At 36.9% G+C, this 70,254-nt stretch overlaps 8 protein-coding genes and 1 long non-coding RNA gene across 10 annotated transcripts; 6 read left to right on the plus strand and 3 right to left on the minus strand.

Moving 5' to 3' along the window:
- Window positions 1-2,504: 2,504 nt before the first annotated feature.
- Window positions 2,505-3,270, minus strand: LOC137744621 (zinc finger protein ZAT11-like). Its single transcript, XM_068484394.2, has one exon. It carries the CDS (start codon window positions 3,185-3,187, stop codon window positions 2,630-2,632), a length of 558 nt encoding a protein of 185 aa, XP_068340495.1. The 5' UTR covers window positions 3,188-3,270; the 3' UTR covers window positions 2,505-2,629.
- An 849-nt stretch (window positions 3,271-4,119) lies between these two features.
- Window positions 4,120-10,407, minus strand: LOC137745772 (kinesin-like protein KIN-5B). Its single transcript, XM_068485783.2, has 24 exons — window positions 10,133-10,407; window positions 9,716-9,903; window positions 9,499-9,628; window positions 9,247-9,402; window positions 8,800-9,137; window positions 8,576-8,714; window positions 8,213-8,310; window positions 7,954-8,110; window positions 7,798-7,867; window positions 7,651-7,727; window positions 7,500-7,553; window positions 7,346-7,426; window positions 7,152-7,263; window positions 6,963-7,049; window positions 6,547-6,722; window positions 6,308-6,469; window positions 6,115-6,222; window positions 5,880-6,038; window positions 5,715-5,798; window positions 5,427-5,632; window positions 5,099-5,200; window positions 4,893-5,002; window positions 4,639-4,790; window positions 4,120-4,538 (listed from the first exon to the last, which is right to left on the minus strand). The coding sequence occupies exons 2-24, from the start codon at window positions 9,883-9,885 to the stop codon at window positions 4,356-4,358; spliced, it is 3,111 nt and encodes a 1,036-aa protein (XP_068341884.1). The 5' UTR covers window positions 9,886-9,903; window positions 10,133-10,407; the 3' UTR covers window positions 4,120-4,355.
- A 3,738-nt stretch (window positions 10,408-14,145) lies between these two features.
- LOC137744952 (diaminopimelate epimerase, chloroplastic) lies at window positions 14,146-17,751 on the minus strand. Its single transcript, XM_068484777.2, has 9 exons — window positions 17,340-17,751; window positions 17,049-17,216; window positions 16,765-16,835; window positions 16,534-16,591; window positions 16,165-16,344; window positions 15,809-15,893; window positions 15,146-15,205; window positions 14,966-15,039; window positions 14,146-14,494 (listed from the first exon to the last, which is right to left on the minus strand). The coding sequence occupies exons 1-9, from the start codon at window positions 17,622-17,624 to the stop codon at window positions 14,378-14,380; spliced, it is 1,098 nt and encodes a 365-aa protein (XP_068340878.2). The 5' UTR covers window positions 17,625-17,751; the 3' UTR covers window positions 14,146-14,377.
- Window positions 17,752-23,739: 5,988 nt separating this feature from the next.
- On the plus strand, window positions 23,740-24,936 carry LOC148692292 (uncharacterized). Its single transcript, XM_088682099.1, has 2 exons — window positions 23,740-23,819; window positions 23,932-24,936. Exons 1-2 carry the CDS (start codon window positions 23,793-23,795, stop codon window positions 24,838-24,840), a joined length of 936 nt encoding a protein of 311 aa, XP_088538225.1. The 5' UTR covers window positions 23,740-23,792; the 3' UTR covers window positions 24,841-24,936.
- A 716-nt stretch (window positions 24,937-25,652) lies between these two features.
- LOC137746305 (Pentatricopeptide repeat (PPR) superfamily protein) lies at window positions 25,653-28,468 on the plus strand. Its single transcript, XM_068486383.2, has one exon. It carries the CDS (start codon window positions 25,866-25,868, stop codon window positions 27,384-27,386), a length of 1,521 nt encoding a protein of 506 aa, XP_068342484.2. The 5' UTR covers window positions 25,653-25,865; the 3' UTR covers window positions 27,387-28,468.
- A 907-nt stretch (window positions 28,469-29,375) lies between these two features.
- On the plus strand, window positions 29,376-33,267 carry FC1 (serine/threonine-protein kinase AFC1). 2 transcript variants are annotated; one of them, XR_015954168.1, is made up of 13 exons: window positions 29,406-29,751; window positions 29,999-30,170; window positions 30,712-30,738; window positions 30,816-30,969; window positions 31,053-31,101; window positions 31,221-31,335; window positions 31,493-31,584; window positions 31,792-31,948; window positions 32,035-32,099; window positions 32,243-32,340; window positions 32,419-32,524; window positions 32,644-32,891; window positions 33,118-33,267. XR_015954168.1 is itself a non-coding variant. In XM_068484788.2 (12 exons), the coding sequence occupies exons 1-12, from the start codon at window positions 29,644-29,646 to the stop codon at window positions 32,800-32,802; spliced, it is 1,302 nt and encodes a 433-aa protein (XP_068340889.2). In that variant the 5' UTR covers window positions 29,376-29,643; the 3' UTR covers window positions 32,803-33,066. The 2 variants fall into 2 exon arrangements, 1 of the variants encoding a protein (XP_068340889.2); XM_068484788.2 differs by lacking the exon at window positions 33,118-33,267 and having other exon boundaries at window positions 29,376-29,751; window positions 32,644-33,066.
- Window positions 33,268-60,181: 26,914 nt separating this feature from the next.
- LOC148692293 (uncharacterized) lies at window positions 60,182-60,946 on the plus strand. Its single transcript, XR_015954006.1, has 4 exons — window positions 60,182-60,321; window positions 60,461-60,552; window positions 60,643-60,721; window positions 60,807-60,946. It is a non-coding gene; the product is annotated as an uncharacterized LOC148692293 (long non-coding RNA).
- A 3,281-nt stretch (window positions 60,947-64,227) lies between these two features.
- LOC137746136 (uncharacterized) lies at window positions 64,228-65,504 on the plus strand. Its single transcript, XM_068486216.2, has 3 exons — window positions 64,228-64,434; window positions 64,705-64,810; window positions 64,947-65,504. The coding sequence occupies exons 1-3, from the start codon at window positions 64,402-64,404 to the stop codon at window positions 65,123-65,125; spliced, it is 318 nt and encodes a 105-aa protein (XP_068342317.2). The 5' UTR covers window positions 64,228-64,401; the 3' UTR covers window positions 65,126-65,504.
- Window positions 65,505-67,204: 1,700 nt separating this feature from the next.
- On the plus strand, window positions 67,205-68,754 carry LOC137745337 (protein SLOW GREEN 1, chloroplastic). The gene has a single exon (XM_068485280.2). The coding sequence runs from the start codon at window positions 67,368-67,370 to the stop codon at window positions 68,442-68,444; it is 1,077 nt and encodes a 358-aa protein (XP_068341381.2). The 5' UTR covers window positions 67,205-67,367; the 3' UTR covers window positions 68,445-68,754.
- Window positions 68,755-70,254: the final 1,500 nt, after the last annotated feature.

Raw genomic sequence — 70,254 nt, forward strand, 5'->3', positions numbered from 1 at the left:
AGCTTTTCTAAGGGAACTATAGCTAAAAGGACTGAATCTTGACAAGTTTCAGCTTTCTGGGTACGAACTAGCTTGAGAGCAGAGTTTGTATGTCTTTTGATTGGTTGGTTGAGTGTCCTTATCTCTGATGTCTCTTTCTTATTTTATAGACAATTTGGCCCGACTACTTTGACTTTGTTCTAGTTCTTGGCCGAGGGCTTTCAGGGGCAGTGAGTCATCTTGTATTTACAGCTTCATGTCATTAGAAAGTGCTTTTTGGGCTGGTGGTGATTTGGTCTCTGTCAACTATCACTTCAATTATAAGCACATGGCCTATGCTTTAGTTGAAATGGCTTCAATTTGCTTCAGGCCTCTTGGCTAGGCTTCGGGCAAGTCCCCATTTTGATGTGACACCCTCGGGCCTCATTATCATTAAGCCCAATGTTAAATAATAACCCAAACAGGTTCAGTTTGGCTTGTTTCAGTGTGTGACAAGGATTTGAAAAGACTTGTATCAATTCAAACTACTAGTGGTTTTTCAGTACATTAATTAGCTTCACTATTTTACGCTAGTCGAATCCGAATGTGTAAGTTTCATGGTAATTAAACAGAGTAGTCAGGCACTTGTTTTAGATCATAATTAGCTCCACAAAGCATCTCCAACAGAGAGATGCAAAAACTATATTTACATCTCATTTATATTTTCGTAAGATGTAAATGTGAGTTCTACTCCAATGGAAGAAATGTACATTTGAGATCTATTTAATTTTTTTCTCTTTGATTTGTGGGACCCACCACTAAAAAATGTTTAAAAAATGTAAATTTAGGTTTTTATTTACATTTTCCGACTAAGATATGTATTTTACATCGCTTTATTTGAGAGTTTTCCGGTCAACAAAAAATGCAAAACACACATTTCAAAGCATTTTGCATCTCCTATACGAGATGCTCTTAATAACTAAAGTTTTGATAGGAGATGCTCTTAGTAACTAAAGTTTTGAGTGTTGCTCCACGAGTTTAGAAAAGTAGGTGAATCATGAGTTTCGAGTTTTATTTTCTTTTCAAATTTGATGAATGTTTGCTCATTGTTTATTTCAATCCAAAATGATTGAGGTCGAGTTTCTTTCAAGTGGGGGAGTTTGATGTAGGATAAGTTATGAGTCAAATTTGATGAAGAAAATTTAGAAAAGAGAAGTGATTCAAAATCTGTAAAAATAACAGACGTAGGACAAGATAGGTTCATGTTAAAATGACAGATTTAGGAAATCGAAGTCATACGAAATGCTTATATAATAACACTGTAAATGTAGACCTAACATTATGGTAAAAAAATCAGTGCTACACATGAAATGTTCTTCTTGAGCGTGGTTACCATTAAAACAAAATGTTCGAAAGATGCCTTATAAGGCCGAAACATAGGTAGGGAGCCATGAAAAAACTAGCATGTGACGTTAATTTTTTGTCAAGAAAAGAAAAATTCATGAACCCGTCACTAAGTGTAACAACACAACATTAATTTATATCTTAGAATAAAATGTAATGATTGACCTCTTGCATAATTTTTTTTGAACAAACAAGATTATCTACATTAAGCATCACAAAGAGTTAGTAATAATGTGGTTCAAATTTGTTTTTTGATGAGAATTAAATCTAAAACCTCTCACATACAAGTGAAGAGGAATGCTGGTAACCTCATGCCTAATTAGTTTTGAATGATGTACAAATAAGAAGGCTAGGGAGGTGGGTAAAAGAGCAAATGTCAAGTTTAATGAGGAGGAAGTAGCCGGTCAAAGCCCAATATAAAACTGGGTGCGTTCTGCCGTCTTCTTGGACGGAGAATGAATTCCGCGTTTTCATTATTTTATTTATTTATTACAAACGATATTGTTATTTAAAGCTATTAAGCTACATTAACGGAAGATGAGAGTTTGAACACGATATGTAGTGGGTTTAAAAAAAAGCTCTAACCGTCATGACAATTCACCGTTTTCCCACATTCTCATTATTGCGTTTTGCACTTCTTTTTTAATACGTTCTTGATTGTTTGTAAATTTGTTCAATTCACAGGCTAAAAAAAAGTGTAAAGACTTAAAGAAGCCAAATATTGTTGCAAGTGGTGGATTGATCTAATGGTTAAAAGCCTTCATTTCCAACTTATTATGTTTTGAGTTTAAATCTTCCTTCCTCTCCCTAGTATGAATTAGTGTCGAATATCACATATAATAAAATACTGTACAATTTTCTGTTTAGAGGAAGGTGGAAGGAAAGCCCACAACGGAAGGCTCATACGAAGGCTTCTTTATATTTCAATGGACCTCTGACCTATCCTTTTCTGGTTCAAACATGGACTTAGCCCACATATATACACAGAATTCTTCATCGATCAATTTTCTGTCCTTTTTAACATAATTAGATATACTTAAATTATCGGTAAACGAATCAAACACACCAAAGACAGATTAAACGATCATACTTAGGTACGTAAAATAAAAGACAAGACTTGAAAAAACAAAACAAGAATTAAGTTAAGAAAATCAAAGTGATAATTCAATTAATAACGTTGATAAAATTAATGATCGAATAAAATTTGGAACTAGTGAGAATAATACAATGGTGAGTCCCCATGGTATGTAACAAGTACATCAAATAATTATGATGCAAAAGCATCAACTTTTGGTGCCATCTTCCCAAACAATAACTTCAAGTCATTCTCCAATGGTGTCAAGTTCAAATCCATCTCCAAGCTCATAACTCTTTTACTATTCGACCTTGTTAAGACTGGAATCTTCGACGAAACAACTGAAGGAGCATGAGGAAAACTGACCGTGTTCATATTAGAAGCTTTGTGCCTCCTCATATGACCACCCAAGGCTTGTCCCATGCCGAACTTTGATCCACATATCGAGCACTCGTGTGTTTTAGCCTTTTTGTTTGTCACCCCCAACTTATCGCTTCTTTTTTCAGGTTCATTTTTACAGTCTTCATCATCATGACTCGTTGATCTTCTCGGCCTCTTGTGGCTTGCTCTATGGCCGCCGAGAGCTTGGAATGACGCGAACTTCCGATTGCAAGTCTTGCACTCGAACACATCGTTTGAAGACGAACATGTTTTGGTCTGCATGCCGCATGATAATAGCATTAGACACTTTGCCATGTCCAAACCCTTAATTCCAAACCCTAATTCCTCTCTTGTCATATCTCTCTTCATGTCTAAGCAAAAGCAAAAGCAAACGTACAAATGTCTCAAAATGTTGAAATGCAAAATGTTGTGAAGGGATGAAGCTCCTCATCCAGTTGTGGTTTTATTTATAGAGGATTTTTCTTCTAGTGTTTGGTTTTTTACTTATTTTAAATGAATCTTCTGCCCTTGTGCCGCGTTAAGGAAACGGGCAAGTGTGGTGGTTTTTTTTGGTTTTTTCTCGTAATCAGAGTTTGACCCTTTTTGTGTGTGTGTATATATATATGGTGCACACACGCCAGACACACGCATATATACACATATATGTATTATATTATATTATTTACCGTGGGAGCGTTGGCCAGTCTTTGGCTTGAAAGCAGGTAAATAGGACCAGTTATACTTGGTGCAGCGAGTCGTCAGTGAAGGGCTATCCGGCTATGTCTATGAAACTCTGAAGGAAGCTGCAAAGCAGCTTCTGCGTACTTCGGATGTTCTAAGCATTGAAGTCAGAAAAGCACTTTTGTTAAAAGCACTGAGATTTACAGAATAATAACCTAAACTAAGCGTCGTACTTAAGAAGGAAGTATGATGCATAGTCCTTACCAAACAAAGTGGCAGAAAAGAATTGGCAAATGAGTTAATAATTCACCTAATATTCTCTGTTTATTTTAAGATAGTAAAATAAAAAAGCGTGGGATGCCTGCCGAATGCAAAGGAAGCTGAGAATTTATGACTAAATTGGTTTTCCTTCTTTGATTTTCTTCTCTTACCCATAGATGCAAACAAAACTAACATGAAACGGGGACACTAACGTGGCAGTATTCCTCACCAATCACACAGCGTGTTATAAAAAATTTATAACACACGGCGTGTTGTTAAGTCTGTGATGCCAAGGTGACAAATTCTAGGTATTTTCGTAAGATGGTTTTCAACATTATTACTTTAATCAGTTAGAGAAGTCGGAGAAACTTGTAGATGTTTTCATTGACGGGAACTACAAAATATTGCAATAAGAATTCTTTCTTAGTTTCTAAATATTAAATGAGGCAGAAGACCTTGGCATGCATCGCTCTCTGAATGAGCTGCGTGCACCTGCAGCATAGGACTTTTTCCGAACTCATCAGTTGATGAGCATGTTTCGATGTTTTGAAATGGAACATTATACAGCAGGTACTTTGAATTCTTCACTCAGAATTCAGTTGACATCCGCAAAAGGAGTTCTAGGACCCGCGATCTTGATTTCCATTTGGCTCCGTTTTAATTTGTTATCAGATGTACTGTCTTCTTTGACATCAACGGAGCTTCTCATCTCCTCGATAGATTCCAAGCTGGGGACAGCTATGACTGGTTTCTTGGTTGCACCGGCATGCTTATCCACCTGTTTAATCATACCAGCAAGCGACGATATTAGGCATGCAACGAAGTTGGCCGTGTACTATTAATAAACCACATCTTATTCATTCTAGGTGACGACATACCAAATAATCTTGTACAAGACACTTTTCTGCTTGATTTCGTATAGTTGATACACCATCACCATGCTTTTCTTGTGCTGATTTGAGTTGATCCACACACACAGCAGTCACGGAGTCTATTTCCTTGGTCTTTTCATAGTCCAGCATTAGCGAATCTGCAAGTTTTCAAATCACCAGTTAGGCATTGGAAGAGTGGATTATATATATTGTATAGGGAGTGAAGCACTTAGCTTGTCGCATAAGTAAATTGAAATTACCATTAACGCATGACAATGTGTCGGTGGCTAAAGCATTGAAATCTGAATCCACACGGGAAGATGCGGAAACAAACTTTTCATGTGCAGAATGATTAGCAGAGATATTTTCCCTGTTGAAAGCAAGGAATTGAAATTTGAATAGAGCATTGGAATGGTACAACAAACTATGACTACAAAGTTTGATGTGTCAAAGAACGGAAACTCACTTCACAGTAGATTTGATATTTGCAGCACTGTTCTGATTAAGAGTATTTATGGCCGACTGGGCATTTTCCCACTGTTTGCTAGAGTAACCCACTCTCTCTGAGCTGCAAATACCATGAGAAGGAAAAGGTTATATGAAGTGATAAATTGATAGGGGGAAACCCCTTGCAGCACGTTATGCATGCTCAACGTTGCATAGGGTGCTGCAATATTAGAATCTTGTGCGCTCTCTTTTCCTACACAAACAGAGGATACAATCTTTTTGCACTATATTTTCAGATTTGATTCAAGGTTAAAAATAAAATTTGAGAAGAAAATGAATAAACTTACCACTCTTGGATGCAGTTTTCCATGATTGCCTGAGATTCAACTGCTGAGAATGTGTCTTTCATAAAATCACATTCCACCTTTCCGAAATATTCGCTCAACTCCTTCCTAGCATCCGTTGCCACTTTTTGCATGTTAAACATTGCCTTTTGCAACCTGGTGTTCTCTTCTTTACTCTTTTCCTGGATGTCGGTTGATGCCTCCGATACCTTATATTTTTTTCCTATATGTCAATTAACAAAAATACCTACGAACTACTCATTCAAGTGACAAATAAAATCAAATACTTACCATAGAGGCTTTTTTAGATGTCAATGTTCCAATTATTATTGCAATTTTTTCCATGGCCTGTTTTTCCTCTCTAGAAGCTTCTTCCTGTTTCAAAGCAATGAATGTTCATCGGTCATTCTTATACCATCTTATCAAAACACACCTGTAGATTTTGGGTTTACTTACCTTAAACATTTTCTCAAAATTCACCAATTGGTTGACTCGTTGAATTTGGGTTTCTTCAAGATTTCTCATGACTTGACAAGTGCGGTCCTGGAGGTCATCAAAAAAGTTCCCAGTGGCCATCGAAATTACTTGTGCTGACATCAAGCTTCTTTGCAATCCCTACAGTTTTACTCAAAGATTAAGAACCTCTAATCATTTTCAAGTGCAAATTATAACAAGTATGAATTAAACCTACCTCCTCTTGTTGTTGAGCGGAGAAAGCCAATAGCTGTTTCTGCTCATCAAGAGAGTGCTGAACATCTTGGATGACCTCGTTGGCTTCCTTAACCGCAGTTTCAAGAAACTATAAAGACAAACATTTGTACTACGCTCAGCTAATAAATCAAGAACATTCTATGAATGGTATATGAAACTCTTTGACAAGATACCTTCTCAACAGCCACTGTCTGTGATATCATCTTAGCATTTATTTGCTCCAGGTCAGATGATGCTTTCTTTTGCAGCATGTTGGCCAGCTCCTTCAAGGCTGTTACTCCAGAACTATATGTCTCTGTTATCTTCTTAATCCTGGATTCCAGCACCTGTGCTGCCTGGTAATAGCAATAGTTTTAATAAACAGATAACTATAGTAAATCTGTAGGACATGACATAACCAAGTCTCTCTTACATCACATTTACTTGCAAGGTATGACTGAACATGTTCCTCCATGCATCTTAGTTGATACTGCTGTTGAGAAACAGACCCTAGGATGGTCTTATGCAGGTCTTTCAAACTCCGATCAAGCTGAGAACCAAATGTCATAACCAAGCTCTGATTTTCTGCTTCCATCTTGTCTTTCTTATCTGCAGAAAGAAAAAAGCACTTGACTTGCGTGTAGTTCACGAGAAAGGATTTTGGATGACATGTAAAATAAAACTACAATAATCATCTTTTCTTTTCAGATGTATTCTGTTCAGCCAGAAAAGTAAATAAAACTACAATAATCATTAATCATTTGCCAATTACCAAAACTGCAGGACACAAGTTACTTTTCTGCCTGGGGCATGCTTATGACCTTGCATACTGAAGTTCATTAACCATACCTAATTTTTCATAGAGGGAATTCATTTCCTCTGATGCATTCTTCAAATCACTGCGCAACTCCTTTGCCCGTCCAATCAAAAGATTTTCTGATATAAAGACATGCCGCCATTATTTCAAATAAAGAGAGTTTTTCAACAAATATGAGAAAAGAGGTACAAAATTTCTCAATAATATCTCAATTTCCTTACCTGAGAATAGCAATTTGGAGATGATACGCTCCTTCTCTTTCAGGGTTGAGGTGGCTATTTGGTAATCCTCTTGAAGTTCAAGCAGAGCCTTGTTACAGTTATCCAGATTTATCTGAAATAGACAAAATCAAATTCCTGATAAGATGCATAAACTGAAAATGAGTTGAGCAATAATGTAGGTATATGATGCAAACCTTGCAGTCCTTGAGCTCACTTTGTAAATCCAACTTCTGTTCTTGTTCACTGATATAGAGCTCATGAAAACGATCCGCTTGCTGAAAGGAGAAGTGAGTTTGATGATTCAGATAACATGGAAGAATAATTAACTGAGGAGAAAGCAAAATATACCTTTTCTGTGAGGTTGAGGTCATTCTCCAATTGCTCTATTCTCTCAATCCTAGCCTGCAAAGTTTTCACATTTTAAATGATGTACACATTAGTACAAATGCAAAAGGGAACTTTATTCAAACTGTATGTATAGAGCTTAAAGAAGGTCCACCTTTTTTTCAGCTTCATCCTGGACAAATCTTTCATGTGGAATATAAACACCATTCTTTTCCCGTGCTGCTCGGATATCTGCATTCAGCTTTGAACAGGTTAAAATAAAATTAATCACCTAAACAAGGTTATGCAATTGTCATCCAACCTTCTTTCATTCTCTCAATCTCTGAATACAATTCCTTAAGCAGCACAGGCTTTGACATTTTCTGGTTTGCCTGCACGAATAAACTCCATCATCATCATAGTGATCACATAGAACAATACATTTCAAGAAACAAAAGACTGAAAGAGGAGGACAAACCTCGGGTTTGTTTTTAATGTTCTTGGCACGATAGGCGTAATCCAGTGTGCTTAGAGTTTCCTCCATGCATGAAGCAGTTGGAGAAATTGTGGCAATGATGCAGGTTTTTGTTTTCCCTCCCAAAGAATCTCTTAAAAGTCTTGTAAGCTTACTGTCCCTGCAAAAAGAGTCGGCACATTAGATTAAACATATAGAAAACAGAAAGAAAGATAGTGAACCACCAACTGTTTAAATAAAGTCTATATATATCAGGAAGTACCTGTAAGGTATATGAGTGGAATGTTCCACTAGTGCATTTATGACGCGGCCCAGCGTGAGCAAGCTCTTATTTATTTCCCCTGCTTCTCTTGCACGTCCCTACAGTTTTAAGCACAAGTTATATCAAACTCTGATATACAATTCAATATTATTTCAAATTCATTTAAAGCTAACTTAGGGGCTTATCATTTCTTTCGATTGTCTTTAAGAAAACACCTGTACTACTGGAACAGCATAAGGAGCCTAACTATGTACAAACGCAATCAAATATACTATCTGGACCCGATTCTGGCTGTATTTCCTATGACTAACAAGATCATGTTTACCCAGACAGTAAGCTTAAGCTCAGAATTTATTATAGTACCTCTCGTGCACCTGAACGAGATATGTTTTCCGATCCTGCCAGATCCACTAGATTAATTTTGCCACATTTAATTAGCTCCTCATCACCAACTGTTGCTTCTTTTATGTGGACAGTAATGGAAAAGACAGAATGAGAGCGACTGCAAACAAAGAGAAAGGGAGAAGAGTTAACATGAAGTGGTCCTCTGGAGTCAAATATCTTTTTGGTGACTGAGGAAAACATACCTGCTGCGCTTGTTCATCAGAGTGTCTGCTGTACGCCGTTTGGAAGACCCTCGTTCCAAGAGACTATAAATTTCATTTACGCTATACACATATTCTTCTTCAAGGCCTCTTACTATTACACAACCCTTCCCATCCTCCATCAACGAAATAGATTTCTTTTGCCTGTCGTCTGCAGTTCTTGGATTCTCATCAGGAGCTAGTAAATCAGTTATTTCTTCATTATATATTTCCAAGAACGTTACTTTCACACTATAGTCAGCATCTTGTGCTTCAAGTGTATCAAAAATTTGACGAATAGCCCGTGGAATAACACCAGCCTCAGTAGGCAAATTGCCACTCTACAAGAAACAATATGTGTACATTACGCTTGCCATGAAGAGAGAAGATATCTTATATTGTCAGTCAAAGCAGGTAGATGAAAACATAATCAATATATAGATTCTATACCTTATTTCTCATCCCGCCTTCCATTGTATAAGTTTTACCAGTGCCCGTCTGCCCATAAGCAAAGACAGTGCAGTTGAATCCGTCAAGAGCTTCTTTAACTATCGGGGAAATGGCCTGCTCATATATTGATTTTTGCTGTGCTTTTGGTCCAAAAACCTAGCAAATTGTAATCAAGAAGAACACGTTTTACATGTTGATCATAAGAGAATGTTATGCAGTAACATTATCAGAAAAGAGACTAAAGAAGCATACCCTGTCAAAAGTGAACAATTTATCGACTTGCTTATTATTTAGACTTTGCATAACAGTGACCTCTCTTTTCTGTTCATTACAGGATACCACCTTCTGGACATTCAACTTTTGCTCTTCATCACTTAATGGCCTGAAATCAAATCAATCCACCAATTGATTATTGAAATTTCAGGTCAGAATTTGAACCATCAACTAAAAAAAGGAGATTAAAACTTACCTGCATCTCAGCAAAACTTGCACGTTAACCTCTTTATCCTTGTCCTGTCGATTTGGATTGTACTCAAGAGTTTTGCGCCGCCTTTCAGGACGAGGAGTAAGAAAAGGAGAAGGGGATGGTGACACCCCCATCCCAACTTTCCTAGTGTGATCAGGGGTGAGTGCCATCATTTTTCACTCTTCCCAAACCTAAACCAACACCAACATACTTCATCACAATCAAAGCATATAAACCAAATCAACTACACAACCACAAAACCACAAAACCCTAACGCCCTAACCAACAAATTTAGAAACATTTCGTGATGATTAATTAACTTAATTTTAACCCTAATCAGCATTACCAGAAGAAAACCCTAAATTCATTCCTTGGTTGCATTAGATTACAATTGAATTGGGGTCACAAATAAGAAATTACCTCAGTGATTTTGTATATCCTGACGAAGCCCGACTCGATTAGCGAAATCAAACTCAAAAGCTATGAAATTTTCGATCAGAGAGAGAATTAGCTAGGGTTTGGCGATCGAAAGGGGAATGGGAAAAAGGAAAGCTTTCTTCCGTCTTTAGGAGAAAGGAAGGCTTTTGGGGTTTTCAGCGAAATCGAATCGAATCGTAGATTTGAAAAATGAGGAAAAATGGTGGTGTCTGATTGTCCAACGGCTACCGTGCGCTTTTGTATGGGGGGAAGTGGCCGTTGGTCAGACGGATTTCTATGGCTTTTTAAAACTGGGTGGGGCCGACCGGTGAAAATTCAAATGAGGCGCGTATGTTAACTTGCGCCTTTGGGTGAATTTAAAAAGTGGATTTCCAATTTTACCCCAAAAATGAAAAAGAAGTTTTGCCCAAAAAGAAAATAATAGAGTGAGAGAGCCTTCGTGTTTTGCAGTGATATGTCACAATAGAAAATAAGCACGTTAATCAACACTTCAATATTAATTTAATTATTAACAATCACATTATTTGGTTTACAAAATTTGGTTTCTTTAGCATTATCCTTTGCAGTCTCACTAGGTAAGTTGTGGTGCTCTGATTTGTGGTCGACATGTATTGGTTGTAATTGTTAATTTGGTAGCTTAATTGAGGATTTATTCTTGGTTAAGTTTGATCCTCTGTAAATCATGTTGGTTTTAAGTTCGGATGATTACGTTGGGATTTGTCACTAGAGAAGGCTTACCATATTTGATGTTATTTTGCTTTTCTTTGTGATGTCCATTACAATTAGATTGAAGAGCCTATTATTTTATTCAGATTGTATTGCCCTTTTTCATTTGGTCCAAATTTCAACTAGTATTGCTTGATCATTCTAATTTTATCGTTTCAGCAATATTACATCATTCCTTGATAATAATAAAAAAAAAAATTGGTAGAGTATCTCTAAAAGAGATGTCAAAAAATTCATATCAACAATGACAGTAAAAAAGACAACATTAGTTTTCTACCAATTATTATGTGGCATGATGTGGATTGGAGAACAAAACTTAAAAAAAGGTAATGCTAGGGAGATTAAATTTTGTAAACTAAATAACATGAAAACTGATGATTGAATTATTACTTAAGCATTAATAAACGTGTTGCCCCATAGACTTTCAAACTTAAATTTTAGTTTAACATCTCCTTTAAAGATGATGTTAAAGAAACCATTCCAGATTCATCATCTTGATTTCTCCACCATGGTTCTCTACACTTACAGTTACCATTAGCCTAATTATAGAAAATAACAGATTTAAGCACTAGAATAAATATAGTTAATCATCATTGAACATAACTTGGGATTGTAAACTCAATCGTTAAACATTCATAATTTTACAAGAACTTTCATGTTGAACTTACTTTAGACATCAATGATGAAAATCTAATAGGATATACTCACTTTTTAATTTTAGCCCAATGATATTTTAACACATATTTTATTACTTTAAAAAACAATAGACATGTTGATTAATTTTTTTGGATGAACTTAAGTACTCATTAGTGACTAAGTGCATTTTTGTTCACCTTCATTTAGTGTGGTGTATGCTCACCACCTTATTTATCACCGTTAGATGAGTTTGAATTTTGAGATTTGTGCTTATCCACTATACGAATCTCAAAATTCAAACTCATCTAATGATGATAAATAGGATGGTGAGCATACACCACACTAAATGGTGGTGAGCAAAAATACTCCCTTAGTGACTAGCCTATATATTTACTTTTTGATTTTTGTCCAATGATGTTTTAACACATGTTTTATCATTTAAAAAAATAATAGACATGTTAATTAATTTTTCTTGAGCTTTAAAAAACAAGAAACATGTGTCAGTATCTAAATCTATGTGAACATTATTAACTCATGCAAGATTCTTATTTCTAAATATGGAATAACCTCTCGACAAATTATACGTGAAGAATTACACAATTAATCTCAGTATCATTGAAATTAGTTCAAAACATTAAGATTTATAGTAACAATTAATTATATTTCGTGAAGTATCATTTATGTCGTTTAATTAATGTGTGTTGTTCTTATTATGGGTTTACATATATCAACAATTAATTGTCCACATGCGCATGAACCATCGTACGAAACAAAGCTATAACATAAAAGAGCTGATTCATGTCGATGAAGTAAAAGGGCTTCAAAAATTATCATGATGAATGATGATTGCAAGGCTTATCTTATGTAATTTGAACTGTAGTTCAAGGTTAAAGTAATGATTAAAGGAGGTGTGATTTGGCTTGGTAAAAGCTAACTGGGCAGTTGCGGCACGAGGAGACAATGCAGGATGGCCGGAGCGTGGAGCGCCACTGCAAACTTGATAGAGGACATCATTATGATGAAACCGCATTAAACTGAATAGGGAAAACTAGTATGCGCGATTGATTATCAGTCGATGTATTAATACCATTTCATTGTTGTACATGGTTATCAAACGACTCTTAACTTAACATTAGGCTGCATGAGTAATTGAGTTGTTGCACATTGTGATTGTGAAGCCCACTTGCATCTACGGCTCACCATCACCCATGCTGCGCAAATTACCAAGCTTAGCATAATTCTAGACTAAAAAGTGCAATGTGAAAATAGGATGTAAGAGGCTTGTTGCTCAATTGATAACGTAACGTTCACCCACGCACAAGGAATCTTGAGTTCGATTTTCTCTCTCTAATATTTACTTGTATCAAAAATTTGTATAACGTGTCTCTAAACTATTAGTTTATTTTGGGTTTTTATCACAAGTGATTTTTGAAATTAACTCATACCATCAAAATGATTTCTAAAAATGAAAATCAATAAATGTAATATCTCTATATGAGTGTCGCTCAATGTAATACTTCTTTTAGAATTTCGTCAAAATTTATGTTAGTGTGCTAATATAGCATGTAGGTAGACCCACAAATCTTTTAAATATAGCCACATGGATATATTATTAAAAACTATATAAAAGTTTAATCTGGAATCATTTAAAACTAAATTCAAAATGATTAGATAAAAAAACAAAAAGCTGTTCAACAAAATAAGAAGCCCCGGTAGAGAACAACTATGTCAGGGGTGCGGTGCAGGTCAGAAGATAGTGGCTGGGGTGGGAGAGATGGCAAGAGAATTGGCAAATTAAGAAGCCCAGGTCCTGATTATTATCATCGTCGTAATACAAATTTCACGCGCACCGGACGCATCCGTTGCCGCAGCTATCGTCCTGCTCCCGCTTCTGGGGATGCAGAGCCCTCGCATACCCTCTGTGGTCGGCCCGGAAGTTGCTCTTGATGTTGGTGCGAGTGGACAAGGGTAGTCGCGGTGTTTGAAGAAAAAAAAGTCGAGAATTGTTGTTGGCAGCTGGGTTTCGAAGAAGAAAGAAGCCAAGATGAAGAGGAAAGAAGCCAAGATGATAACGGGCTCATTTGGATATGTTTTTAAAATAAAAGAGATTTTGGAGAAACATAAGCACTTGAAGTGTCTCCCACAATAAGCACTAGTTATATATTTCGTTTTTAAGTGATTTTTCAAGATTTATTTTATTTTTACAAAGAACTGTTTTCAAAAATGATTTCACCAAATCTTTTAATTTTTTATTTACTCATTTTGAATTTGGTTTTAAATGATTTCAAATTAAATTTTTGTGTAGGTTTTAATGATTTGTCTATGTGGCTGTATTTAATAAACTTGCATATGTGCTATATCAACACACTAATAGAAATTTTAACGAAATTTTAACATAATGAATACATTGATTTGCAACATCCATTTTCAAGAGCTACATGGATTAATTTTCAATTTCAAAAATCATCTTAAGAGTGTGTATCAGTTTCAAGGACCACTAATAATAAAAACCCGTTTAATTTTTATACAAGTAGTATTCCAACTTGCATAGAAGACAATTCCAACTTGAATGCACAAGGAGAGCACATCTACTCTAACCATTATGGCTCGACAACACCTGCCCCTAATCATCATTTAGAAGTCAAAATTTGGATGGCCATTTGGCTCCCATTACCATTTCGTTATGGAGCACAAGTGTACGATGCCATTGGAGGTATTCAACTTTCATAAAGCAAACACATATGGTATGTTCAATGTCTCCGACTCCACTGGTTTCTTTGACTTGCAATTCTACATAACTCAGATGAATTTAAATTACAAAATCTATCTTCATTTCTTCATACAAACACAACGCAGTGAAAAGAATCATAGAGGCACTGATCCGTAAAATACGACTTCAGCCGGGCCTGTCATGTAGATGTGATTGTTCTCCTCTCTCCACTCAATCTGCAACGGCCCTCCAGGTAGATCAACCGTGCAATTCTACGTCCAAATGATAAGCATAAAAATGATGAGCGAAGTGGACAGCAAGTAAAAGAAACTACAGTAACAATGAAGTGACCTGGAATTTCACGATAGATGAATAAGCAACAGTCAAAGACACTAAACTTTCCCCACATTACGTTTAGGAAATCACACGGCTGTTGAGTTGTTAGGCCACATGTATCAGACTACCCACCCCTGGTTTTTCATGGTGGGTACCGCGCATGGGAGGGGTATCGCGCTTATAAAAGTGACCCACGTATCATGGCAATGTAACAGAAATAGTGATGCGAAGAATGCCAAAACTAGAATTGTAGTATGCATAGGCTATAGCATTACTCTTCTTAAAATTGGATGTTAAAGATAAAAACTGATAGATGAAAGTGGAATAATTTCATTTTCATGTGAAAAAATAAACCATCTATATTAAATTCTTTTAGCATATCCAAAAAAAAATATGCCAAAACTTACTCGCTCAGCACGACCCTCAAGAACTGCGGCAACAACTACAGCACAAGCACCAGTTCCGCAAGCAAGTGTTGCTCCTGCAATGAAAAATAATTATACTTCCCATTAAAAAAAAAAACAAAAACTGGATTTGGTATCAGATCAATGTATAATAACTTCTTCTTTGGTTGCAACAGAACTAACCTGCCCCACGCTCCCAAACACGCATCTTTAGGTGTGAAGGCGTGAAAACTTGCACAAATTCTGTCAATCACAATCAAATGGGAATTGTGAATACAAAATCAACGCTTCAGAACAATGACAAATAAAGAACAAGACAGGACCAAAGGATCCAAGAACTTTGATTGAAATCAAATATTTCATTTGCACTAGAATATGTAGCATGATCATTATTGAATCTTGAAACTGTGTTTCAAGCTCTAAGCAAGATTGGAGACGGAAGCTTCAAGCACCCAATATCATATTTGGAGTTCAGCATAAAAGCTATGAGTAGCTGTTTTCGAATAATATTCCACTCTAACTTTGAAAATTCAAAGAAAAGGTGTCAGTGCCAGACAATTTTGTGAGTATGTCTTTTTCAAAGTATATCTTAAAATATCCACCGCAAGCAAGCACTATTCCAATAATTTTAAAATGAAGAATACCAGAAATCTCAAAGTTCAAATTTATGCACGGTCAATCATCTGTCATGTCAACAGGTGTAAGCAATGGACAAGCACCCAAAAAAAAAAAAAAAAAACCTATCATCTGCAGCATGTAATAGTGCTCTTACTTAACAATATGCCAAATCTAACTGCTCCCAAATAAATAAATAAATAGCATTTCCACAGACAAATAAATCCAAACCTGTGTTAGTTCGTGCTGGAAACACCTCATGATTCTCAAATTTGGGACCGATGTCAGCTAACATCAATTCATCAACCTTCATATTCTGTTCAATTAACAAAAACATGAAGTCACAAGCAGAAACTACGGATTTTTTGAGCGTTCCAATGTTTTGAAATGGATGCGATATGCTGGAGGAAACTATTAATCAATCATCTTTATTCCACCCACATTGTGTCATTCAATTGAGATAGAACAGAAGCATTATAGAGAAGACAATTGAGAGAAATGTCTGCAACATAAGCCTTGCAAAAGTGAATACGTTCCCAGTTATTCATAAGAGTGAATATGTCCCAAGTTATTCTAGCAATAATTACCTGGCCTCCTTCTGTACCAAAAGTTACACAATGTGGATTTCCCATACTAACACAAGTTACATTCCAGGTTACTCCATCTACATTGAGACCCAACTTAACGACAGATTGATCTTTGTTTGCAGGCAGTCTTGTAGGTACATCTGATGCCTTAAGAATCGGTTCCCCCATATCAACTTTGACCTGTAATTAAGAAAATTGATGTCTGCTAAAGTCAAGATGAACATCCAATACTTAACACATGATGAAGGCATCCAGAGGGGCAATTAACATTGTCATAAAATTTTCAAAGTCACATGCCTTGCAAAATGTTAGACATATCAATGCGAAATACTTTACTTGAACTGGAACATAATATAAACAAGAATATACCTTCCCATCTTCTTGAATTTCAGGAATAATTAGACCGGCACCAGTATGAATTTTAAAGCTGCAATTGTTTACATATACCGTTGTTAGAAATTTACACCCATTCATATGTGCCTAAATAAATTTTACTTTTTGATGTTAAATTCAAACAACAACTAAAGCAAACAATGCAAATACAAGGAAACATTGTTAAACAAAAACAAGTATCAATATATGGAATCAACTTTACCATACCTATGCTTTCCCTGCAAATTCTCCAGCTCGGCAATGAATCTGGCAAAACACCGGACTCCATTACCACACATCTACAAACAAAAATTAATATCAATTTCCAAAATTTAATATCAAAGTTCAGAAGTTCGAAATGCATGACTCATGCACAATACTGCCATTCAATAAAATGCAAACAGTTCATTGCCATTTCAGACCGTCTACATTCAATACAATGTGGCAATCACTCATCTAATTAACATTTCAAACAATCAAGTAAAGCCGATATTTAAGAAAATGTGATTCACCTCGGGCTCGCTCCCATCAGAATTAAAAATCCTCATGGTATAATCAGTGCCATTGATGCCCGGCAGTGCGAAGATCACTCCGTCGGCACCAATCCCAAAGTTCCGATCACATAGCTTTGCCGCCTGCTCCGGACTAATTTTAGGCTCCGAAGAATCTCTGTTATCAACCTATCACTCGCAATGCCAGACAATCAAAACAAAGAATCGATAAAAACTAAACCCTAACTTCTTCAATGCCAATAAATTTCAAAAATTGCAAAAAATCCAAAACATTTCAGAGAAATTGAATACCAGGATGAAGTCATTTCCGAGACCGTGGTACTTGACAAAATGGAGGAATCCGGCTTCTCTCCGGTCGAGAAAGGCAGCGGGGGAGGCTTTCTCGACGGCTTCGACGCTCATGGAAGAGGAGACCGCCGACACACGGAGAGTAGGAGCTCTCGGCGAGGCAGCTGCAGAGGGAGAGTTGAGCTTCAGTATCGGAGAAGAAGGTCGACGAGAGGCGGTGAGGAAGGTGAGGGATCGGCGAGTTGGGGAGGTGAGAGGCAGTGAGATGGCGGCGGCTATGGTTCCCATGGCTCTGATGGCAGGCGCAGCGGCTCTCTGACTACCTAATTGTTGTTTACTTGCCGTTGGTCGTAGCAACAACGTGTTCAATTCAAGTGCTGTACCCACTTTCTAAAATTCCCTGCCTGTATTTTGTAAATTACGATGAAGTTACATCTTTATTAATTAATAAAATATTCATTATCAATTAAAATCTTATGAAATTATAAATTTAACTCTCTAATTGAAACAAAACATGATCAAGAAATATGGAGTAAAAATAAATAAAAAAAAAATTTCCCACGTCCACATTATCTATCACTCTCTTCCTCTCTCCTTTTATTACAAAAACAAAAATAAAAAATTTTCTCACACCTTGTGTGTGCCCTTATGCTAGTATATTTTACGTATAAATAGACACTTATTTATATGAAATACTATAGATTTATTTAAATCCACTTAGGCCCTGTCTAGCCACCTAGATGCTAGTTCTCAATCCACCGTCCGATTAAAGTTTAGCGTTTTCTGAAACCTTGACTGTACCCAATGTTTTCACCTATTTCTAGTATGGCACTGCAAAATTTCATTCTAACTTTATTACCCCTAAAGTTTTATAAATTGTCAATTAGATCCCGTCGAAAGTTACTCTAACTGGGCATCAAATTATTATTTCTACTGGGATGGATTTTTGTCCTTGTACTACTAAATTTTGGGTTGTTGGAATTGGCATGCCAAAGTCGTTTTCCGCATTTGTGCGTAATGGGATTATAAGAGAACCACATCTGAAAAGATTGTGGGTCGTTTAATAACAATTTCGTAATTTCGTATTTAGTTTTCGTTTTTTTTTTCACTCGTCTGCATTCTTGCAGCAAATATATCTTCTTTGTAATTTATCAAATATATGTTGCTATATTTTAAAACTCTCTTGCTTCGTTTGTTGACCTTTTTTTGTGATGCAGTTCTTCGGTGAATAGGTATTTTCTACCGAAGTTGCATGACCGCGAAGAACCCGAGGATAATCGGCATATTCAGAAACTTTCACGAGCTAGCTGATGATCTATCTAACCACTGCTGCACTATGAACTATACCACCATACCATACGTGATTGATAAACGGCTGTTATTTGTGAATACCAGTAGTTTTGTTCCATATATTTATGGATGGCTTGGCTACAACCAGATGTTTAGGCTTATGCGTATTAATTTTAGGTTTAGAGTTTCAGCAGTATATCCGCTCTAGTTAATATGACGATTTAAGATTTTAGGGGTGAGTATATCCGCTGCTATAGCCCACGTGACGGGAAAAAAAATGCGGTGGGCTATATAAAGTGTTAAACATCTTTCTTACTGTCGATGTAGGACCAAAAAGAAATACGATTTGTTAATGAACTGGACCTAGTGTGCTTCATTTAGCATCATTTTTGAGCTCACCACAACCCTTTTTTCTAATTAAATTCGGAGTTTAGATTATTGTACATGATCTATGAGATAAAACCAAAGATTATTATAATTCGTTCTCCCCAAATTTGGAACTGGTTTCACCTCTTAAACAAGTTAAAACACAAGAATTAAAAAAGAAAGATTAAATCCTTCTCTTCCATCCCAGTTTATCGTCGAATATTTTACTATCTTCCAGTGTATGCTATACACATTGTTCCAACAATTTCCTCTCGATTAAAATATAATTCCATTGAAATTTTACTGTGTTCTAGTGTATCTAGTACACATTTGCCAACAATTTTTTCGACTAAAATTAAAAAAGTTGACTACCAGCATATCCGATGTGGGATTGAGGTTATGTAACGCGGAAAAGTGACTATAGACTTTCGATGTGAGATCGTTACAATTTGGGTTGATCATTTTTCAATTTTCTGTGGGTGTTAAAGTGAATGAATTGAGCCTAATCGCCTTCTCAAGTACAAGATCCAACAGTATTAGTTCATCTTCTTTGGCACCGAATCCCAGAAAGTCAACGCTCTTGAGGTACCTGAGCTGTGAGGTGCTGAACCTGACAGAAGGGAAGTCCATCCAGAGGTGAAAGTCATGACAGCAATGGTGGAAATATGGGCAGGGGATGCTGCTGAGGTTGCTGTCAATCCGCTCACTCGTCACAATGAGAGGAAGAGTCAGTAAAACTGTAAAAGCATATACATTCACAAACCAATATTGAAAAACAAAGTGATTTCCGCACATCATGTTTCCCTCGTTACACACATCTGTTTATTTCTAGGCATTAGATTGAATAAACATAAGTATTGGGTTCCAAAAATCGTTTATCTGTTAAAAACTAGAAAACTAGCCTCAACTAACAACTTCTCCAACAAAGGACATGCGTTTAGGAAGCAAGCAATGGAGTCTCTTTTGTTCTTCTTGATCAAAGAGTCTACCCAAGTTAATGACTTTAGCTCGTTGAATTGGAACTCAAGATATCCCAAAATCCACCTGAACACAATCACTTAAAGAAAATATAGCACAAGGACGATGACTTTTTACGTGTACTAGACAAATTACAATTTGATATGTATGCAAAAAAATTTCCTATTGAGATTTTAATAATGAGTTGTTTTTGTATGTACCCACCTATTGAAAATTTTAGATTCGTTAACTCCCTGTTAATTTTTCATTAAATGAACATGTGGCAACAATGGGTCACACTTATTTTTTACTTGGGCACTAAAATAATAATAAAATAACTCCAAAAAAGATAGAAAGATGAAAAAAATAAATAAATAAAAAACAAATTCACGAATAAAATGGAAAACAAAAATGAAGATCAGGAAATCTCCTAACAAAAGAGAGGGTTAAGAATTCGCATAGGGTTTCAAGGAGCTTGTTTCTACTCATATTGATTTCCTCATTCGCCGATTTTTTAATAGTAAAACTTCCAGTTCTTCTTTGTGGACGGTGAAGATGTTGGTGCTCGTATCATGATAGTCCATAATATTTCGGCAACCTTAGGACCTTCTTCTTGATGTTGGCGGCTTGAGGTGTAGGGTGGAGTTTGTGGTTATGCGTTGGATTTTGAGGTGATGGCCTAAATGGGGTGGTGTGACTGTTACTTGGTGGAGGTCATGCTTCCATGACATTCTATTGATGCTGGAGACAAAGTAAGCCTAGTTAATTTAAGAGAAATTTAATTAGGACTTACAGATATGAGATTTTCAATAAGTTGGATACTTGTTTAGAATGTATAAAAAAGTTGAGGCCAATTTGAAATGTCAATAAGAGATTGGGGGGTTTTAGGTACTTAATCCTTAATTGTTTTCCATAATAAAATTTTATGCAACATAATTTAATATATATATATATGTGTATATATAGGGGTTGAGAAGGGTGAAAGCGGAGAGAGGAGATAATGTGGTAAGCCTTGGCTACATACGGACGAAGAGGAGAAGAGAGAAAAGAGAGGGGGCAGCAGGTTTGAAAAAGGAGCGCAACAACCTATTTTATGGTAATTTTTAACGCATGTGGCTACAAAGCAGGCAGCCAACCAAGTGGGAACCCAAGACAGAATCATTTGTATTTTTGTTAATATTTTATTATTTATTTTTATCCTAATCACTAAATAAAGTTATTAAAGTATTTTTTAAGATTCAAGTTTTAAGATTCAAAATTTTGAATCTCTTTTCATTAATTTTTTCAAAATTTTAAGGTTATTTTCATTAGTTTTTCTATAAAATAAAAGATAAGACAGTAAAATAGGGATAAAATCAATAATTGAAAAGTGATCTAAAACCTCATTTTAGAGTGTGTGTATCTCCAATTGAAAAATGAACTAATTGGGTGAATGTGAAAAATAATCTCAGGTCGGAAGGTTAAGAAATTTTGTAAGGGTTTATAAGAAGTTGCACACTCTCTGTAATGTGTGTGTGTGTGTGTGTGTCTCCAATTGAAAAATGAACTAATTGGGTGAATGTGAAAAATAATCTCAGGTTGGAAGGTTAAGAAATTTTGTAAGGGTTTATAAGAAGTTGCACACTCTTTGTAATGAGTCTAATGACAATTGGTTTTAAGGTGAAATATCAACTTTCTTCATCAATTGTTCATGTGTTATGCTTCAAATTTGCTGCACGTGAGAGACGTTTGAAGATGTAAAGAATTATCTCATATCAGAAAGTTAAAACCTTGTAAAGATTTATAAGCAGCAGATTCAATCCTCCTATTACTAATTAATTTTGAGGTGAAATCCCAACCTCTTTCATTAACACAACGCAATTTTCTTAGCCGAAATAGGCTAATTAAGACCTGGTTTGGTACTGAGGTGATTCTGAAAAAAGCTGGGAGCTGTTTTTGTGTTTGGTAAACATTCAGCTTCAGCTTTTTTTCACAGTTTTGGGTGAAAAAAAGCCAAAAACAAGAAGCTGCAAAACCCAGCTTTGAAAAATCAGTTTTTTTTCACATCTGTTTTACATAAAAGTTTACCAAACACTATAATACTGTTTTTTTTTTTCAAAAGCACTTTTACAAAAAAGTTTACCAAACACTCTGCTGCTTTATTTCACAGCCGCTTATTCTCACAACACAGCAGAATCAGTTTTTTTTTCAAAGCACAGCAATACCAAACCAGCCAAGTATAGCGCTTCACCTTACCCATGGACCAGCCATGACAAAGCATTTAATCTTTCAACCATGTCAGACTTTCAGTTGGCACTTTTCCTTTCATGCATGAATTTCTCACGGACTTTCAACTTCCTTATCTGCTTTAGGCTCCAGATAACAATAACGTCCATTTCTTGACTCAGAAAGCAACACGTATTAGTCTGCATAAAAATGTACTGTATGTCTAAACCATATGATGAGTTATTAATTAATTCACTCTGTTTTGTTTTACTTGTTAAAAAGAAAGAACATAAATTGCTTCTCAAATCTAAGCTTTGCTTTATGAATTGTGATCAAGGGACAATATCTTATCTGATGATGAAAGACTTACCTTTTGGTCTGCAAATCTTTCATGTATTACTCCTTAATTTACACGAACTAGATTCTCATGGTTTCTGGTATTTCTAGATTTTGGTGCGATCACAATCTATCAACTTCAAGGAATGGCTAAATTATGCAGCAGTGTAATGGTTTTTCATGGATAGTACATGTTTAAGAACATGGAATAAGAATTGAAACATATTGGTGTTTGGATTCTTCGCGTTTATATTAACACATCCGGACTTGAAAATTGGTGAGCTCTCCCTGAAAATCCATAATTAATTACTTAAAAATCAGACCAACTAGGGTGCTAGTTGATCTGATTCTCTTTCCTTACTTTCCTTGTATTTCTAGGTTCTCCAATTTCTTACTTCCCCCATTTTTTTTAAGTAAACATGCCATAACTTCATTCAACAAGGGTGGAGAAACTGAATGTACTTGACCACATGACCATGTGGTAAGTTTATTGAATACTAGCCTCTCCACATGTGGTCTCGCGCATAAGAGAAGTCTTTTTTTTTTAATCATGGCCGCTACGCACTCCTTAAGATGTGTTGCGTTAAGGCGTAGTCATACCAGTTAGAGCAACATGCTTAGGCGCAACCATACTGGTTAGAGCAACATGTTCTCTCATATACACTTAAGTTTGAATTCCGCTCTTCATAATTTGGATTAGATTACTAATTACAACCGCTTGAATACAAGAATTTTGAATCTAAAATTTTATGGTTAGTTTGTTTGCGTAAAGGTAATCTTTTCAACTATTTTATTTTGTCGTTAATTATAAAGAGATAGAACTTACCAAAATTAAAGAAATGCTAGCTAAACGATTGATATATAGTAGTGTCAAGATACCACTAATCAAGGTGCATTAGCAGAACTGGGTCTATTTTTTGACCTAATCACTAATTAGAACAGCAAACCATATATTTGATTGACAGTGAGAGATTGAGAGATTAATGTTTTGGGATCAGACAGAATCCCTTTAACTACGGTGAGTTTTTCTTAGTGAGACAACGAATGTTATTATAATGCAGTTGGTAATTCTTTTTTGTAATTTTTTGATCAAATCCAAAAGTGGTTATTTTAAGAAGGTTTTAAACGTACCTTATACTCTTCCTACCATTTGCTGCCTCTTCATTTTTTACCCTTTTTGTGTCTCTGCATTTCCCTATTCTATTTAATTATTCTGCAAGTCTGTTTCTCTTTTTGTGTCCGTGTGTAGAGAGAGAGAGAGAGAGAGAGAGAGAGAGAGAGAGAGAGAGAGAGAGAGGGAGCATGGTTAACATTTCGCGTGATCAAAATGTGAGTGATTGTATTCAAAATTTACAATGATTTCAGGTCTTTTTCATCTGGTTGCATGTTTATTAGGGTTTTTACATATTTCTGAACTTCAATCTCTTTTGATGTCTGACAGAGCGTTGATGAACTGAAACACAAGCTTCTCTGCAAAATATACGAACTAGATACAGTGAAAATGATGGCGAAAGAGGAGGTGAGCAAGAACGAAGAAATCATGAAGCAGTTATTTCAACTCTGGCAGATTACTTGCCAAGAAAGAGATGAAGCAAGAACCCAGTTGCAGAAACTTGTGAATAAGTTAGTGTCATCATCCATACTAGATGATCAAACTTCAATCCTCTCACCACAACTCAATATCGAAAACCCGATCCCCCAAAAAACCCTAGACCCTCCTATGCTCAAGGAATCAGATAGTAATTTTGTGCCCACCCAATCTTACAACTTTCATGCCTTTGGTTCATATCCCACAAACAGCAACTTGGGTTCTTCTTCTATCTCCTTCCCAGGCCTGCAGCCTAATCCAAACTTTCCGGATTCGAACAACTTGGGGTTTACGAAAAATGTTGTTCCCGTGGGTTCGAAGATCGATTTTGGTTCAGTTCTTATTGACAACATTGCTAGAGTGAGGCCACTGCCCAAAAAAGGAAGACTAATGCAGGCTGTGATGGAAACTGGCCCTTTACTTCAAACACTTCTTGTTGCCCCTCTTCCAAAGTGGAGAAATCCTCCTCCTCTTCCCTCTTTTAAGAATCCGCCTGCGCTCGTTAATGGAGGTGATCATTGTGCCTCATTGGTAGATCAGAAGGAGGAGTTTGATTCGTTTCTTGCGGCGCGGATTTCGTCAAGTGGGTCTGCTTCATTCCTTGAGAGTTCACCTGGATTTTCTCAGATACCATCTTCATCTATGTTGAATTTCGCTCGTGGTTCCGCATGTTTGAGCAATGGGATGGAATTGCAATTTGGGAACAACAATGCGGATGCCATGCACTTTCAGGTTGCAACTGGTAAAAGAAGAAGGTTTTGATCATGAAGTGGTAGGAGACTATAATCTTCTTTGTAGATGGACTTTTATGACTAGTGTAAATGAATTTCTGAATAAAGTAATGGGTTTGGACACTGGTGTAAATCAAATCTTGGTTTCTGAATAAAATAAATTACTGTGTAGCTTTTTGGATTTGGTTTGAATTCCAGTACAATCAGTTATTGACTTTTTTTACGGTTATTTAATTCTTATATTTAACAATGTATGTCATAGATTAATATAATTTAAAATTTTCAATTAATTATGTACCAAAAGTAATTTTTTTTGTAATCAATTTCCATTTAGTTTGAATTTTTTTTTCTTTTAATGGGAATCATTAGACTTAAAACATTGGATTTTCCTTTTTTTATTATTATTATTTTTTATTTTTTTAATTCACTTATAATGTCTCAAAGGAAAAACATGTAATTTCTTCTATGTTGCATTACAAGTAGGAAAACTTTCATGTCTCTTAATAATTTCTGTTTGACTCATCATGTGCGTAATATTCACAATCGATCTATCTCACTAATTCCCTGAGTGTTATAGAAATAAATTCTTTGGTCTTGACACCCATATCATGTCAGTCGTCCAACCCTCCTCACAAAAGAGGGATCCTCTTGTTTGAGTTTGGTACCCTTTATATGAATAAATTTTATGATACAAATGATGGACAACGTGTTTATGCGGCAACATACACAAAATAGGATATCCGCTACCATTTTCAACATCCAAGCCCATGCGTAATCCCACCAATAGTCTAATATGATGTTGCACATACATATGGCCATATGAAAAAAAATTATACTGATGTCCGCACACAATAATTTCTTTAGTGAAAGAGGCACACTTGCTATTCATTAACGATATGTTTTTAGGTGTTGCACCCACAATTAGGCTAAAAATTGGACCGAACCCGCCAATTTTTAACGCGTTCAAACGCATGAAGTTACATTTCTGAGGCTACCCAGCATGCCCTTCCCGCATGGCTATTTGATCCCCAAAATTACCCGCCAAAACACAAACACATGAAAACCCTAATTTGCAGGTCCCCTTTCTCTCACTTGATACCGAGGAAATCTCACTCTTCAGCTTGCCCCCTTTTTACTGAAACCCAGAAAGCACATACCCATTCTCTGCAAGCAAGAAACTCGGATGCATTCTGGCATGCACGCCAACTGTTCGACGAAACGCCTGACTTGAGCGTGGTATCGGCCACAACAATAATAGGCCAATTTGCTCGGCAGCACCGTCATGAAGAAGCTATCTATCTCTTTTGTAGAATGCTTGTTTTGAATATCAGACCCAACGAATTCACATTCGGCACTGTCATTCACTCGTCAACCGCACTCGGAGACCTGTCAATAGGCAAGCAGCTTCATGCCTGTGCAACAAAAACGGGTTTGCATTCCAACGTCTTTGTGGGGAGTGCAATTTTGGATCTTTATGCCAAGTTGAGCGTTACCCAAGATGCTCAAAGAGCTTTCGAAGATACCCAGTACCCGAATGTGGTTTCTTACACGACGTTGATATGTGCATACCTGAAAAAGGAGAAGCTTGAAGATGCCCTGCTTCTTTTCCGAGAGATGCCGGAGAGGAATGTTGTTTCGTGGAATGCAATGATTGGAGGGTACAGCCAAACAGGCCACAATGAAGAGGCTGTAAATCTTTTCACCGAGATGCTTAGAGATGGATTGGTGCCTACCCATTCTACTTTTCCATGTGCCGTCATTGCAGCTGCCAACATAGCAGCACTAGGAATGGGCAGGAGCTTTCATGCCTGTGCTGTCAAGTTCTTTGGTAAGCTTGATGTTTTCATTGGCAATTCATTAATAAGCTTTTATGCAAAATGTGGAAGCATGGAAGATAGTCTCTTAGTTTTCGATAAACTTGAGGGAAGAAACATTGTTTCTTGGAATGCTGTGATATGTGGTTATGCTCAAAATGGTAAAGGAGAGGAAGCCATTGGATTTTTCGAAAGGATGAGGGTTTCTGGTTGCAGACCGAATAGCGTTACACTTCTTGGTTTATTGTGGGCTTGTAATCATGCTGGTCTTGTCGATGAAGGTTACTCATATTTCAATCAGGCAAGAACTGAGGACTCTATCATTCTAAAGCCTGAGCACTATGCTTGTATGGTTGATTTACTCTCGCGCTCGGGCTGTTTCACACAAGCTGAGGAGTTCATCTGCAATCTACCTTTTGAACCGGGAATTGGGTTTTGGAAGGCGTTGCTTGGTGGCTGCCAAATCCACTCGAATACGGAATTGGGGGAGTTTGCAGCTAGGAAAATCCTGGATTTGGATCCGGAAGATGTGTCATCGTATGTTATGGTATCCAATGCACATTCTGCAGCTGGGAGATGGCAGAGTGTCTCAACAATACGGAGAGAAATGAAAGAAAAAGGACTAAAGAGGGTTCCAGGCTGCAGTTGGATAGAAGTCAGAAACAAAGTTCATGTATTTGTTACTGGGGATAAGAATCATCTGCAATTGAATGAAATTTTCACTATGTTAACAATTTTGTATAGAGCATTTAAGGGAGAATAAATCCAGGTAAGTAGACAGGCTCCAGCATCTCCTACCGATATGTCAAATTGCCACAAGGCTTCTAAGCTCTTGCAATGAAACAACAGATTCATAGATCCAATTCATCATAGAAGATGCTCAACACTGCTTTCATGTTTTGGTTTTTGAATCCGAGCATGTGTGTCGCCGGATACCAACAACTCGAGGTTGAGAGTGACTCGAAGGTGCTGGTCGATATATTGAAGCAAGCACGGATTCCAGATGGCGCTATCGGGTGTATTGTGTATGACATTCAGCTTTTGGCAACGCGATCTCTACATGTCTATGTCCCGAGAGCGGGTAACCGTGTTGCTCACCTTTTCACTTCCTTTGGTTAACCGTTTGGGGGGGTTCTTCCTATAGCTGGGGTGTTTTTCAAGTGCCGGATTGGCTTTGCAATTTCTTAGCTGAAGATTGCAACGTCGTCTAATTGATGTGAATGCCTATGTAGGTACCTGAAGAAGCAAGCAGTCATATTGGACTTTGAGGTCACCAATTGAAAGTTTTAGGTTTGTTAAAAAAAAAAAAAAAAAAATTAAAAAAAAAAAAGTTTTTATCACAAATGGTTCTTGAAATTGACCCATCCAATTAAGATGGTTCCTGAAATTGAAAATCAATCAATGTAATCCCTGAAAATGAGTGTCGCAAATCAATGTGATTCATCTGTTAAAAATCTATCAAAAATTCTATTATGGATTGATGTAGCATATAATTGGGTCCCACAAGTATAATTAACTATTATTATAAGAATTAAAAATATTTAATTAATAAAAAACAAATTTCTTTTTGTACAATTAAAAACTAAAAAAAGCTAAAAAAAAAAGAAGATGAACTGTTCATGCTTCTTCTTCCCCTCCTACCCCAGCAACCGCTACACCCCCCTCCCTTTTCAGATTGTTTCAGATCTAATGAAAAATGCACACTAAATGTGAAATGTTCAACAAACTATTCTAATTTGTACGTTTTAGAAAATGGTCCTTTGTATTTCTGATTCACCTTGAATTTCGGAGTGAACACAATTTCTATATTTATGACACAAGATTGCAGTGGGTTTTGTTCAAGAATTTATGCACTTGATGCAGCTGATTTCTACGTGTAGCTTCACATCGCATTGAGTCGTCGACTGTATATATCATTCTCTTCAATTTGGCTGCTATAATGGAGCGTGATGACGAAAATCTGGGGTGAGGTGAGGTGAGGTGAGGTTGTACTGGTTGAGCGGGTGGGTGGGGAAGAAGAAGATGAGCTGTTATTTTTATTTTTCAAGTTTTTTATTATATAAAAACAAAAATTATTATTTTTATTTAAATATATGTAATTCTTATAAAAATATTTAATTAGAATTATGAGACTTAATTATGTGTCACATTAGCACATAACAGAAATTTGACAGATTTTTAATGGAAGAATCATATTGATTTGCGATATCTATTTTCAAGGGTTACATTTATCGATTTTCAATTTCAGAGATCATCGTGATTGGATGAGTTAATTTCAAAGACCATTTGTGATAAAAACAAAAAAAAAATAAAAAGGCTTAAGGTAGAATAGTAATAGGAAGATGAAATAGTAAACTGGCTGAAAGTTACTTTTGATACTATTCATTTAGACACTTTTTTGTTATTTTGATTAAAATTCAAAATTTTCAAGTTTTTTTTATTAGTTTTCTTAAAAAAAAAAATTAATTAATTAATAAAATCCCATTTGGGCTTCTTTGTACAACTTGTATGTCGGGCCGTTCAAAAGTTACAAAGCCCAAATCAATAAAATTCGAATATGTGCGTGACTTCTCGGGTCCACTTATCAACACGTGTCAGCAAAACGCAACAGAAAGGCACGCACGACACATAAAACCGGTCGGGCGGGGACCGCACGCGCCTAAGCAAATCAAAATTTGCGGGGCCCATTTATCTAACCATGGTTGGAAAATCGGAGAGTTAACTTATCGTCTTGGTTCCCCAGTTAACCCGCAGCCCAACCCCTTAACCAGGGTTAGTTTCCGTCCCCATCTCATGGTTTGGAGCTTTCAGATCCAAGATTAGGGTTTTCAGAGCTCAAAAAAATCCCCTCTCAAATTCCCCCAAATCATATATCAATTTCTCCCAAATCCTATCTCAATTTTTCAAATTTCAAATTCGCGGAAACCTAATTAGGTCCTGAATTTCTGATTCGTTGAAATTTTTGCTCTCTCAAGAGAGAATTTGTGTTTCGCTGAGGAAGCGAAAAAATTAGGGGAATAATGGAAACGCAGAGGATAATGGAATTTCCTCACAAGAATATGGATAAGCGGCCGAGGAAGAGACCTCGATTAGCATGGGATATGCCCCCTCCTCTTCCTCCTCCCGAGGTTTGTCTCTCGTAGTTTTTCTTTTTTTTTTTAATTTTAATTTTTTGTAGTCACAATTTTCAGTTTTTATTAAATTTGTTATGTAATCGCAATTTTCAATTCGGAATTGTTTGAAATTTTTGTGCTTTAGGGACGGAATTAATTTGAATTTTAGGAATTGGGTAATTAGGTTCTAGAATTGAGATTGTTGAATTATGTATATGTATCTGTAATGCAGTTATCTGATAATGCTTAATATGTTTTGCAGCTGCTCCCGGCATTTTATTGCGGGCAGGAGTTTGGGAATGGGCCGATCCCGAATTACACATACACGTCTATGTTTTATGGGGGAGTGCCTCGAAATGCTTCCCCTCCATGGAGACCTGATGATAAAGATGGTCATTACGTGTTCGGCATCGGAGAAAATCTAACCCCTCGATGTAAGTCCCTTTAACTAGTGCGTAATGTAGGTCTTGTTATATGTAAGGAGGTGATTTTGCATTACCACATGTTGAAAATTTGATCGAGTTCTTTTGCTTGGTTGGTAATTCGTTAGTGTTTGCAACTATGTGGGCTTATTGGGAATATTGGTTTGTATTCGTAAGATATTCCATGATTGGGATAACTGAGGAGGTTTGTGACTTTTGAAAAGGCATCTCATCAACATGTATGTTCATGATACAAGTTCGTGATTCTAATGTCATGATCATTTACTAAATAAACAGTGCAGGTGCTTTTGTAGCCTAAGTAAATGTATGGATTCACAATTTGAAATTTTGAATTTGGGTGAATAGACTACGGGAATCCACATGTATGTTAATGATACAGTACATTTACTTTTCCATACGTAGAATCACACATTAGGTTTCTGCATTCAAGTTTGCTGTTAAAATGTTAATTATTCATGAATTGAATAGGGTTAATTTTATTTTTTTCTTATCAATTATACTTATTGATACAATTTCCTCATCATACTTGCAGATAGAATTCTCAGCAAAATGGGAGAGGGTTGGTATTTCTTGCTTTCTTGGGTGAAAAATCTACACTCAGAATAAAATTTTAATATTGTGGCTATGAATTTCCAGGGACTTTTGGGCAAGTGTTAGAGTGTATTGACAACGAAAAGAAAGAACTTGTGGCAATCAAAATTGTCCGCTCCATACATAAGTATCGTGAAGCTGCGATGATTGAAATTGATGTCCTACAAAGGCTTGCAAGGCATGATATTGGTGGCTCTCGGTAAGGATGTTTTTATTTCTGTCACCCTTATTGGTTGTACAAGTTTAAAGTGATGGTGGTATAAGCGGTTTTATTCTTTGCAGTTGTGTGCAAATACGGAATTGGTTTGACTATCGTAATCATATTTGTATTGTAAGTATTTATTGGTACTTCTGATTTAATTAGTTTGGAAGGGCAGTATATGTCCCTTTATGCCTGAATTTTCTGTGAGTTAAAAAAAACTTGCGGATGGGTTGAAATGGTTTCAACAGGTGTTTGAGAAGCTTGGACCTAGCTTATACGATTTTCTTCGCAAAAACAGCTATCGTTCATTTCCCATTGATCTTGTTCGGGAGCTTGGCAGACAACTTTTGGAGTCTGTAGCATGTGTGTGGACAATTCTTGCCATTTTATCTAAATTTTTGCAACATGTTACTTAAACATTTAAGTATAAAGCTGAATTCTAGGCATGATACATTATTGCATGACATGCATCTATAGCATGTATTTGATGATATAATGGTTTGCTGGTTTGTTTTTGCAGTTATGCATGATTTACGCCTTATTCATACTGATTTGAAGCCAGAGAATATTCTACTTGTGTCCTCCGACTACATTAAAGTGCCAGACTATAAGGTATCATTTCCTAAATCATGCTTTTTGTCTCTCGTCTCTCTATATTTTACTTTTGTTCCTCATTACATTAACTGGTAAGTTGGCAGCATCATTTTACATTATATTTCTTCATCCCAAGCCATCTACAGATCTTGTACCTCTTAGCCTGGTAATTTAGTAAAGCTCAAAATCCTGACACTTTAATTTCTTTCCTTAATTTCAATCAAGTTTCTATCACGTTGGACTAAAGAGGGTTCCTATTTCAAGAATCTGCCCAAGTCAAGTGCCATTAAGCTCATTGATTTTGGGAGTACAACATTTGAACATCAGGATCACAGCTATGTGGTGTCAACACGCCATTATCGTGCACCGGAGGTCATTTTGGGTAAATACAGTTCTAGGCTACTCAAGCGATATCTTGATTTCATATTTTTACTCTTTTAGATGACAGTCATCCGATGTTACCTGCAGGACTTGGATGGAATTATCCTTGTGATATATGGAGCATTGGCTGCATACTTGTTGAACTTTGCTCGGTAAGTACCATCGAGTTCATATGGGCCGATAATCTATAGTTCAGTCGGTTTTATTTATAGTTCAAAATAAGTTTTTACTACCTAGGGAGTGCCAGCGCTTTTTTCTTTACACTTATTTTTCCTCCAATATTGTCTTTTAACAGGGTGAGGCCCTTTTTCAAACACATGAAAACTTGGAGCATCTTGCCATGATGGAGAGGGTTTTGGGCCCACTACCACAACATATGGTGGTTAGAGCTGAGTAAGATTCGTACTGCACACGGTCCCCTATCGTTTTGTATGTTGTGTGGAGCTCATATACTGTTCTTGAATTTTGCAGCCGTCGTGCTGACAAATATTTTAGAAGGGGAGCACGACTAGATTGGCCTGACAGTGCAACTTCTAGAGAAAGCATGAGAGCAGTTTGCAAGTTGCCCCGGCTTCCGGTAATGTTGAAGAAGTTGAAATGTCTTATTTCTGCCAATTATAACGCCGCTAGGCATATTGCGTAGGATCGTTAATGAAGTCTTCTGACTTTGCCATTGTTTTGACCCATCGGTTGCAGAACCTAATAATGCAGCATGTGGACCACTCTGCTGGTGATTTGATCGAGCTCTTGCAAGGGCTCCTAAGATACGACCCGGCAGAGCGCCTCAAGGCAAGGGAAGCGCTAAGACATCCCTTCTTCACTAGAGATATGAGAAGGGGTGGCTACCCCTTGTAATCAACGGCCCTCATCTATATCGATCACGAGCACGAGCACGAGCTTACCAGAAAAGATTGAAAGATGTCAAATGAGTTGAAAAACCAGTTGTGAGTTTTCGATTGTACGATTGTTAATGTATAGTAAAGCTTACCCCATACCTGTCTCCCTGCAATTTCTTATACTGGTTGTCTTGTTCTAAAGCGATCGCTTCTGGTTTACATTTTCATGATTTTCAGCTTGACCAGAAAACATAAATATAACTTGCGTGTTGTTTTTGTGTTTCGTTCGATGTGCCATTCTTACCCAAATTCATGGTAAATGTGGGATTCTCAGTTGGGAGCAATGTATTAAAAGCGTGAGGCGTGGGCGAGGCGGCCGAGGGATAGCCCGGCCTAGTCGTGAGGCGAACCTAAATTTTTCAATATATATACACTGAGTGTACATGTATATTATATTAAAAAAAAGAAGATTATTAATCAATAATCATCTTGAGCACATATATTATAAATGCATACACACACACACACATATATATATATATATTATATTATATTATATATATATATATATATATATATATATTTAAAATAGAGAATGTAAAGCACAATAAGCACACATATAACAATGCATGCAGACAGCACACACATCCATTATATGAAAAAATAAAAATCAGAAAAAGGCAGGAAGACGATAGTGCAAGGAAGAGGTATGAGGCAGTTAAAACCCTACCCAAAATTTGGGAACCCTTGAGGTGTGCCTACGAGGCTCCGACGAAGCCTTTCGCCCACTCCAGCAAAACAGAGGTGTTAGCCTTAGTGCCCAGCCTCAAAGGCGCCCTAGGTGCGCCCCGAGGTTAGTTTTTTAAAACATTGGTTGGGGGATAAACGAACATTTGACGGTATATGAAGTCAATTACTTGTTGCTATGTGTAATTACTTGAGATGCTATTACAGTGGCAGATTGTCTATTTGGATAGCGGGTTTGGTATTTAAATTTACTAATTTACATTTTCAAGTTGCTAACCAGCTCCTAGGCTGCAAGGGCTTAATCTCTTTCAAACATCTACGATATAGTTGTATAAATAGTTTCGTAGCAGTATTATAAAGAATATTAAAAAATTCACATCGAACTATTGTTTGGAATTGGATTCCATCCGGATCCACTTTGTGGGAATTCTAAGGATCTTTATATCATAGCCATTCATTATGTATCGTGCAGTTAGAAATCATTTGACCTTTTTATTATTTAAAATTAATATAAATAGTATCTGATGAAAACTGACTGCACGATGTACGATGAAAGGTTCAGATATGGGGATCCTTAGAATCCTCACAAAGTGAATTTGGAGAGGATTGTCTTCCCTCTTGTTGCATTCTGATAGTGACAAGTGGTAGATTGTAATTCTGAATAGGGTATTACTCAGCTTCTACTGTTTCGTTTTCAATTTACTTTTTGTCCTCGGAATAACTTTAGAAGAGTAACATTGCTTATAATAAAAAAAATAAAATAAAATACACAACTGGAGTTGGTAGTTACAAACCGTGAATCAACATCATAATTGCCCTAACAAATATATCATACTAGGTCGGTGTAGCTTAAATGATTAAAGTCGACAAGGCAATCATGTGTTGGAATATTGGATCATATTCTAAGATAGGACTTAGAAGGGATTTGATAAAAATAATTTCCTTTTAGCTAAAATAGTCCCGTTTGGTCCTGGAGATTTAAAATCAATAGAAGCAACCTCTGAAAATGTTTACCATCAATTATTTTGATTATTCTGTAAAAAATCTCTGTTAAATTGAACAAACCACCAATTCAAGGGGAAAAAATTGATTTGAAAAAAATATCCTTTAACGGAGATTTCTCACATATCAAAATGATTGACGGTTAATAATTTTATGGACCATTTCTATCAATTTTAAATCTTAAAAATAAAAAATAAGGAGTTTAGCCAATCTCACGATCATTTTAAATAAAAAGCCAATACTATTTCGCTTGTCGTGCTATGCAGCCAAGGATGATTATTTACACCGGTGGGACAAGGAGGAATTTCTTGCCCAAGTTCCATCAAATTTTTTTTGGGATAAGGATAATCAATATATTATACTCATTTTGTTTTTGATGTTCAATATATATACAGATTGAAGATATATATGAAACGTATTTTTGAGTTCGAAAAATTATGATTAAATTTTGCATATAAAGTATGATGATTTTTTGTTTTTTTGTTTGTTTTTTCCAGCAAAAAAACATGATGGATCTTTGCAACAGTTAAAGTTCTTTAAAAATTATAGAGTAACTGTTATATGCTAAATGGTAAACCCGTAAACCATGGAAAAAAGGAGGAGAGAGAAGGTGTTTTAGGGATTTGGATCATCTCTTGAACTCAGCCTGCTGAGCTTCCTGAGCAAATCATAATGGCCGTATGGCCGTTGGATCAAAATCCAATGGCTACAAACAAAATCTAATGATCACAATTATTATAACTTTTAGAGGAACCCCTTATTTGTAGCCGTTGGATCAAAATTCAACGACTCGTGTGATTTGCTCAGGAGGCTTAGGAGAATGAGCTCAGGAGAGGATCCAAATCCGTGTTTTAGATAAAGAGCGGATTTGGTTTGAATTTTTAATGAGTAATAAAATATTCGAAGTTTTTTTTTCCCTTATCAAACGATAATATCTACATGGGAAAGGGATGACTTAAATTCATAATGGGCTAGTAATAATATGGTTCAAATTCATATTTGACGAGAATCGAAGCTAAGATTTCTCATTTACAAGTAAAAAAAAAAAAAAAAAAACCACTAGACTGTAGTATCTAGTGGCTTAAAGTTTGTTAAAATAAAAAAAGAACAGTTGCTCTCTCTTCCTTTTCTCTGTAATAGTAAATGAATAGTTGCTCTTTAAATTTGTTGTCTAGAGCTTGTCCTTGTGGTGTACACTCTTTGAAGTCAAGGCTTTATGTCTATACCTCTATCATCCTCGTAAAAATTACCTAAATTTGAAATAATAGAATTAATCCTCGTAATTAGCTGTCTTAATAGTCGTGGATTGCAAGAGTGATATATGAATGAAACCTTGAACCACAAAAAGTTAGGCTCATATGCTTGTTTTGCCTCTTTCTCTCTATCTCCCCTAATCAGTTGTTCCTATCGTTGTTTATAAATGGCAGGTTATATGCCGACTCATCAAAGAATGCCAGGAAGCCAACTTTGGTGTTGGAGGGACAAAACTTTACACAGTTGGAGTCTTGTCTTAATACGTACAAAGGAAAATGGAATCACATGCAATTAGGTCCACAACTTCAACACAAAACAGTACTGTAATAAAGATATGCATGCAAAGGATTAAAAACTGAGAGCAACAACTGATAATCTGATATGTACCCAACTGAAGATGTTGATCATGCTCTTTAAAAGATCATTAAACTAATAAAAGATCAGTAAAGGGAAGCGTTGACAGTTTGAATCTCACGTATCGGAGAAAGAAGAGGCTTTGCAAATCACATGCCTCTCCCATGCATCAGAAATCTCTTCTGCAATGAATCCCATGAAACGATCATTTTTATGGATTATATACGGTATCCATTATTCCATAACCATGCAAACATGCAAACAAAACTGGCTGAATGCAAAGAAACACATAAAATGCAAAGGAATACCAAAGGCACCGATCGAAATGCTTAACAAAACACCAAGGGCGTGTTTACGTGTCTGTAATCAAAATGAAAGTGTAGAATTAGATTCCGATTACGGAACACTTCGGTATTTACTAAACATTGAGGAATCAAAAAAGCAGTGGGGCCCACATAAATTTTGGAATTCAATTCCTTGTATTGGTGGAATTGGATTCCTTACACTAGTAGGCACTACTACGTTTTACTATTTGCACGACGAACCAAAGTTGGTCACGCAAAGTGTATTTCTGTCGCACGAACTTTAGTGTGATAGAAACTTTGTCGCACAGAATCCGTCGTGCAAAGATCATGAAGAAAGACTTTGCGCGATGAAAAACATCATTGGTTGCAAAAACACGGCGTGATGGTTTACCCTTTGTCGCACAAAATTTTTAGGAACAAATGTTTTCGTCGCACAAAATACCAGGATACATACGTGGGACGACTATTATTCGTCTCTCTAAACTTTGTGTGACGACAATTTATTATTGTGCGACGAAACCTAGTTTGTTGCTTGAGTTTTGAGAGATGAAGGTTTTCGTCGTGTAAAAATAAAATTTTTTTTTTTAAAATTTAATTTTACATTTTGTTTTTTTCTTTAATTTTGTAAGAAAAATAAATTGCATTTTTTTTGGGTAATAAAATTAAATTGCAATTAAAAAATGTAATGAAGAGAAAAATAATATATTTAAATTAATATAAATGTATGTACTATGTACAAGAAAAATGTTTAAAAAGTAAGAAAGTAAAAAAAACTAAGAAAATAATGCGGCATAATCTACGTGGTTGTCATGCGGAGGCGGTTGGAAGGTCTCAAGGTTGTCGACATGCTCAGAGGTCGAATGGGCAGAGGTGTGGGCATGCTCGGGTTGGAGGGGCTCAGATGTCGACAGGGGACGAAGATCCAGGAGACGAATGACAGACTGACTAAGGGCCTGTAACAGTGGAGTAAGCATAGTGGCTAATATAATGCAAATTTTAAGCGCTAACGATAAGAATCATGTTATTGCGGATATGACTTTTTATAGGGTGATTCAAGAGATATGGGAACTTAATTATAACATATTCACGCATGTGGTCATTAAGTGTGATTGGGTTGAAAATAAAAGTGTCATCTGATTAGAAAAGTTTGAATCAAATTAATTAACCTTAACAAAATTGAACATAAGTTAGATAGTTTGTTTTTGCTAGTCAAGTGAAGTAGATGTTTTACATTGAAGATCCAGAGGATTCAAGGTGGTTGGTTATATTGCCAAGGCTTCAGTATGATTGGCTACATGATGATGAGCTAGGAGATACTATAATTGAACGTGAATGTCTTACATCTGTGACATCTGGCTCCTATACGAGGTGAGCTCAGTCCTAAGGTTGGCCACCTTTGTTGTCAAAGCTGTCACCTGACTCCTTGATTGCGATGATGAAGGGGCTCTAGGTTCCCCTCGCCGAGCATTCCCCGTCCCCCTACAATATGTCCCTAGCCTCCACCCGAGAGTCTGATCCAAGGTCTCCGTAAAGATCTGAAACCTCGCATCCTCTGGGGGATCCACAGACTCAAGCAGAGTCTCGGGAGGAAGCTGGGAGGTGGACTCCTGAAGAACCAATTGCCTCTTCTCCATCATCGTCGCCTATGTAATATAACATCAAATATTAATTATAACATTCATATAATAACCATGAAACTTGAATGCGTAAGATAATAATTAAAATTGAAGAATACTTACATGAAGGCACTTGGCCAACTCATCCCCGGGTCGAAGATAAATGTTGCTAAAGACATCGATCTCCGGGAATTTTGAACCCCTCTGAATAGAACAAGAGAAGAAAAATGTTAGTACGAAACAAAAAAATTAATATTAATAACATATTAAAAATTGAATATGAAAAACTTTATTATTACCCGTCGTTATGCCTCCATCCTATATGAAAAGGGCCTCGAACCAGAATGGTGGAGAAGAGTCTTCTTCTCCCTATTGCTCTTGTTGGCTTTCGTCTTCTTCTGTTATACAAAAAATAAACATATTAGTTCAAATTTAAATGAAATATAAAAAAAATCAATAAACATTAGTAAGAAACGTATAATAATTTTAAACTTAATATAAAAAAAATACCACATAGCCGGGCTCCTGAAAATGACTGCAGAGCCACGCCCAATTATCTTCCCGGCCCTCAAACTCCTTCGAGCAACCCTCCTCAAGAGCGACTTGCGAATCATCAAATGTCTCAAAATATTGGTGCAGGTCACTCTTCCATTGCTTGTACCGTTCAGAGAAGAGCTTGTTGATGTACGCCAACATTTCGTTGTTGATGTCCTCGAAATTGTAGTTTGTCTGCAATGTAACAAATTAATTACATATATTAAGTAATATAAATATATAAAATTTGAAGGAAAAACAATTAAAAGGTAGGATACTTACCGACAACTGTGCGCGCACCTTCGTCTTCACCTCGTCTGGCATCACCTTCCAAGACTTCCATTGCATAGGGCAATAGGTCCGAACGACGTGACCAATGTCGTGGGCCAATGTGCTATGATGCTCCATCGTTGGTGCAGCTCGATGCCAGTTGTTGTATCCGATAGTGATATGTCTGTTGGTTACCCGGGTGATCTTCGCCGTCTTCAATTGGCGACAAGGTCCTCGGGTGTTTGTCTTGGCTGCAAAGAAATATAAAATTAACATTAACCCAAAACTAATAAAAAATCCTACTAAAATTTCAGCATAACCTCCCTATAATTAAAACATTTCCCAAAACCCTAAAAATAACATAAACAATATATGTATCCAACAGAATGATCACAACTGTTTAATAATAGGTTCAAAATGATGACAACAATAAACAATATATATATATATATATATATATATATATATATAATAATAACTTTTTAATCCTTAAATGACATAACTTAACAAACTAAACCTAAAATAACAAATAATCAAATTCTTATCATATTTCATATTTGGTATTCCTTGTAAGGTTTGAACTTTTGCCAACATTGTATGCACTGTTACAAAATGTAAATACAATCCAACTCCACGATTTGCATAAGTAAACAACAATTACATTCAGTTCATCGAAGCATATGCATTTGAAAAGCACAATGATACGTCCGCTTTACTCATTTTCTTTTTACTTACCTAAATAACTAAAGATCGAACTTAGAGCAGCTGGAGCTTATCTAAATAACTAAAGATCGAACTTAGAGCAGCTGGAGCTCAAATTTTTGAACAAAATTAAACTAGTAAAACTCAGAATTAAGCAGAAAAATTAAACAAACATTTTTAGAGACACGTTGTTCTCTACAAAGAAATAATGACCACCCTCCTAGGATCATTAGGCAATCCAATATCACATAGAACAATCTATATGGAGAAATCACCAAGGCACTATAGGAAAAAAACAATTATCAACGTGCGGGGTTTTATTAAACTTTACCTTGTTGTGACCTCGAGGCATCAGTAGTGGATGTCGATGGTGTGTCGGGCATGCGGGGGCGGCGGTGACCATGCCTGGAGCCAATAGATAGCACCATTGATAAGGTTGATGACGCCGACGCTTGGTGTGACAGCCCGTCTCAAATTATTTTTATCGATGGCATGGAATGACGATTTTGCCCTTGAACATTGTGTGGTTGTGTGTGTAAATGGGCTAAGCTTTTGGACCAATCTATTTTTCTTCCTAACTTTTTGGACTTAATTGGAAGTAAGATTTTGTTGATTTTGTTTGGTTATCAACTGGACCACACTCACACACACACATCCAATCTCGTTGACCCTCTCTCTCTCTCCTCCCTCTCGGATTTTTCCATTTGTCCGTACACTCGTACGGTCATCTCCTCAACTCTCGTCATCTCTCAAAAATCGAGTTGTTTCAGATCACCATCGTACTCCTCGTGACTTCACGAGTTGAGTGGTACCTTTAGGACGACAAACGGTTCACAGGAACTCGAGTTACCCAAACTTTGGTGAGGGGTGATTTTCCTCCAACGTGATCGTGAGGCTTTTAAGTGGTTTTGAGACTTAAGAAGGTAATACTCTTGCTTTTCTAGCACGTGGGTTCAATTTTGGAATGGTTTTGACATAAGAACACTTGGGTTTATTTAGTTGCAGGGTTCGGTCGGTTTCCTCGAATTTTTCTAGCCAGTTTCCGTTGGTTTTAGGACCCTGAAGTGGTAAGATCGTGTTCGTCTCATCCTAAGCTTCATTTTGGTATAAATGTCATGAAATTTGGTTGAGAAATGGCGGAGATATCAAACTTTGAAAAATTTTCAGTTTCCTGTGACACAGACGGCGGCCGGCGGTGGAGTCCGACGATTCACAGGAGAAGAAAGGAGAATATTCTGTTAACTTTAATGGAATATTCTTAACGGCGATTAATGACATCATGTATGTTTAACGGAATATTCCTAATGGCAGTTAAGTTTCCGTCAGGTTGGCCGCGTATGGGTGGTCCAAAAATTATTTTAAAAATATCGGGATGTTTGTGGTGTTGAGTAGATCATGTTGGTATATTCAAACACCCCATTTGAGCAATGTATGAGAAGTTATTAGCTAGTTTCGTTTACGTGCTTTAAATTAACGTTTATATAGTTGTTTCACACGTAGGTGAGACCTATCCTCAGGACGAGCGCAGTCAATCGAGGCTTGAGGGCTACGACCCTTCCACATACCAGTGAGTGGGCTTTTGGTTTTCCGTATATACCTATATACTTGAGATTTTTCCCAAAAAATCGGTTTAAATGAAATTATGTTTAGAAATGTCATGCATATTGATTTATACGTAGGTCATTGAATTAATATAGTATTCATAAATGTGATTTGACGCTGTGGACGCTCAGGTAAGTACCAGATGAGTATAGATTGTTTATGTTACTTGATGATTATGTGAGATGTGTTGAGAGCTCATAAACCTGCACCCCAGTGTTAGTGTTCCCGCCCGTGGTTAGGGCACAGTCCTTCACGTGAAGTTTACCTCCCGCACCATACGCTCATCTTAGATCCAAGTTAGGTGTATAGTCCAGTCATACAGACCACTATAGGTGGTTCCGACTCGTAGGTGACCCGCGATTATTCGCACAGTCTTCACATGATCGTAGCACTTGAGCGTATTTATTTACACCCAGTCCTGTCGTACAGACCACTTTAAGTGGTTCCGACTCGTGTACAGGTATATTTGTTGAGATATGGATTAGAGCCGTACATGTCATGTTAGGTAACTCCGGCTAGATGGATGAGCTCTAGATTCAGCCGTACAGGTCACGTTAGGTGACTCCGGCTGACATATCATTTGCATTGATTTATATCATCTGGCTTACATATTTTTATGCTGAGATATTCGACATGGCATATTTATGAATTTTGTTATTCTGAGCATGGTTGTGGTATAGATATGTATTCTCTTTTCTGGAAAATTATACAGGTTTTACGATGATGGGTTACTATCTTTGATAATTGAAATGGTTTTGAAAAGCTTTGTTTTTGCCCACTCACACTTTCTATTTTGTGCCCCTCCAGGTTCTAGTTAGGAGTGCTTTGTGGTGGCTTGCGAGGAATCCACGGCAGCTCTGACAGTTATCACCATTGTAGGATTACTTTTGGTGTTGTATAATTAGTATTTGTCCAACTAGACTGCACCTAGGCTACTTATGCTCTCGTTGTGAATACACACTTATTTCGTCTTGCACCTTATCTTATCTAGTGCTCTAGTTAGTTTGGTTTTTATATATTCACATTTCTTATTTTATTATTGCTTTCGCACTGCGCATATGGGATGTCATCCTTACGTGACGGCCAGCACGCCTTGATTTTGGTTGGGGTGTGTCAGTTTGGTATCAGAGCGTAGGTTTGGCACTCCTGCATATTTTGTGAATATTCTAATTATTTTGGTGTCTTCTGTCAGAACTATGCCGCCTCGTAGAGAGCCACGTCGTTCAGCTGAGCCTAGTTTCCCCGATATAGCTCAGTTGGGGGAAGCTATAGCCCATGCGATTCAGTCTTCACTTCGCCATCTTCAGAGGACTCCCCTAGAGACTATGTAACTTAAAGTTGGATAAGTTTGAGGGTCATGAAGGACATGAAGGAGTAGATAGGTAGCTCAATCATCTTGAAAAGACTTTTTGAGTGATACATAGTTAAAGGAATCTTCTTTTTGAAATGTGGGTCGAGACGACTACATGGTTCTTAGGTAAAGAACCAGCATCCTGGTGGGAACATGAGGTTTATCAGTTGACCCTAGAGGAAATTGCTGATTGGGAAGTATTTAAACGGTTCTTTCAAAAAAGGTTTATTTTCTCTGAGTATATGGATAGCAAGAAGCAAGAATTTACTCAATTGAGACAGGGGAAGATGACGGTGAATGAGTATTAGAGGAGATTCATTGACTTGTCTCGTTATCATCTGGATGTTGCTGCTAATCTGGTTGAGATGCTTCGTTGTTTCATATTGGGTACTAAGAAGAAGTGGCGTTCTATGGCGACCACTACTCATTGTGCTTTTTACCAGGAATTCTATGAGATGTTGTTGAGGATTGAGGATTCAGAGAATATGCCTAGTGAGAGTGAAAAGGAAGAAGAAAAAGACGGCAATTAGAATAGAGATGACAAAAATAAAGGTCAATCATCTCAAGGACCTCGCAAGACTTAGAGCTTTAAGCGAAATGGAGCTAGTTCCAGTTCTTCCAACGGGGGTTTTAGTGCCACTGGTCAGAAAAGAGATGGTAGAATTTCTGGGGGTCCTAGATTCTAGAGACAGATGGGTGCTATTAGAGGAAGTGCTCCGTTGTGCCGTAAATGTAACAATAGATATTTTGGGGAATGTAGGAGAGGCAACAATGGATGTTTTACTTGTGGTCAAATAGGACATAGAGCTATAAATTGTCCTCAGAATCAGCAGAGGCCCCAACAGCCTTCCTTGCCACCACCAGCGCCGATCCTGTAAGTTCTAGGGTCTGGTAGTTATGGTCAGATGGGTCGTGGTTGTGCTTACGATTATCAGGGTGACATTGTTCCTTATGCTTCATGGCAATATCAGTATTCCCAGGATCCTTATTATCAGAGTGGGTATCCTTAGTATTCTGGAGGTTATACGCCGTATCTTCCCATTCCAGCTGGTGGATCTCAGTGGTACCAGGGAGGATAGCCCCAACAAGTAGAGATTGCTTCCAGTAGTGCATGATCTTCGAGGCAACCTTGTCAGCCAAGTCAAGGTTGTGGTGTGCTGGGGCGAAATAATCAAGCTAGTAGAGGTCGTGGGGGACAACAATAAGCCTAGGGACGTGTTAACAATATCTCTCTGCAGGATACGCAGAATCATCCGAACTTGATCATGGGTACATTAAACATTCTTGGTCACTTTGATAGAGTTTTAATTGATTGTGGTGCTACGCATTCTGTCATTTCTCATAGATTTGGTCAAGTGACGCAACCTCATCCTACACCTCTAGGGTATGATTTAGAGTTTGCTATGCCTAGAGGGGATAAATGTTATGTTAAATGTGTTTATCCAGGATGTCCAGTTACGGTGGAGGATATAGTTATGCCAGCTAACCTTATCCCATTAGATATTGTTGATTTTGATGTGATTTTGGGCACAAATTGGTTGCATTATAATTGTGCCAATATAGATTGCTACGGGAAAATAGTTACTTTCCATCATCCTGGATTACCTGTGGTTACTTTTGTGGGTGAGCAAAGTGGGGTGAGGCATGGCTTTATTTCCGCTGTGAGAGAAAAAATGTTATTATCAAAAGGTTACCAGGGATATTTAGCTTATGTGGTGTTGAATGATGTTGCTCCTAGTAGTGTGGAGGATGTAAAAGTAGTCAGGCATTTTCCTGATGTATTCCCTGATGATTTACCTGGATTGCTGCCAGACCGAGATGTGGAATTCACTATTGATTTGCTTCTAGGTACGGATTCTATATCTTTGACTCTTTATCGAATGACTCCTACTGAATTGAGGGAATTAAAAATTCAATTGCAGGAATTAGTTGATAAAGGTTTTATTCGGCTTAGTACTTCACCCTGGGGAGCTCCAGTGTTATTTGCGAGGAAGAAAGACGAGACTTTGAGGCTATGCATTGATTATAGGCAATTGAATCAGGTAACAATTAAAAACCGTTATCCATTACCGCGTATAGATGATTTATTTGATCAGCTTCGAGGCGTTTGCGTATTTTCTAAGATTGATTTGAGGTCTGGTTACTATCAGTTGAAGATTAAAAGTGAGGATGTTCCTAAGACGGCTTTTAGGACTCGATATAGTCATTATGAGTTTCTTGTGATGCCATTCGGATTAACTAATGCACCTGCAGCTTTTATGGATTTAATGAATCGAGTATTCCAGCTATATTTAGACAGGTTTGTCATTGTCTTTATTGACAATATTCTGGTATACTTTAAGTCTAAATCAGAGCATGTTCGACATCTCACTTTGGTGTTGAAGAGATTGAGTGAACACCAATTGTATGCTAAGTTTAGCAAATGCCAATTTTGGTTAGATCAAGTGGCATTTTTGGGACATGTTATATCCGCCCAAGGTATTCTGGTGGATCCTCAAAAAGTAGCAGCTGTTGAGAATTAGGAGCAACCACGAACCGTCATGGAGTACGAAGTTTCCTTGGTCTAGCAGGTTATTATAGACGGTTTGTTAAAGATTTTTCAGTTATTGCTTTACCACTGACAAGGCTAACTAGGAAGGATGTTAAATTTGAGTGGGACGATAATTGCGAGCAGAGCTTCCAGCAGTTGAAGTATTGTTTCACTTATGCACCTGTTTTGGCGCTCCCAGATGATAGTGGTAATTTCGAGATCTTTAGTGACGCTTCTTTGAATAGTTTGGGATGTGTGTTGATGCAACATGGTAGGGTGATTGCTTATGCTTCACGACAATTAAAATCTCATGAGATGAATTACCCTATTCTTGATATGGAATTAGCAGCCATTATCTTTGCTTTGAAGATTTGGAGACATTATCTTTATGGTGAAAAATGTAAGATTTATACGAATCATAAAAGTCTTCAGTATCTTTTTACTCAGAGGGATCCTAATATTTGGCAGCGAAGGTGGATTGAGTTGCTTAGTGATTATGATTGCAAGATTGAGTATTACCCTGGTCATGCAAATGTGGTAGCTGATGCACTTAGTAGGAAGACTCCAGTTAGACTTATTGCTTTATATGCTTGTCATATTCCTCTTCTTGCTGATTTGAGGTCCACTGGAATGGAGTTAGGGGTGGGAGCTCGAGAAAAAGCTTTACTTGCTAATTTCCAAGTTAGACCAATTTTAATTGATCGTGTGCTCGAGGCTCAGATGAATGATGAAGAAATCCAGAAGTTAATTGAAGTAAGAAGTCAGGGGAAAAATAAACATCTCAGAGTTCAGGAGACTGATAGTATGCTTATGCAAGAGAACAAAATGTACTTGCCGAATAATGCGGAATAAAAGAAAGAAATTTTGGATGAAGCGCACTGTTCGGCTTATGCAATGCATCATGAAGGTACTAAAATGTATCATACCATTCAACCAGCCGGGTATGAAAAGAGAAATTGTTGAGTATGTAAGTATGTGTCCCATTTGTCAGCAGGTTAAAGCAGAAAGGAAGAAGCTTTTTGGGTTGATGCAGCCGCTTCTCGTTTCACAGTGGAAATGGGAAAATATTACTATGGATTTTGTGTACAAGCTTCCTCGTACATATAATGGTTATGACAACATTGGGGTGATAGTTGATCGGCTTAGTAAGTCAGCACATTTTATTCTAGTGAGGGAGAAGTATTCTTTGAGCCGATTAGCTAAATTATTTATATCGAAGATTGTGAAGTACCATGGAGTTCCAGTTAGTATTGTCTCGGATCGGGATCCTAGGTTTACTTTTAAGTTCTGGGTATTTCAAGAAGCTCTTGGTTCGAGGTTACTTTACAGTACAACATATCATCCTCAGACAGATGGACAATTAGAGAGGACTATTTAGAAGTTAGAGGATATGCTGAGATCTTCAGTTTTACAGTTTAGTGATGCTTGGCATAAACGGTTGCATTTGATGGAATTTTCCTATAACAATAGTTTTCATTCGAGTGTTGGTGTGGCACCATTTGAGGCACTTTATGGTAGGTCTTGTTGTACACCTTTGTGTTGGTCTGAGGTTGGCAAGAGGATTTTGGAGGGCCCTGAGATAGTGGAGGAGACTACTCAGAATATTCACGTGATTAAGTCTAACCTGAAAGTGGCCCAGGATCAACAGAAGAGCTTAGCAAATAAACATGTCACAGACAGGGTGTATAAAGTGGGTGATTGGGTATTTTTAAAGCTTTCACCGTGGAGATGTGTGGTACGGTCCAGGAAGAAAGGTAAGCTAAGTCTTGGATACATCAAACCATATATGATCACCGAGAAATTCGGTGAAGTTGCTTACAGGCTTGAGTTGCCTCCAGAGTTGTCTAAAGTGCATGATGTGTTCCATGTTTTCATGCTTCGTCATTATGTTTCAGATCTGTCGCATGTGATACCTCCTCAACCCTTGGAAATTAATCCAGATTTGACTTATGATGAGGAGCTAATAACTATTCTAGATTGGAAAGATAAGGTTCTGAGAAATAAGACCGTGCGTTTAGTGAAAGTTTTGTGGAGAAATCACTCGGTGGAAGAGGCTACTTGGGAGACAGAGGAGTGTATGAAAGAGATGTATCCACGCTTGTTTTATGATTACTAGTGGTTTGTATTTGTTGTGTGAATTTCAGGGATGAAATTTTCTTAAGAGAGGTAAGTTGTGACAGCCCATCCCGAATTATTTTTATCGATGGTGTGGAATGACGATTTTGCCCTTGAACGTTGTGTGGTTGTGTGTGTAAATGGGCTAAGCTTTTGGACCAATCTATTTTTCTTCCTAACTTTTTGGACCTAATTGGAAGTAAGATTTTGTTGATTTTGTTTGGTTGTCAACTGGACCACACTCACACACACACATCCAATCCCGTTGACCCTCTCTCTCTCATCTCTCTCGGATTTTTCCATTCGTCTGTACACTCGTACGATCATCTCTTCAACTCTCGTCATCTCTCACAGATCAAGTTTTTTAAGACCACCATCATACTTCTCATGACTTCACGAGTTGAGTGGTACATTTGGGACGACGAACGGTTCACGGGAACTCGAGTTACCCGAACTCTGATGATTGGTGATTTTCCTCCGATGTGATCGCGGGGGTTTTAAGTGGTTTTAAGACTTAAGAAGGTAATACTCTTGCTTTTCTAGCACGTGGGTTCAATTTTGGAGTGGTTTTGACGTAAAAACATCCCGGGTTTATTTAGTTGCAGGGTTCAGTCGGTTTCCTTGAATTTTTCCAGTGAGTTTCCGTTGGTTTTAGGATCGCAAAGTGGTAAGATTGTGTTCGTCTCATCCTAAGCTTCATTTTGGTACAAATGTCATGAAATTTGGTTGAGAAATGGTAGAGATGTCAAACTTTGAGAATTTTCCAGTTTTCGGTGACACAGACGGCGGCGGAGTCCGGCGATCCACCGGAGAAGAAAGGAAAATATTCCGTCAACTTTAACGGAATATTCCTAATGGCTATTAACGGCGTCAGATATGTTTAACGGAATATTCTTAATGGCAGTTAAGTTTCCGTCAGGTTGGCCACATGTAGAGCCGCGTGGGTGGTCCAAAAATATTTTTAAAGATATAGGGTTGTTTGTGGTGTTGAGTAAATCACGTTGGTATATTCAAACACCCCATTTGAGAAATGTATGAGAAGTTATTAGCTAGTTTCGTTTATGTGCTTTAAATTAACGTTTATATAGTTGTTTCGCATATAGGTGAGACCTATCCTCAGGACGAGCGTAGTCAATCGAGGCTTGGGGGCTATGACCTTTCCACATACCAGTGAGTGGGCTTTTGGTTTTCCGTATATACCTATATACTTGAGATTTTTCCCAGAAAATCTATTTAAATGAAATTATTTTTAGAAATGTCATGCATATTGATTTATACGTAGATCATTGAATTAATATAGTATGCATAAATGTGATTTGACGTTGTGGACGCTCAGGTAAGTACCAGGTGGGTGTAGATTGTTTATGTTACTTGATGATTATGTGAGATGTGTTGAGAGCTCATAAACGTGCACCCCGGTGTTAGTGCTCCCACCCATGGTTAGGGCACAGTCCTTCACGTGAGGTTCACCTCCCGCACCATACGCTTATCTTGGATCCAAGTTAGGTGCACAGTCTTGTCGTACAGACCACTATAGGTGGTTCCGACTCGTAAGTGACCCGCGATTATTCGCACAGTCTTCACGTGATCGTAGCACTTGAGCGTATTTATTTACACCCAGTCCTGTCGCACAGACCACTTTAGATGGTTCCGACTCGTGTGCAGGTATATTTGTTAAGATATGAATTTGAGCCGTACAGGTCAAGTTAGGTGACTCCGGCTAGATGGATGAGCTCTAGATTCAGCCGTACAAGTCACGTTAGGTGACTTCGGCTGACATATCATTTACTTTGATTTATATTACCTGGCTTACATATTTTTATGTTGAGATATTCGACATGGCATATTTGTGAATTTTGCTATTCTGAGCATGGTTGTGGTATATATATGTATTCTATCTTCTGGAAAATTATACAGGTTTTACGACGAGGGGTTACTATCTTTGATAATTGAAATGGTTTTGAAAAGCTTTGTTTTTGCCCACTCACACTTTCTATTTTGCGCCCCTCCAAGTTCTAGTTAGGAGTGCTTTGGGGTGGCTTGTGAGGAATCCACGGCAGCTCTGACAGATTATCACCATTGTAGGATTATCTTTGGTGTTGTATAATTAGTATTTATCTTGCTGGACTGCACCTAGACTACTTATGCTTTGGTTGTGAATTCACACGTATTTCGTCTTGCACCTTATCTTATCTAGTGCTATAGTTAGTTTGGTTTTTATTTATTCGCATTTCATATATTATTATTGCTTCCGTACTGTGCACATGGCTACGTCACCCTCACATGCCGGCCAACACGCCTTGATTTCGATCGGGGTGTATCACCTGGGATACCCCGAGACCAACCGGCAAGTGGTCCACGTAAACATAGATTTATGTAAACTTTGTAATTACAAACAAATATTCAGAAAATATATAATATCTTAAATATTTATTCTAAAAATAATTAATACTTTAAATATTTATTCTATAAATAATTAATACCTGAAAAATTATTCTATAAATAATTAATACCTTAAATATTTATTCTATAAATAATTAATGCCTTAATCTATACAATTATTTTTAGCATAAGTATGGTATTCATTGAAGATTGAAAACACATATAAACCGAGGATAGGGTGCTTACATTAGGTCTCAATATAAAAAAAAACCCAACTGGAATTGAAACCGAATTAAGTCCAAATACATAACTTATAAAAAAATAAAAAAAATAAAAAAAAAACCTTAAATTTAAATACTGTCATTCAAAACATAATTTTAAAACTACTATTTCAATGGTCCTGGTCCTTTCCACAAGACTTCATAATGCCATCGATTGTAACCTTCCTCCAACGCATCATACATCAACTTCATCCACTGTTCGTTCGTCGCCCAAAGCATGTTCATTTTCTAGGGTAGAACATTCAATGCTTGTGAAACCAAGGAACACTTGCACGACAAAGGCTTCGTCGTGCAAGTTATAGCCAGTTTTCAGTCAAAGCATTTAGTGCATGTCAATCAACAGAATCAGAATCTGCACTATATTTAGTGCAGACTTTACGCGACAAAGCCTTCGATGCACAAAGGCCCTAGCCTTCCTAAAAATATGTGCTTTTGCTCTCTTTTTTCTTCAAAATTCAGTTTTCCTTATTCTTCACAATTCTGTTCGTGCTGAGATGGAGGATAAAAACAAGGATCATAGCGTGGCCGACGCCGACCCAAATGATTTAAGGCAGCATTTTCAGTTCGAGCATGCGATTGCCGTAGCCATGGGGAACAATTGTCCTACTACTGAGTGGCGTTCTTGGAAAGATGTGCTGGAGAATGCGAAGAAGGCAATGGTGGATGAATTATTAGGAAGTATACTGTTAATGGATCAATAATTAATTTTGTATAATGTTTTGTTATATGTTAGAATTAATTATTTGCATATATGTGTAACAATGTAAGTATACTCTTGATGATGATACGAACGAACAGTTGATGAAGTTGATGGAGGATGTGTTGGAGGGAGATTCCAATAGGTGGCATTATGAAGTCCAGCGGAAAAGAGGACCATCGAAATAGTAGTTTTAAATTTATGTTTTGTATGACAATATTTAAATTTAAGGTACTTTTTATAAGTTATGTATTTGGACTTAAGTAAGTTTTAATTCGTGTTTGGTTATTTAAATAATTGAATGGAATATAATATCAATTTATTTAACGTATTAATTGAAGGGAATCTAATACCAATTTATTTAAGGTATTGATTGAATGGAATATAATATAAATTTATTTAAGGTATTAATTATTTAGTGTATTAAGTGAATGAAATATAATATCAATTTATTTAAGGTGTTAATTATTTAATGTATTAATTGAATGGAATATAATATCAATTTATTTAAGGTAGTAATTATTTTTAGAATACATATTATAATTGAAAATTTGTTGGTAATTATAAAGTTTACGTAAACATATATATCTATGTTTACGTAAACTTTATAATTACAATAACTTCGTCGCTAAAACCTTTGCACGACAAAGCTATCGCTATGCAAACCCTTACGCGACAAAGGTTTCGTCGTGCAAGTGGCGTTCAGTTTTAGGTCAACGTTTTTGGTGCATCTGAATCAGATAAATAAATACCGTATTTCCTGCATGTGTTTGCGCGACAAAGTATTCATCGCGCAAAGTCCCTAACCTTCCTATAAATGCACTTCTGATGTCCTTATTCTTCACACTTCCTTTCGAAAATGCTTTGCAATTCTGACGATTATAATCAGTTCGTTCTTTGAGTGTTGGTACGATGGCTGACAAAGGTGCACGTTCATCAAAGGCAACGGATGGAGAAGGTTCTGGAAAAGGTTTGCGTTGAAATTTTTGCATTTTGTATAAAGTTTTTATTTAGCTTTAGTATTATGAAAATATTTTTTGTTGATAGACAAGAAGAAAAGAGCTGCGTTACGAGTCCGACACACTTATGGGGGAGCTGTTACCGAATCACTGCGGACGAAATAATGATGAGTACCAAATGTGCTGCAGATTGGGAGTCTTGGAGAGCCATCCCCGAGGAGCTGAAGATGCACATGATTGATGAGTTAGCTGTATGTGTTAATTTCATAGTTAAATAATAATTATGTTTGTTAAATATAATATAATAGTGAGATTTTAATTTATTAATTTTTGCATGAGAGGCCAATTGGGACATTAACAAAAGTGACTCAAATTTGATGAAGGCTATCGACAATGTGTTCAAGTCGAGATTCCAGGAGAAGAAGTTTGATAATGAATGCACTGTAGCACTACAACAAGAACCAGAACTACTAGCGGATAAGTAGAATAGGATTTATTATTTTAATTTTATTGCTTATTTAATAATTAGATATGAATTTCAAGGTTTTTTAGTATGAAAATTTTTGATTAAATATGTACTTAATGTTTATTATGAATGAAATTAATGCATTTTAATAAGTAAGTATATTAATTAAATATGCACAAATGGTATTATTTATTAAATATGTATGTGGTTTGAAAAAATTTGAAGAGTTAACAGAAAAATATTGTCAATATCCCAAAAAAAAAAAAAAAAAAAAAAAAACGCGCGACTAACCATAGTTCGTCGTGCAATGGGTTTAAAAAACCCAAGAAAGTTGGAAGGCACGCAAAAAGTTGAAGGCCACGTCAATGTCCAAAAAAAAAAAAAAAACAAACGTGACGAACTGTAATTTGTCGCGAAATGGGTTCAAAAATCCCACGAAAGCGTAGTTGAATGGCGCCCAAAATGTTGAAGCCCAAGGTTTTGCACAACGATGGTTTTGTCGCGCAAAGTTCTTCACTTTACTAAACTTAACCAGATTGCAGGAAGGCAGAAGCTGCAAAATAATTGCAGCAGCTATTTGTCTTCCCCTGGTGCAATTTCCAACAGTTTGAGGTATAATATTTCTTAGCTAAGTTATTTAATTTCCATTAATTTAAATTGTGTTGTACGTAGTTTATTGTGTTGTGAGTTTATGTATTTATATGCAATCATTTTTGTATGGATGTACAAAAAATGGTTTGCAATGTTCATATGAGCTTAGTTTCTCATTTGATAATTAGTTGGATTTCGCGAATGGATGCCAAAGGATGACTGCAATCCAATTAATTCTTGAATTGTCCCAAAATTTTGGACAATCTGATATTGCACATTTACATGTTGTAGTTTGCGGTTCACACATTAGAGTTTGAACATGGGAAATGTGGTAGCATCTCTTTGCGTTCTTTTTACATTAGAGTTTTTTGTATCTACATTATGCTGTCAAATTTTTCCCACGCTTGAACTCTAATTTGTTGGAACTATAAATTACAACACATAACTGTGCATTCTCGAATGAGATAGGACCCATACTGGAGGCATAAGGTGGCATGTCATAATTGAAGTTGTTTTAACCCTTGTAAATTTTTTTTGTTTGCAGGTGAAATCGACAAACAATGGATACATAATCCTGACAAATGTGCTGATGAATATTTGGATGGAATAAATCAATTCATCGATTTTACAATTGCAAACAACCGCGGTTCAACTCAAATTCGGTGTCTTTGTAGAAAGTGTAACAACTTAATGATTGAATATTTTGAAACTGTTCGATACCATTTAGTGAGAAATGGGATGATGGAAACCTATACTAAGTGGAATCATCACGGAGAAAAAATAAAATATGATTCATCTTCCCACATTACCTAAGCAATGGATACAGTTGACTTTGTTGTGGAGCCAAATGATCAAATTATGGACATTATCAATGATGCTTTTCCAACTGCTAGTTTGAATACGAATGTGGAAGTAGAAGATGGCGCCCTTCCCACCATGGACAGTGAAACATTCGAAAAATACGAAAAACTATTAAAAAGTGCCAAGCAAGAATTATACCCCAGTTGCGAAGGATTTTCGAAGCTCACGGCCATTCTTGAGTTTATGCATGGAAAAACAAAATTTTGTATGTCAAACCAGTGTTTTGATTACTTTTTAGGGGTTTTCAAGAGGATGTTTCTAAAGGACAATTGCCTTCCTGAAGATCATAAAAGTGCAAAGAAGATGTTGATTGGTCTTGGAATGGGATATGAAAAAATTCACGCGTGTAAAAATAATTGCATTTTGTTCTACAAAGAGAATAAAGCGTTGGATAAATGCCCTGTATGTAATGAGTCGCGGTTTAAAATGACATCTCAGAATGGAAGAACGAAGATTCCACAAAAAGTTATGTATTATCTCTCATTAAAGCCCAAGTTGCAGCGATTGTATATGTCGACGCACACTGCAAGCGACATAAGGTGGCATAAGGGCAGATAAGTGGATGACGATGTTATGAGACATCATGCAAATGGAGAGGCCTAAAAAGTGTTTGATCAGCTGTACCTCGAATTTGCATGTGAGGCCTGGACTGTTAGATTGGGACTTGCGACGGACGGGTTTAATCCATTTGGGGTTCTAAACCAAAACCACAACACTTGGCCAATCTTCGCAATTCTGTATAATTTACTGCCTTGGAAGTGCATGAAAAAAGAATTTATGATGATGACAATAACCGAAGATCCGAGCATGTGTATTGATGTGTAGTTACAACCGTTGGTCGATGAACTAAAAGAATTATGGGACAACGGTGTTCCCACGTACGATAAATCTACCGAGAAGATGTTCACTTTGATGGCAGCCATGATATGGATTATAAACGATATTCCTATGTATGCTATGATGTCTGGGTAGAGCACTAAAGGCTATTATGCATGCTCATTTTGTAAAAAGGACACAACGGGAAAAATTTGTTACCTAGGGCTTCGTAGGTGGTTGTTGTGGGACCATGAATGGCGTCAGAATGAGACAACCTTCTTCAATGGCACAGAGCTTCGGCTAAGATCCAAAGAATGGTCCAGTGATGAAATTTTGGCTCAGGAAATCTGTAAATAGGACAAAACCAGACACACATCTAAACTGGACACATAAGGTGAGGTTGTTCGAGCTCTCGTACTAGTCCAAATTAAAATTGAGACACAACTTCGATGTAATGCATGTTGAGAAAAATGTGTTTGATACACTGATTGGAACTATACTGAAAAATCGAAGGAAAAACAAAGGACACAATAAAAACTCGGATTGATCTAGAAAAATTGGGTATTAGGCCAGGTTTATGGATGATGAGGGACAAAGACATAGCCGGAAAGAAGCTCGCATCGTTTTCGATGAAATCGAAAAAGAGGAAAGAGTTTTTGCAATTTCTATCTTCTGTAAAGTTATGCTTCAAACATCGGTCGTTGCGCAAATGTAGATGGAGGCAAATTTTTCGGCCTTAAGAGTCATGATTGTCATGTCATACTTCAACGCCTTCTCCCAGTGTGAATTCAACACCTTTTGCTTAAAGACATGGTGAAGCCGATTATGTTGTTGGTGAGATATTTTTCTCAATTAACTGCAAAAACTTTGCGGAAGTCTGATGTTAAACAATTGTGCGATGATATTATTGAAGTGCTATGCAAGTTTGAACAAATATTTCCTCCAGCTTTCTTCACAAGCATTATCCACGTGATGATTCACTTGCCAGATGAGGCACTTCTTGCCAGACCCATCAATTATCGATGGATTTATCGCCATAAATACTTTAGTTCGTGATGTATGTACAATTACACTAATTTTATGTGATAATTTGTTTATTGATGCAGACTATTGGGTGAATTAAAAAAAGAGTGTACGGAATAGGGCAAAGCCGGAAGGATCAATCGTGGAGGCATGGGTCGGCTTTGATTCGCTTACCTTTTGTGCAATGTACCTACAAAATGTTCAGACTACGTCAACCGACAACAACGCAAAAGCGAAAAAAAATTATGTTTTTACCCAAAATGCATGACCATTTGGCCAACAAATTAGAGGGGAAGCGTTTGACAAAAAGGACGTGGAGGTAGCACATTGGTTTGTACTTAACAATTGTGATGAGACAATTACATACTTAGATAAGCATGAAGAGTTGATGAAGCAAAAACATCCTTCATATTTATATGCCAAAAAGCATCATGAATTGTTTCCTCGATGGTTTCGTGAAAATGTATGTTGTTCATGTCTGGCTTATTTGCATAATTGTAAATGTTAAGCTAACACGACATCTTGTACAACTTGGCGATTGGGCCCCTAAGTGCAGAATTGTACTCCGGTTATCATGTAAATGGCATCAGGTTTTTGGCAGTTGATTGCGATGACAAGCTTTGTAAGCAAAATAATGGGGTGCATGTATTGGGTGCGGGCGACATTGCAGACATTGATTTCTATGGAAAACTGACAAGTGTTGTGTAATTGCTTTACAAAGACCGGTGTCAAGTTATCTTCTTAAAGTGTCGCTGGTTTGATACAAACTCACGTCGGGTTGAAGGTGTTAAGCGAGACGATGGTTTGATATCGATCAACACTAACAGATGTTGGTATAACGACGACCTTTACATTTTGGCAGCGATGGCTAAACAAATTTTCTATATAAATGACCATAAGGTCAAGAGGGAATGAAAAGTAGTTCAGAAGATTAAGCATAGAGGGGTGTATGATATTGCGGACCGAGATCCTGCTGCCGATGACGATTATGGTGACGTTGTTAACCAACAATTTGAGACTTCAACTACACTTGGTGCAGATACACTGCGGGATATGATTATTATACAAGAACTGTATCAGGTAGCTGGAGGTCCTGAAATCAAAATACAGATCGATTCCAATACGATTGACCTCGGGGATCTGCCACGATACAATTAATGCACTCGAGCGCGCGAACGACAATGTAGATGTGCCTACAGACGAGGAGGAATGGGAGTTTGAATTTGACGATATTGATAATCTTTATTCTAGTTCAGACAAGGATTAATGAAAAATTGTGATGTATATTAATTAAATGTATTGAATGGTATTTAAAAATGGTGTATACAAACAAAAGTTTCCTTTAAAATTTGTAACAAAATTAAATTAATTAATTTTATTTATTTATTTAAACCAAAAATAAATTAAATTTACAGTTATGCGCGACGACGTTTTATAAATATTTGTCGTGCAACTATTAAAAAATTCATTTAAAAAAAAAACTAATTGCGTGACGAAAGTTTAAACATCTTCGTCACTCAAAAATGTAAAAATTTGATTATTTTTTTCCCCAAAATTGGGCGCGTATGTATTTCAGCGAGTTCGATTATTTCACTCTCCCTGTCTATCTCAGACTCAAGCTCCTCTCTGTCGTTTGTAATTCGAACTCCTCTTAGACCCAAGCTCTTCTCTCTCTCTCTCTCTCTCTCTCTCTCTCTCTCTCTCTCTCTCTCCATTCAGTCAACCTCCTCACTCTATCTCAGACTCAATCTCAGTGTTTCCCTCTATCCCTCTCTCGAACTCCCTCGGTTTCTCTGTCTCTCTGTCACTCTCCATTTCGAATCCATAGCACTCCAACGCCGCACCGCACGCAAATTTACTAGGTGAGGACCCAGTCTCCCTTAATTGAATTATTTATAAGTGCAATTTTCTGAATTTTGATCTTCAATTGTTTTAGTTACAGCATTTAGGGATTTAGGGTTGGAGTTGGGAATCCTGGGATTTTGGGTTGGAATTGGGAATCCTGGGTTAGGGATTTAGGGTTGGGATTGGGAATCGTAGTTGCTCACGGTGTAGGGTTTTTGAATTAAGGTTTGAATAACAGATTTACAAGTTGGGGATTTTTTTTTTTTTTTTTTTTTTTTTAATTTAGGGTTTTAATTATGAGAAATTAGTAGGAAAGGGAATTTGGATGTCCAATCATCGTTGAAATAGCCCTGTGTTGAAATTAAAAGCGGTATCTACACTTTTATTTTCCTTCTTCTTTTTTCCTTGCAAACTATTGTATGTGTATTGTTTTTGTTTGTTTTATATGATTTTCTCATCATTTTTATGGATTTGAGATTCAAAAAAAAAAACCTTGAACTCTATATCTATTTATAGAGCTAATTACTTGCATATTATTATATCCAGTTCTTACTTCTCCCTTAGCCTGGTATGTTTATCTCATTCTTCCCCCACATGCATGTATGGGTAAAAGTACACAAAGGAATATATTGCATGTGTGCAGTTGTAGTTGAATGAATAATACTCTTTGTTCTTACTATGGATGGAGGACCCCCAAATCTTGGATTTGAGGAGCTGGGAAATATAATATGAACACCTCTACTGTATGAGGACTGTTTTGTATTGTGATGATCTGCATGTCATTCTTCTTCAACCAAGAAGAAATGCATGATTTTTTCCTTTTGGGGGTGAAGAAATAAGGAATAGGCAGCTATTTGAGGTAGTTGGAGAATGAGTTTTATCATTCATAGGAATCTTTGACCCAATGTAACTTGGTTGTAAGCTTTATTTATTTATTTATTTATTTTATGATATGTGACATTCTCCACCCTCTTGAGATGAGGTTTTTAAAACTTACAATGACATCTTCTAGATATTCCATGTGTTATAAAGTTTTTTGGGGATTTCTTATTATCTTTACAAATGGATGGTTGTAATTAACATACATTACAAAGTAAGCCTTCATATTGGAACCTAATATGTGAAATGCTTTGGTATTTGTACAAGTCAAAAAATAAAATTAAGCTTCTACCACTCTTTGGATACATAAAGCATCTAGTGTGATGTTTGTGTGCTTGAAAGATCAAATAACTTATAATTAGTGGCTTCAAGCGTTGAATAAATCATGGTTTGTGGTTTTTTGGGTTTTCTTGTGTTGCTTTCATTCACCTTATATATGTGAAATGAAATGCATATAATAAGATGATATCTAAACAGATTCATGATTGTTTTTGTAGATGTTGAACTTAATATCAAACCGGCAGACATCTGGTAGGTGCAACCAGACACCTTTTCAAGGAGGTAATGTTGATGCCACCTTCACACCTGATATGGCCATGAAGGTGTCCCTCCGGTCGCGCCTTTGGGGCCAATGGTGTCTACGGCTTTTGCGTCATCGACTTCTTCGGTGACGCATCCTATCCTAAATGCCCGACGGACTCATCGACGACCCTAGACTTCTGAGGAGGCTCAGCCGTCTGGTGACGCTTCTTCTGTCCATGGATAGGGGTCCCAGACAGGTATGCTTGCTCCTTCCCTCCCTATCGCCTTCTCCTCGTCTTCTGGTGTATATTAGTGTAGATAACTTATATGCAAACACATTTAACCAAAAAAAAAAAAAAAAATAGGGAACATATAATTATGGCGATGCTCATTTAAAATGATTTTATATGATTGACTGTATACACCAGTTGAAGTACTTCAAGCACAATAATCGTTTTGATCTTGTTTTCAAAGAGCATCATAATTATATACTATTCTTGATTTTTGAAGAAACTTGTATGATTCATAAGAGCTAAGAATACCTCCCTCAAAACCCAAATGTGATATAAAAGGAAGCATATATTAGTTGTTGTAAGTATAATTCTGTTCACTGAAACATTAAGCACAAATCTCTCATTTATTGTAGAATATATTTATACAAAATGCCTCTTATGTAGCAGCCGCCTTACACACAAAAATTATAAAAATATATATGTGAAGAGCATATTGTCATGTACGTGTTAGAGAGTGACTTAGCAACTAGAGGCATAAAGTGCAAATTTACTGCATTATTAGTTGCAGATAATCAAACTTCCACTTAAAAGATGGATATTCAAAATCCCACCATTTCCCTTGAAGTATGGAATGCGAACTTATCTTGTGTAATTAAAATGTGAACTATGTAATAAAGGAATCTTATTCTCTCTAATAATTGAGCAGCAAAGTAAAAAATATTTGATGCAAATCGAACTGATCTTTTAATTTATGCAGAGAATAACATGCATGCTAGCTAGTTATTTTGAATTGTGATTTTGACCTATATTAACGATTGTTAAGTAGCACTGAGAAGTCATATCAACAAGTTGTAAATTTTCTTTTTAACGTCCCCAGTTGGTATAAACTGTTTGAATTGTTGGGTGGATGTGTTAGTTTTGTTGTTATATTGTGTGCAGGTTTGAGGAAATGTTATAGTTTTAGGGGAGGTTTTACCGAATTTTTGGTAGAAAATAGAATTTGTCTAATGTTTACTTTGTTTATTTGGTAGGTCAAAAAAAAAAAAAAAAAAAAAAAAAAAAAAATCAGGGGCCCTTGCAAACTACAAAAGACTTCTCAGACCACTTGCACCACGACCCAAAAGATCACCATTACATGGGATCCTCAACATCGTACGGCTGCAACAAAGGAGCAGCATAGTGCGTTGGCCACCAACGTTGGTTGCGGTATCAGGAACCATTGCCCCCTCAAGTGGGAGTCATGGAGAGCTGTGCCACAAGAAACCAAGGATGACGTGCCTTATGAATTATCGGTAAGTATTTTCAACCTCAAATACTAAATTTTTATTAAAGTATACAAAGATTATAAATTTTAACTACTATTTATTTGTTGAGTTTTGCAGCATCACTATGAGCTCTCCAACCTCGATTCCAACCAAATGGAGTACATCAACGACCTTTACTCTAGTACGTTCGCTCAATGGAAGAGCGACCTCCACAAGCATTATGAGCTATATGATGGTCCGGAGGTCACTCTAGAATTTGGGTGCCCTATAAAGTTGCTGGACCGTCGGGATGTATGAGAGTGGCTCTGCGGCCATTTTCAAGACGAGAAATACTTGGTACGTATAATTTATATTTCAATAAAATATTAATAAAAAAATTTACAATTTAAAAAAAAAAACATTTCATTTTTTTCATTCATTGGTTATAAATATCTAAACTAATACGTTTTTTTTTAATTTAACAAAAAAAAAAAAGTGAAGGCAAACTCGATCAATTGGTCAAATAAGAAACTTTTTCACCGATTTGGGTCACGACGCTTCTCTTATAGGTTGGAGGAGCAACGTAAGGTAACCGTATATTTATTTTAAGTTTTCAATCTTTTTACTCTTTATTACACAATTGGTAATCTATGTTAACACTTTTTAAATTTTTTCAAGGGGGTTAAAGTTTTATGAAATTGACATGTTCAAGGAGGTGTACGTTCGGCCCGGGGATGAGCTAACGGAGCATCTTCATGTAAGTTCTTTCAAATTTATAATATTCAATTTGTATTAATATTAATTACATGTATATTCAATTTTTTTTTTTTTCATTTTTCTAGTCCGCCATGGTGGAGAAGGGCTAGACAATCTGGAGGAGGTGTCTTCCCAGCTTCCCCTAGAGATCCTGATCGAGGAGGTGTTTCCCCTTGAGGGTGCTGGGTTTCAGATCATGACCGACACACTTGATCAGACCCTCGGTCGTCAGCATGGGAATGTTCACCGGGGGCTTGAGAAAGCTCGCATTAGGGACCCATCTGCCTCATCCTCCAGGCAGAGAACTAAACAGGTCGAAACGTTGACATCTGAAGTGGTGAGCTTAAGGAGTAGATTGTGGCCTAGCAATCTCAGATAGTAGCCCAAAACAATTTAATGAACCAAATACATTGAACTTTGGCATTCAATTCCTCAACGTTGAACTACCTCTAGAAATGACCTCCCAGCCCCTCGCCGCAGCAGCTACGACCCTTCAGTCCCCTGACACAGCAACAACACCACCAGTTGGCGATTATGACATCGCAGACTTCTTTTTTTAGTTTTGTTTTAGAATTTAAAAATACCTTTTTTCCATTGTATGTACATTTACAATAAATTTTCAATTCAATATTCTTCTTTACATTTTTTATTTTTATTTTCAATAAATTCATTTTTACATAAACGAAAAAATAATAATAAATTATTTATAAAACTAATTTACAAAAAAATAATAGATTATTTAAAAAACTAATTTTAAAATCTTATTGTGATGGCCTCTTTATCTGTCGCGCAAGAGTTTGTGGGTCAAACCTACATGTTTGTTGCGCAACAGTTTGTGGGTAGAACTTGAATGTCTGTCGTGCAAGACTTTGAGGGTCAAACCCGTGTCATCGTCACGCAAGAGTTTGGGGGTCGAAACCCAATTTCGTCGCTCCGTACACGCAATGACCACCACTTCCATCGCGCAATCTTCATTTTGCGCGACGAAGACATTTCCTCCGTCACGCAATGCCTGACGTCACGAGCTTTGTGCGACGGGGTTTTCGCCGCCCAATATGTTTCCAGTGACGGCTTTTCCCTTTACGCGACACTTTCCCCTTCATCGCAAGGAGTTATTTTAATTTTCCCCATTAATTTTTTTATAAAAAGATTTTTAATTTTAAATCTTAAGTGTACCTATTCATATAATTTTTTTTGTAATTTTTAAAATCTTAAATGTACCCGTTCGTAAATATATCAATTTGTTATATGTAAAATATATCATTTTTAATATAAAATGTACCCCCTTTTTTGGTATATAAAATTCATTCAATTTTGTTAATCTACTTTTTTAACTTACATGGGTACATTCTATTTCGTTGATTTGAGAATGTATCCATGTCAAGTTTAATTGAATAAATTTAATAATGTTATCAAGCTTAATATCTATTTTTTTTAAATTTACCCATGTTTTGGTACAATATTTTTTTTTGGTTAAATTTGATGAATGTACCCAAGTTTATACATACATACAATATACTGGAGAGTATAATTTATCATTTAATATTTTTAATTCCACAAATTATGGGTTTTATTTAAAATCTCATTAATATAAATAACTACAAATATTATTTTTTAATTTAAAAAATCTACCTAGAAATACATTATTGTATTAATGTTAGGGACTTTGATAAAAAACTGAAAACCAACAATGTTTCGACCATAGAACATGAACAGCTAGGGACCGTATTTAAAGTCTCCCCTTTTTTTTTATATTTCCAAGGCTATCCTTTATAAATCCATTAACCTAGTTTAATTATGCACAACTCCTTCCTTTTTTTATTTCCATGCTCATTCACATTATGCATAACTCCATGCATATGCCGAAGAGAAAAAACTACAACTTGAGTGAGAAAATTTAAATATTAGAGTAAATACTTAAATTTATAATAAAAAAAAATAAACAAAAGCATTTTAGTATGTCTATGAAATAAAAAAGCAATTTAATTTTTTTTCTTACTATTATATATTATATCGAATTTTATTAAAAAATATATATATAATATTTGATTTGGGACAAGGGCATTTTAGTAATCATACTGGTTTATATTCCGATTTTGCTGAATTAGTAAACAGCTTTATGGAATTAGTGTCATTTCTATTCCGATTCCAAAACATTTAAGTAAACAGCTTCAACAGGAATCCAATTCTGACTTCTCTTCATTCCAACTCCTCTTCAATTCAACTCCTTCTATTTTCATTACAATTATGTAAACACGCCACAAGAGCGAGCTCAGTAGTAAAAATATCGTTCAGAAGGCAGGAAAGCTCTTCTTCTGCTATGTGCCCATAAAATGTTCAGTTATTATAATATAAGCGTAATTGTTATATTCCAACCAATTACTTGCCATACTTCCCTAGTTTCTACTGTATGGTTGCTTGGCAAGATAAGTATTTAGATATTTATATCCGATTTGATAACTTATGTTGTTAGACTTGGAGAATCTTTAACAGACGCGCACCAAAACAACATGACAAGTAAATATTTCTCGTGCTACGGAATTACCAACAAGGTAAATATTACTTATCTTTATGACTATATGTCATGAAAATATAGTACATCATGTTCAATTCGATTGGTGATAAAAAACTTTATGAACCAACAAATATCATTTACGAGATTTGAACTCAGAATCTCATGTAGTTAAGCGAAACTATATCGATGCTGCTAGACCTAACGGTATTGTATATCTGGTGACTAAGACTTTGAGAGTAGTTGAACCTTGAAATGCTAAAGGTAACTTGGAGAGGAGGAGGTACAGAGTATGGGTTAAGGTTGTGGTATCGTTTGGTATGTAGACGGGACGGGACGAAACAGAATGGGATGGGACGAGACGGGACGAGACGGAACGGAACGGAGCGGGAGCAAAGATGCCCTCGGATGGAAACAAGGAGGAAGAAGAAGGAGATGGAGAGCTTATAATTTTGTGTTCCACAGATGTGGAACGAGTCGTTCCAGGGGGTGAGGTGGAACGAAAATTCACTCAAAACTCGTCCCGTGGAACAGCTCGTTCCATCCGTTTTAGGCGCACCAAACGTGAGACGGAACGTTTTGTCCCACTCTATTTCGTCCCGTCTCACGTACCAAACGGTACCTGTAGGTCGAAACCGGGGCGTAGATTGCCCGCTGAATGAGCATGGGGAGCGCAAGTTGCCATGGAATAAGGTTCAGGTATGTAACAAACTAACATGTGTGCAGGCAGGGGGACCCCACTTGTCACGTGTACAGTAGGTCTTTTTTTTTTTCTTTTTTTTTTTTGAATGCGTGTACAGTAGGTCATTGGCCACGTAGAAGAGACAAGCAAGGGGCTGCGTGTGGAATCTGGTCTAATCCCCTCTCCACCAATCATCGTCGTCCTCCCACGTGGGCATTGGAGCCCCCACACCCAATTCCCATATGACATCACCGAAGAACTCACTTGCGCTTTTTATTTGTTTATTTATACATCCACCGCCCTTATGATTTTTCTTTAATTTTAACCTATTAGTGTTCATTTTTTTATGATCATCCAACAGCTGTCTCTTGCCTCTTGAAATCTCCCACTCTCCCCCTTCTTCTTTTCAATTTTCCTTTCAAATTTTTCGTTGTTCTGCAAGTCTTCTGCAGCTAGGTAGCAAGAATTTAGCTATTTATATATAAACATGGGAGACTCTTCTGCTTCATACATTCACTTGGTAAGCCTTGTTGTAATTTTTATGAATTTTTTTCTGCTTTTTCTTAATCACCAATATGACATATACCCTTGATTCGGTATATAGAATTGGTAATGGTATTATCGCTATTATTATCACTCTAAAAAGTCATAAGCAATTCTCAAAATTTAGTTTTTTCCCAAATACACGAAGAGTACATAATGATTTTTTTGCGGTGTTGTTTTATTTTTCAATATTTTGTGGTGAAGAAAATTAATGGTGGCATAATGACATGCATGATTATATAATTAGGTGCAACATTTAATTGAGGAGTGCATCATATTCAATATGAGCAAAGAGGAGTGCATGGAAGCCCTCTCTAAGCATGCAAACATAAAACCCATCATTACCTCCACAGGTCTCTCTCTCTCTCTCTCTGTGTATATATATATATATATATATATATATATATATATATATATTATGTTACAATTGTCTTTGCATGGGATTGAATGGTTAGCTAATTAATGGATTAACTGATCAATTAACTGCAGTGTGGAAGGAGTTAGAGAAGGAGAACCAGGAGTTCTTTGAGGCCTACAACAAGAGCAGGGAAGCTATATCCTCTGAGATGGTCACAGAGCAAAGAATCCAGAAGATGCTTTTTGATCTTTCTCAGAGCGGCGACAACTCCACCACCACCGATGACGGCGGCGATGAATCTGATCAGTAGTAGATCCTTTGGTTTCTTATGCAGAAAACGATCGATAAGAGATGGCCTTTTTGGCTTCAAGTGCTATTAATTAATCTGTAACATCAGGGAAAAAGTTGCTTAAAACGACAGGCAAAATAACAAGTTGTCCAGCACAGCACAAGGGCAAATACGGACGGCGCATACGACGTATCGTGTAGCAGTCATCAATAGTAGTTGGGAATTGTAATTTGTATACCCTTGAGAGTGCGTGGGTGGCTGGGGTTAGCTTACGTGCACCATGGCAGAGCGCGATGAGTCCCATTTGTGAGAAATTTCCAGAGCGTCGGAAACACGATCTGGTATATTAATTACTGATGTGTTAATATTAAATTCTAAAGCAATGAGTTCTGCAAATTCATTTTTCCTCTTTCTAAGCTTAATTCTCATTCAAATTATTTGATCTAAAATACAAAACATTGTTCAGAAATAACTTCTTTCTCTCTTTTTTTTTTCTCGTTTTGATTTCACGAGATATTCTATGCTAAAGAGATCGAAAAAAATTTTAAACTCACAATGCAATGAATTCACGAGCAATGGCCTAATTACCTGATCAATCACAACTCTCCAAATTTATTGTTCAGGCAGTTTGGTTATTGGGCTATTTCGTTTTCTTTCTTGTGTGAATATGTATTAATAGCATGGATGTTTTGTTTGTTTTCTCCAATAATTTTGGGTGTGGGTCATTTGAATTCGTCGTTACCCTACTTTTTCGTTTGAGTTCGGCGGAGAGGGACCGAGTGACATCAACGTTTTAATTCTACTAGAATCTTTCCATAGCTGCACGGCTATGAATTTATGTTTGATTTTTGTCTACAATATTATAATTAATTAGTATTGGGTTAGCGATCCGGTCAAATGTATAAAAAGTATCGATCTAGATGATTTGAAAACGAATAATATTAAGGAGATCAAATTTTATAAATCACATAATATGATTGTTGATAATTGAATTATTACTTAAGTGTTGATTAACGAGCTTCTTTCTTATTTGTGACACATAATTTAGTTTGCAAATTTAGTTTAAAAATTTCATCTACCTGACATTACCTTTGAAGATAATCTTTATTTCTTCTAATGAAATCTTGGGGCGGGTTCAGTTTGGTAAACGAGCTGATATCCCCCACCGATAATTGACTAAAGTGTATTGATATGGCTTAAAACAAAATGGATACTGAATTGAATTGGTTGATTTACCTATATTCGGTTCAACCAAAAAAGTTGGTCGGTTTCGGGTCGGTCTGGTATGGTGGCAGTCCTTATGGTTGCTTTGTGGTGGTGGGTGTTTGGGTCGTGGTGGTGGCTTGGAGGTTGTGATGACTGAAAACACATTCGCTCTAGCAAATTAGGCTATTGCTTTTTTGGTTTTACAGTGGGACTTGAACTTTACTTTAGTTGCCAAAAACAAAAAAAAAAAGAAAAGAAAAAGGTTTACTTTCACATCCACACTTTGGGCTTGTTTAGAAATACTTTAAAATAGCACACAGCTCATTTAGTGAATTTGTTTTTAGATCCAATCCTCAGTAAAATGCAAATCCTGGAAATACACTTGAAGTGCTTTCTATAAAAAATACATAACTGGTGCTTCTTGCATGAAGTATTTTAAGTGTTTTTGGTACCTAAATACATTTTCTTTAATTGCGCTTTTAGTCATTTTAGAAGCATTTTCATACGAGCCATTTTGATGCATTAGGAAAACCTAATAATAAGCCCACATTCGCTACTTAGTACTACGATCTAGTGATTTCCTCTTCATTTGTAAGTAAGAGGTCTTAAGTTTGATTCACACCAAAGGTAAATTTGAAGCATATTATTGCTAACTCATTATGAGGCTAAACCAACTCTCCTATTTCCATATATAAATAATATCGTTTGTTCAAAATAATAAGCTCACATCAAAACAGAGAAAGCTCATGCTAGTTTCTAATGAACCCACTTCAAAACCCAAAAACAAAAGAAAAACAAAAGCTTAACCCAAGCCCAAGTTTTCAAATTCCAGCCCAATAAAAAGCCCATCTGAAAGCTCAAACCCACGACCCCTACGACACCGTTTCTCACCTCCCTGCCGACTAATTTTGTTCTGTTGGACCAACATGCCTAAACGGCATATTCTCGCAGCTTTTTGAACTCTCCCCTGTTTCCTATATCTCCTCCTCCTCCATCCTCTTCGACTTCTCCCACTTCCATTGCAAGGTTTTACAAAACCCTAATTCTCTCTCAATCCATGGAGTCTCTCGCCAAACTTCACCTCCGCCACCAACCCCTCACCCTCTCGCTCAATCCACACTGTTCCTCGTTCCCAAAACCCCTTTCTTCCTTCAGACCTCCGCGCCAATCGCCGACCTTCAACTTCACCACCCTCACTATCAGAGCCTCATCCTCATCGCTTCCGCCGTCCTCCGCCCACCCACCTCACCAAAACCCCCCAAACCCTAAACCCATTTCTTCTTTCAAAACCCTAGCCCCTCTCGCCGCCCCTATCATCAAGACGACCTGCGCCGCCATCGCTGCCGCCGCATTCTTCTTCATGAGGTTCAATCATCGAACCGCTATGGCCGCCACCGCAGTCGCACCTTCCATGGTGGAGCCAGTGGAACAAGAATCTCCCGCTGACAGCGTTTCGTATGAAGAGAAAGAGAGGGTACTTGAAGAGCAATTGTCACAGAACCCGGACGATGTCGAAGCTCTGAGGAATTTAATGGAGGTCAGGATCAAATCCAACAAGCTGGCCGAAGCGATTCAGGTGCTCGAGCGCTTGATCGAGCTGGAACCCGAAGACTTTGAGTGGCAATTGCTGAAGGCCAATGTTCATAGCTACATGGGTGAGGTAGATCTCGCAAACGCCGAGTTCGAGGACATTTTGTCGAAAGACCCTTTCAAAGTTGAGGCCTTTCATGGCCTTGTAATGTCCGCTTCGCAATCACCGGAGAAATTGAATAGTGTGATGAGGAGGGTGGAGGAGGCAATGGTGAAGTGTAAGAAGGATGGGAATATGTCGGATGTGAGGGATTTTAAGCTGTTAGTTGCGCAAATTCGCGTGATGGAGTCGAAGTATTCGGATGCTTTGAAGCTTTATCAAGAGCTTGTGAGGGAAGAACCGAGAGACTTCAGGCCTTATCTGTGTCAAGGAATAATTTATACAATGTTGAGGAAGACTAATGAGGCTGAGAAACAGTTTGAAAAGTTCAGGAAGCTTGTTCCAAAGAACCACCCTTATAAAGAGTATTTCGATGACAATATGTTTGCGACAAAGCTTTTTGGGCAGAAGATGGAGAGGGAAACAGCAGCGTCGAACGTCTGAGGGAACTGGAGTTGCTGAATTTTAGCTCATTGTGGTGGCTGGCTTGTGTAATGTGGTGGTTGCCTCTTGGTTTCTCTCTGCCTCTGTTTTTGGTTAATGCTTTGGCTAGTAGTGTTCACTCAAACTATAGGTAATTTTTGTAGTAGTCGCCATAGCAAAAGTAGTTTCAGAATGTAGAGCTATCTGCCATTGATCAGTGAAATTTAAATCTTGTTGAACCATTTTTGTCTCAACATTTGAAGTTATACCTGGAATGAAACTGTTTCTGATGTGCTGATGCTGAAATAAATAACATCCCGTATTGGTTTAACGTGTTCGTAGCTCAAGAGCATGCTGTGCTATGTCCCATAAGGCTAATTGTTTGGTGCATATAGTTAATTGTAGGAATGTTTCTTTGCCAATGGGACTGCTGCAGGAATGGTTGTAGTAATCTTTACTGATGGAAAACACTTTGACAACTGTATCCTGCAATTTAGATTAATCATACACAACAAATTCTGGATTTACTTTTTCGACTCTAGTTCTGCTGCATATGATAAATTATATAGTATGCCCTGGATCCCAAGTTCTGGTTTTCACTTCTTCAAGTCTATTTCAGTTCATTGGTTTCCTTGGCATGTAATACTAATATATCCTTCGTGTAACTTTCACATCGTCTGCCCTGGTTCCCAAGTATCGGGTAGCGATGTCAGTTACAGTCAATATTATGCAGTCAGTTTCTTTTCAGAAAAATGCTTTTAGTGCTGTTTTATTTTTCTATCATGTGCGGCCATTCATGCTGTGCTTCATTCAAAGTTGTTCCACATCTCGTTAGGGGTTGAACTTGATGCGAATGTTCTTAACATGAAAGGGTATGTGAGTGACATAGAAATTCAAGTTTCAATATAACTTGTAGTAGTTAATGAATTTGTTTTGGTTTGTGTAATGCGGTGGAGATGTTGAGTTGTTGACAATTATGATGATTTATATTTGTGCTGTATAATTTGTTGCATATTCTGACATGGATTACAGACTGGATTTCTGCCGGAGCAAATGGAGATTTACATCACAACGTTTTTGTGCTCTCTACTGCAATATTGTTCTTTCTGATGTCATGGCAAGTCTATGCGTCCTTTATACTTTCTTACTTAATGGAGCTTCCATTCCCTTGCTTGAGACAATCTTTACTGTTCCTTAACAACTGTCGGGCGTGATAGTTAATGGTTAATTAGCTGAGGATTGGCGTAAGAGACAATCTCTTTCGTTATTGTGCTCTGTTTTTTTTTTTTTTTTTTTTTTTTCTTTTCTTTGCAGTGAGCAGATAGGCAGCAAGAATGCATATGATTATTTCTGATTTGAACTGTTTTTAAGGAACTACCAAGTGAATCAAAGTAGATGTTGCTACCTCGTTTCTCAAAACCTACGGCTACTAATGTCCTAAACGCATCATTGCAACTTTCCGCCATTTCCATGTTCACTCATGTTCATCTAGTGGAGTGCAGTAGTGTTTTGACGCCTAAAGGGCCCCGCAGAATCTCACTATTTTTAGTCCCACAGTTAAGCGATCATGCCAACTCATATGCACCGAATTCTATCACAATTCTGAAGTTAAAAGCTAGTTGGGGTCGCCCTTTTTACAGTTCTGACCGCGCAGTCATTCATAAGATATCTTCTTTCTACTGCATTCGTGCAAATCACACATTGTTTTCGAATTTCGACTTTCTGTGTTTGGAACAATGGAGAGTTCACATTGTCATGGTAGGCCCATTTTGAGTAAATTCCTTCATATGTTCGTTCTGATTTCGTGCATGAGTGCAGGTCTGGCGATCAT

The sequence above is a fragment of the Pyrus communis genome, chromosome 12 (assembly GCF_041283825.1).
Source record: "Pyrus communis isolate YQ-2024b chromosome 12, ASM4128382v1, whole genome shotgun sequence".
Classification (NCBI taxonomy): Eukaryota; Viridiplantae; Streptophyta; class Magnoliopsida; order Rosales; family Rosaceae; genus Pyrus; species Pyrus communis.

Coding starts and splice junctions, on each gene's coding strand:
- LOC137744621 (XM_068484394.2), bottom strand. CDS start 3,187: ATGAAGAGAGATATGACAAGAGAGGAATTAGGGTTTGGAATTAAGGGT.
- LOC137745772 (XM_068485783.2), bottom strand. CDS start 9,885: ATGATGGCACTCACCCCTGATCACACTAGGAAAGTTGGGATGGGGGTG. Junction 9,403..9,498: donor AATTGTTCACTTTTGACAGG/GTATGCTTCTTT, acceptor ACAATTTGCTAG/GTTTTTGGACCAAAAGCACA. Junction 8,311..8,575: donor CTCGTTCAGGTGCACGAGAG/GTACTATAATAA, acceptor TTAAAACTGTAG/GGACGTGCAAGAGAAGCAGG.
- LOC137744952 (XM_068484777.2), bottom strand. CDS start 17,624: ATGGGAACCATAGCCGCCGCCATCTCACTGCCTCTCACCTCCCCAACT. Junction 16,836..17,048: donor CTGATGGGAGCGAGCCCGAG/GTGAATCACATT, acceptor TTTTGTTTGTAG/ATGTGTGGTAATGGAGTCCG. Junction 16,592..16,764: donor AATTTGCAGGGAAAGCATAG/GTATGGTAAAGT, acceptor AAACAATTGCAG/CTTTAAAATTCATACTGGTG.
- LOC148692292 (XM_088682099.1), top strand. CDS start 23,793: ATGGTTAACATTTCGCGTGATCAAAAT. Junction 23,820..23,931: donor ACATTTCGCGTGATCAAAAT/GTGAGTGATTGT, acceptor GATGTCTGACAG/AGCGTTGATGAACTGAAACA.
- LOC137746305 (XM_068486383.2), top strand. CDS start 25,866: ATGAAAACCCTAATTTGCAGGTCCCCTTTCTCTCACTTGATACCGAGG.
- FC1 (XM_068484788.2), top strand. CDS start 29,644: ATGGAAACGCAGAGGATAATGGAATTTCCTCACAAGAATATGGATAAG. Junction 30,739..30,815: donor TCTCAGCAAAATGGGAGAGG/GTTGGTATTTCT, acceptor ATGAATTTCCAG/GGACTTTTGGGCAAGTGTTA. Junction 31,949..32,034: donor TGCACCGGAGGTCATTTTGG/GTAAATACAGTT, acceptor TGTTACCTGCAG/GACTTGGATGGAATTATCCT.
- LOC137746136 (XM_068486216.2), top strand. CDS start 64,402: ATGGGAGACTCTTCTGCTTCATACATTCACTTG. Junction 64,435..64,704: donor CTGCTTCATACATTCACTTG/GTAAGCCTTGTT, acceptor TTATATAATTAG/GTGCAACATTTAATTGAGGA. Junction 64,811..64,946: donor ACCCATCATTACCTCCACAG/GTCTCTCTCTCT, acceptor AATTAACTGCAG/TGTGGAAGGAGTTAGAGAAG.
- LOC137745337 (XM_068485280.2), top strand. CDS start 67,368: ATGGAGTCTCTCGCCAAACTTCACCTCCGCCACCAACCCCTCACCCTC.